Source organism: Mesoplodon densirostris, chromosome X, assembly GCF_025265405.1.
Source record: "Mesoplodon densirostris isolate mMesDen1 chromosome X, mMesDen1 primary haplotype, whole genome shotgun sequence".
In the NCBI taxonomy this organism is placed as follows: domain Eukaryota; kingdom Metazoa; phylum Chordata; class Mammalia; order Artiodactyla; family Ziphiidae; genus Mesoplodon; species Mesoplodon densirostris.
In genome coordinates, this window is record NC_082681.1 from 68,670,941 (window position 1) to 68,743,029 (window position 72,089).

The window sequence follows — 72,089 nt, forward strand, 5'->3', positions numbered from 1 at the left end:
TACTTGGCATATGAAGAATCAGGTAATAAAATTTACAAGGAAACTGCTAATCAACAGATGAAAATCCAAAAATGACACTGATTTGGAATTATCAAAGACTTTAAAGCAGTTTTTATAATCATGTTCCAAGAAGTAAGGACTTACACTCTTTGAACAAATGGAAAGATAAAGAATCTTAACAAAGAAATAGAACATATAAAGAACCAAACAAAAATTGGGAACTAAAAATATGATAATCAAAATTAAACTCACTAAGTGGCTTCAATAACAGGATGGAGATGACAGTGGAAATATTTAGTGGTCTTGAAGGTAGATCAATAAAAAGTATTCAATCTAAATTAAAGAAAATGAAAAAGATTGACAAAAATTAACTGGGCCTTGGAGACCTGTGGAACTATAACAAAAACTATAGCATTCAAACATTATCAATACTTGCATTAAATGTATATGGTCTAAATATATCAATTAAAAGACAGATTGTTAGAATGGAATTTTTAAAATGACCAAATGATTTATTGTCTATAAAATAGTTTACTGTCTATATTTATTTTCTATGTAACTCACTTTACATATAATGATAATAGGTACTTTAAAGGCAACAGGATAAAAAATATTTACCATCCAACTCCAAAGAAAACAGGAGTGGCTTTATCAATATAAGGCACAGTGTATTTCAGAGCAAGGAAAAGTACCAGGTATCAGGAGGAACATTACATATTGGTAAAAGTTTCAATTCACAAAGAAGGCAGAACATAATAATCCTAAATGCACATATATTTAGCAATAGAATTGTAAATTACGTGAAGCAAAAATTGATACAACTATGAGGAGAAATGGAGAATCTGGTATTTTTCACTGGAGCACAATTTTCAGCAATCTTTGTGTATTGGATTTTCAAATAGTGTTGAAGGTTTTTCTAAATATAAATTAATCTTAGAGGGTTTCCCGACTTCTTATTAAAACAAAAATATCATTGCTATCAGTATATACAAGTAATAAGAATTTATTTTACTAATGAACTTATGTGTTCTAAAACCTCTTATGTATTTATTCCAGTTGATTTCCTAATCTTCATGGAAGAAGTGAGAGTGAAGTGTTGATATGTTTCCCTCTTCAGAATCTATAACAATATCTGGCTTATCTCTTATGAAAATCCAAACTCTGACATTTTGATAAGAATTTTTGCAAAAATTGAAAATTTTTGATCTAGGAGGGTCTTGAAATGTGAACAAATCAAATATTACTTGACCATAACTTCTCGACCTTTGAATCAAAATTATGGAATTTCTGCACTGATTTGACTCTTAAACGAGACAAAATCAGTTGGACACATTGCTTCTTTTTTATCAGGGAACTACTGATGGTGTTATCTTTCCATTGTACTCCTTGTCAATCAGTATGTCATTCATGGGTATGCAGGAAGTAAAAAATAAGTAAAGAAGTATTCTATGAAAAGGAAAACCTAAGATATCCATTTATTTATTTAGCACATAAAAATTACATGAAGGCCTACTCTCTCAGACACAAAGAATAAAGTGAACAATGACACAATATTTGCTGTAGAACATCTTATCATCTAACAGAGTTTAGAAAATTAGTGCAAGAAAAGTAACGTAGTAGAATTCTAACATTTATAAACGTGATATAGTACGAGTACTGTTACCATCAAAAGCAAAGCCTGAGAAAGTTATAAATTTAGTCCTGAGATTCTGCTATTGTTCAAAACATTTTGAATACTCTTCTAAACTTTGGAACTTCCTTCAGAACCATTGTCACATTCTTGGAATATTTTTGTGGGATAAACTTACAGCTTTGGAATGTGGATACGATTCTCAGAAATAGTCAAAAGCTTTATGGAAGAAAGATGGTGAAATCATGGAAATTGGAATTGGAGAGATGCCTGGAGAACAATATTGACAAAAGGATTGATTTTTAAAAGAGGAAAAATGGATTCTGGCAATAGATGTCAGGAAATCTTGAAATGCATGTCTCTCTGGTAAAACTGTAGGATGAATTATTAAACTAATTGTTTGTAAACACTTAGAAATTGAGGCAGTAATCACTAGAAGGAAACTTAACAGTGAGTTTGTCAAGCTAAACTCCTAACCCTTTCTAGTAGCATTATCAGACTGGCCAAATTTGGGTAATGGTAGATGTAGAAATTAAAGCTACTTAACATTTAATAAACTCCTATCTGGTACTGGGCCAAGTGCTTTATATGCTTTATATCATTTGATTCTCACCAACATCCTACAAATCAGTTAATATCACCCTCATTTTACTAATAAAGAAATTGCGGTTGAATGAATTTCAGTAATGTGGCACAGAAATGATAAGTTTCAAATTGACCTCAAGTTTACCCAATTTCAAAATACGAGTTTTATTTATTTCAGAATTATGTAAAATTTCAAACATACAGAAAAGTATAGTGACTAATATAACCAGCACCCACAGACACTGTCAAAATTAACAAATATAAATATTTTCCTTTGATTTTTAAATAAATAAACCTTACAAATACAGTTTAAGTCCTCTCATGCTTTTCATTATCTCATTGCTTTTGCTTCTTCAACTACATCCATTATCTCGAAGTTAATGTGAATTATATCTACCCACACTATTTCAATTCTTTAAATGTATCAATATATCACAATATTTACTATTATTTTTGTGCTTTAAAACTTAATTCCAAGACATGGAAGCAACCTAAATGTCCATCAACAGATGAATGGATATGGAATATGTGGTACCTTTATACAATGGATGTTACTCAGCCATAAAAAATAATGAAATAATGCCATTTGAGGCAACATGGATGGACCAAGAGATTATCATACTAAGTGAAGTAAGTCAGAGAAAGACAAATATCATCGGCTATCACTTTTCTGTGCAATCTAAAAGAATCATACAAATGAATTTAGTTACAAACTAAAACAGACTTACAGACTTAGAAAACAAACTTATGGTTACCAAAGGGAAAATGTAGGGGTGAGAATAAATTATATATATATCTCATGTATATTATATAACATATACACAGTACTATATGTAAAATAGATAGTCAACAAGGACATACTGTATAGCACAGGGAACTCTACTCAATACTCTGTGATAACCTATATGGGAAAAGGTTCTGAAAAATAGTAGATATATGTATACAGATAACCAAATCACTTTGCTGTACACCTAAAACTAACACAACATTGTAAATCAACTATACTCCAATAGAAAATAAAAATTTTTAAATAAAAATGAAAATAAAATCAATTAAGTACTACTTACAGTATACTTTATTGTGGAACTTCATTTTCTCATTCAATACTATTATTGACATCCACTAATATTGACACATGTGGTTCTAGTTCAATTATTTTCACTGCTCTAGCATAATTCATCATATGCTTTTTAATGCATACTTTTAGTTTCCCCACACCAAAATTTGCATTCTGGGAAATAGTACTGCAATAGATATTTTTTGTAAATATTTTCATTGTACACATGTGCTGGAGTTAATCTATGTACCTTGGAGTGGAATTGTTAAATTGTTGACAATGCATATTTCATATTTACTAGGTATTTCCCTAATTGTCCTACATAATTGTTGACCAATTTACAACCCTGTTGCTGTTATTTTTTTTTAATTGCCCAATCTATATGGTTTTTGAAAAATATTTCATTTTTATTTTAACTTGCCTTTTCCTGATTAATAATGAAGCTGATGACCCTTTCTTGCAATTACTGTTCATTCAGGTTTTCTCATCTGTTAATGGTCCATCCAAATCATTTGCCAGTTCATATATATATATATATATTATATATATATATATATATATATATATATATATATATATATATAATTTTACTTATTGGCTTATAGGAAGTATTTCTTATGAATTGGAAATATTTTATCCTAGAACCTCACATAAATATTTATTTTGTTTATAGTATAATTTCACACAAATGAGTTTTGTTTTAATGTAGCCAAATTTATCAATATTTTCTGTATGTTTTGTGCTAATTATGTCTTATTTAAGAAACCCTTCTTTACACTGACATATACATATATTTAGGCTTTCTATTACAATATATAGAGTTCTAAAATTTTACTTTGTTGTCTTTGATGCATATTTAATTCATTTTGTGAGATATGTGAGGTGGGCATCTAATTTTGCTGTTTTTATGCGGAGAGTCAGCTGTTCCAAATTATGACACTGTATAAAATATTACTTACTGATTAATATGTAATGCCTCCTGTGTTAGGCTATATATACTATATACTATATATATATATATTTTTTTTCTTTTTCCAAATACATTTTTCATAATAAGTTTTATTGTGGTTTAAATTGGAGTAGCACTGGATTTTAGATATTAATTAGCAGATTATTACCATCTTTATGAAATTAAATTTTCCCATTCAGACACATGGCATACCTCTACTTATTCAGGTATTTAAAAACGTACTTTAAACAATTTCTTTATATTTTTTGTCATTCAGCCTCAGGTTTATATGCCCATTGATAATATAAATCCATAGACAGCATACACTTTCTCATATATGTCATTGTGTCTTCTACAATGTTTGTCAATGTTAGATATATGATTGAAGCAAAGTCACTACTATACTCTTGTAAACTTTTAATGATGGCCAATCTAACTGGTGTGAGTGATATCTCATTGTAGTTTTCCTTTGCATTTCTCTAATAATTAGTAATGTCAAGCATCTTTTCATGTGCCTGTTGGCCATTTGTATGTCTTTTGGAGAAATGCGTATTTCGGTTTTCTTGGCACTTTTTTTTTGATATTGAGCTTATGAGCTGTTTGTATATTTTGGAAATTAATCCCTTTTCTCTCATCATTTGCAAACACTTTCTCCCATTCTGTAGGTTGTCTTTTCATTTTATTTATGGTTTCCTTTGATGTGTAAAAGCTCTTAAGTTTAATGAGGTCCCATTTGTTTGATTTTGCTTTTATTTCCATTATTCTAGGAGACAGATCCAAAAAAATATTGCTGTGATTTATGTCAGAGTGCTCTACCTATGTTTTACTCTAAGAGTTGGTTTTTTTTTGTTTGTTTTTGTTTTTTTTTTTTGTGGGACACGGGCCTCTCACTGTTGTGGCCTCCCCCATTGCAGAGCGCAGGCTCTGGACACACAGGCTCAGCGGCCATGGCTCACGGGCCCAGCCGCTCCGCGGCATGTGGGATCTTCCCGGTCCGGGGCACGAACCCGTGTCCCCTGCATCAGCAGGCGGACTCTCAACCACTGCGCCACCAGGGAAGCCCCCCTCTAAGGGTTTTATAGTAACCAGTCATATTAAGGTCTTTAGTCCATTTTGAGTTTATTTTTAGATCTGGTGTTAGAGAATATTCTATTTTCACTCTTTAACATGTAGTTGTCCAGTTTTCCCAACACTATTTATTGAAGAGATTGTCCTTTCTCCGTTTTATATTCTTGCATTTTTGTCTTATATTAATTGACCATAAGTGAGTAGGTTTATTTCTGAGCTTTCTATCCTATTCCATTGATCTATTAGTCTGTTTTTGTGCCAGTACTGTATTGTTTTGAATACTGTAGCTTTGTAGTATAGTCTGAAGTAGTGGAGCATGATTCATCCAGCTCGCTCCTTCTTTCTCAAAATTGTTTTGGCTATACTGGGTCTTTTGTGTTTTCATACAAATAATAAATGCAGTATAGGTTTTAGAGAAAAAGGAACACTCATAAACTGTTGATGGGAATGTAAATTGTTGCAGCCACTATGGAGAACAGTGTGAAATTTACTTACAAAATTAAAAATAGAGTTACAATATGATCCAGCAATCCCACTCCTGGGAATATATCCAAGAGTAAACCATAATCCTAAAAGATACATGTACCCCAACTTTCATTGCAGCACTATTTACAATAGCTAAGACATGTAAACAGAATAAATGCCCATCTATAGATGAATAAAGAAGATGTGGTGTATATATATATATATATATATATATATATATATATATATATATAAACATACAATGGAATATTATTCTGCCATAAAAAGAATGAATTAATGTCATTTTCACCAGCACAGAGGGACCTAGATATTATTATATTAAGTGAAGTAAGTTAGACAAAGACAAATATCATATGATATCACTTACATGTGGAATTTTAAAAAATGATACAAATGAACTTATTTACAAAACAAAAATAGACTCACAGACACAGAAAACAAACTTATGATTACCAAAGGGGATGGGGTGGGAGATAAATTAGGAGTTCAGGATTTACATATACACACTACTATATATAAAATAGGTAAACAGCAAGGACGTGCAGTATAAGACCTTTCCTATAGTATAGGAAACTAAACTCAATATCTTGTAATAACATATAAAGGAAAATAATCTGAAAATATATATATATATATGAATCACTTTGCTGTACACTTGAAACTAACACAATATTATAAATCAACTATCCTTCAATTAAAAAATATACTGTAGGGATTGTATAGGAAGATGGCAGAAGAGTAAGACGCGGAGATCAGCTTCCTCTCCACAGATACACCAGAAATACATCTACACGTGGAACAATTCCTACAGAACACCTACTGAATGCTGGAAGAAGACCTCAGACCTCCCAAAAGGCAAGAAACTCCCCATGTACCTGGGTAGGGCAAAAGAAAAAAAGAATAAACAGAGACAAAAGGATAGGGACGGGACCTGCACCAGTGGGAAGGAGCTGTGAAGGAGGAAAGGTTTCCACACACTAGGAAGCCCCTTCATGGGCAGAGACTGCGGGTGGTAGAGTGGGAAAGCTTCGGGGTAGTGGAGGAGAGCACAGCAACAGGGGAGTGGAGGGCAAAGTGGAGAGATTCCCGCACAGAGGATAGGGGCCGACCAGGGCCGCCAGGGTGGGTGTGGCTGGGAGCTGAGGCACAGGATTCATGTTTCAGGCGGAGCAGAGGGAGAGGACTGGGGTTGGTGTCATGAACACAGCCTGAAGGGGTTAGTGCACCATGGCTGGCCTGGAGGGAGTCTGGGAAAAAGCCTGGACCTGCCGAAGAAGCAAGAGACTTTTTCTTCCCTCTTTGTTTACTGGTGCACAAGGAGAGGGGATAAAGAGCACTGCTTAAAGGAGCTCCAGAGATGGGCATGAGACACTGGGGCTGCTGCTGCCACTGCTAATAGGCCTGTGTGAGAGCACAGGTCACTGTACATGCCCCCTTTCTGGAGAGTCAATGCAGCCCAACACTGCCGGGGTCCCGGGATCCAAGGATGGCTTCCCCAGGAGAGCACATGTCGGGCCTCAGGCTGGTCAGTGTCAAGCCAGCCTCTGCCATTGCAGGCTCACACTGCACTCCGTACCCTTCCCTCCCCCTGGCCTGAGTGAGCCAGAGTATCCGAAGCAGCTGCTCCTTTAACCCTGTCCTGTCTGAGTGAAGAACAGACGCCTTCCTGTTACCTACACGCAGAGGCGGGGCCAAATCCAAAGCTCAGAACCGGGAGCTGTGAGAATAAAGAAGAGAAAGGGAAATCTCTCCCAGCAGTCTCAGAATCACGGGATTAAAGCTCCACAATCAACTTGATGTACCCTGAATCTATGGAATACATGAATAGACAACAAATCATCCCAGGCTGGAGAGGTGGACTTTGAGAACAAGATTTATGACTTTTTCCCCTTTACTTATTTTTACAACGAATCATCCCAAATTGAGGAGGTGGACTTTGAGAGCAAGATTTATCATTTTTTCCTCTCCCTCTTTTTGTGAAAGTGTATGTGTATGCTTCTGTGTGAGATTTTCTCTGTATAGCTTTGCTTCCACCATTTGTCCCAGGGTTCTATCCGTACTTTTTTTTATTTTTAGTTTCTACTTTATAACAAAGTGAATCAGTCATACATATACATCTGTTCCCATATCACTTCCCTCTTGCATCTCCCTCCCTCCCACCCTCCCTATCCCACCCCTCCAGGTGGTCACAAAGCACTGAGCTTATCTCCCTGTGCTATGCGGCTGCTTCCCAATATCTATCTACCTTACGTTTGGTAGTGTATATATGTCCATGCCTCTCTTTCACTTTGTCACAGCTTACCCTTCCCCCTCCGCATATCCTCAAGTCCATTTTCAAGTAGGACTGTGTCTTTATTCCTGTTTTACCCCAGGTTCTTCATGACATTTTTTTTTCTTAAATTCCATATATATGTGTTAGCATACGGTATTTGTCTTTCTCTTTCTGACTTACTTCACTCTGTATGACAGACTCTAGGTCTATCCACCTCATTACAAATAGCTCAGTTTCATTTCTTTTTATGGCTGAGTAATATTCCATTGTATATATGTGCCACATCTTCTTTATCTATTCATCCGATGATGGACACTTAGGTTGTTTCCATCTCCGGGCTATTGTGAATAGAGCTGCAATGAACATTTTGGTACTTGTCTCTTTTTTTTTTTTTTTTTTTGCGGTACGTGGGCTTCTCACTGTTGTGGCCTCTCCCGTTGCAGAGCATGGGCTCCAGACGTGCAGGCTCAGTGGCCATGGCTCACGGGCCCAGCCGCTCCACGGCATGTGGGATCTTCCCAAACCGGGGCATGAACCCGTGTCCCCTGCATCGGCAGGCGGACTCTCAACCACTGCGCCACCAGGGAAGCCCACATGTCTCTTTTTGAATTATGGTTTTCTCAGGGTATATGCCAAGTAGTGGGATTGCTGGGTCATATGGTAGCTCTATTTTTAGTTTTTTAAGGAACCTCCATACTGTTCTCCATAGTGGCGGTACCAATTCACATTCCCACCATCAGGGCAAGAGTGTTCCCTTTTCTCCACACCCTCTCAAGCATTTATTGTTTCTAGATTTCTTGATGATGGCCATTCTGACTGGTGTGAGATGATATCTCATTGTAGTTTGGATTTTCTTTTTTTTTTATTAGTTTCTGCTTTAGAACAAAGTGAATCAGTCATACATATACATCTGTTCCCACATCCCTTCCCTCATGCATCTCCCTCGCTCCCACCCTCCCCATCCCACCCCTCCAGGCGGTCACAAACCACCGAGCTGATCTCCCTGTGCTCTGCGGCTGCTTCCCACTATCTATCTACCCTAAGTTTGGTAGTGTATATATGTCCATGCCTCTCTTTCGCTTTGTCACAGCTTACCCTTCACCCTCCCCATATCTTCAAGTCCATTCTCAAGTAGGTCTGTGTCTTTATTCCTGTTTTACCCCTAGGTTCTTTATGACATTTTTTTTTTTATTCCGTATATATGTGTTAGCATACGGTATTTGTCTTTCTCTTTCTGACTTACTTCACTCTGTATGACAGACTCTAGGTCTATCCACCTCATTACAAATAGCTCAGTTTCATTTCTTTTTATGGCTGAGTAATATTCCATTGTATATATGTGCCACATCTTCATTAACCATTCATCCGATGATGGACGCTTAGGTTGTTTCCAGCTCCGGGCTATTATGAATAGAGCTGCAATGAACATTTTGGTACATGACTCTTTTTGAATTATGGTTTTCTCAGGGTATATGCCTAGTAGTGGGATTGCTGGGTCATATGGTAGTTCTATTTTTAGTTTTTTAAGGAACCTCCATACTGTTCTCCATAGTGGCTGTACCAATTCACATTCCCACCAGCAGTGCAAGAGTGTTCCCTTTTCTCCAAACCCTCTCCAGCATTTATTGTTTCTAGATTTCTTGATGATGGCCATTCTGACTGGTGTGAGATGATATCTCATTGTAGTTTTGATTTGCATTTCTCTAATGATTAATGATGTTGAGCATTCTTTCATGTGTTTGTTGGCAGTCTGTATATCTTCTTTGGAGAAATGCCTATTTAAGTCTTCTGCCCAGTTTTGTATTGGGTTGTTTGTTTTTTTGCTATTGAGCTGCATGAGCTGTTTATAAATTTTGGAGATTAATCCTTTGGCAGTTGCTTCATTTGCAAATATTTTCTCCCATTCTGAGGGTTGTCTTTTGGTCTTGTTTATCATTTCCTTTGCTGTGAAAAAGCTTTGAAGTTTCAATAGGTCCCATTTGTTTATCTTTGTTTTTATTTCCATTTATCTAGGAGGTGGGTCCAAAAGGATCTTGCTGTGATTTATGTCATAGAGTGTACTACCTATGTTTTCCTCTAAGAGTTTGATAGTTTCTGGCCTTATATTTAGGTCTTTAATCCATTTTGAGCTTATTTTTGTGTATGGTGTTAGGGAATGATCTAATCTCAAACTTTTACATGTTCCTGTCCAGTTTTCCCAGCACCACTTGTTGAAGAGGCTGTCCTTTCTCCACTGTACATTCATGCCTCCTTTATCAAAGATAAGTTGGCCATATGTGTGTGGGTTTATCTCTGGGCTTTCTATCCTGATCCACTGATCTATCTTTCTGTTTTTATGCCAGTACCACACTGTCTTAATTACTGTAGCTTTGTAGTATAGTCTGAAGTCAGGGAGCCTGATTCCTCCAGCTTCGTTTTTCGTTCTCAAGATTGCTTTGGCTATTCGGGATCTTTTGTTTTTCCAAACAAATTTTGAAATTTTTTGTCCTAGTTCTGTGAAAAATGCCAGTGGTAGTTTGATAGGGATTGCATTGAATCTGTAGATTGCTTTGGGTACTAGAATCATTTTCAAAATATAGATTCTTCCAATCCAGGAGCATGGTATATCTCTCCATCTATTTGTATCATCTTTAATTTCTTTCATCAGTGTCTTATAATTTTCTGCATACAGGTCCTTTGTTTCCTTAGGTAGGTTTATTCCTAGATATTTTATTCTTTTTGTTGCAATGGTAAATGGGAGTGTTTTCTTGATTTCATTTTCTGATTTTTCATCATTAGTGTACAGGAATGCCAGAGATTTCTGTACATTAATTTTGTATCCTGCTACTTTACCAAATTCATTGATTAGTTCTAGTAGTTTTTCAGTAGCATCTTTAGGATTCTCTGTGTATAGTATCATGTCATCAGCAAACAGTGACAGCTTTACTTCTTCTTTTCCTATTTGGATTCCTTTTATTTCCTTTTCTTCTCTGATTGCTGTAGCTAAAACTTCCAAAACTATTTTGAATAAGATTGGTGAAGGGGGCAGCCTTGTCTTGTTCCTGATCTTAGTGGAAATGGTTTCAGCTTTTCACCATTGAGGACAATGTTGGCTGTGGGTTTGTCATATATGGCCTTTATTATGTTGAGGAAAGTTCCCTCTATGCCTACTTTCTGCAGGGTTTTTATCATAAATGTGTGTTGAATTTTGTCGAAAACTTTCTCTGCATCTGTTGAGATGATCATATGGTTTTTCTCCTTCAACTTGTTAATATAGTGTATCACATTCATTGATTTGCATATATTGAAGAATCCTTGCATTCCTGGAATAAACCCCACTTGATCATGGTGTATGATCCTTTTAATGTGCTGTTGGATTCTGTTTGCTAGTATTTTGTTGAGGATTTTTGCATCTATGTTCATCAGTGATATTGGCCTGTAGTTTTCTTTCTTTGTGACATCCTTGCCTGGTTTTGTTATCAAGGTGATGGTAGACTCATAGAAGGAGTTTGGGAATATTCCTTCCTCTGATACTGTTTGGAAGAGTTTGAGAAGGATGGGTTTTAGCTCTTCTCCAAATGTTTGATAGAATTCGCCTGTGAAGCCATCTGGTCCTGGGCTTTTGTTTGATGGAAGATTTTTAATCACAGTTTCAATTTCAGTGCTTGTGATTGGTCTCTTCATATTTTCTATTTCTTCCTGATTCAGTCTTGGCAGGTTGTGCATTTCTAAGAATTTGTCCATTTCTTCCAGGTTGTCCATTTTATTGGCATAGAGTTGCTTGTAGTAATCTCTCATGATCTTTTGTATTTCTGCAGTGTCAGTTGTTACTTCTCCTTTTTCATTTCTAATTCTATTGATTTGAGTCTTCTCCCTTGTTTTCTTGATGAGTCTGGCTAATGGTTTGTCAATTTTGTTTATCTTCTCAAAGAACCAGCTTTTAGTTTTATTGATCTTTGCTATCGTTTCCTTCATTTCTTTTTCATTTATTTCTGATCTGATCTTTATGATTTCTTTCCTTCTGCTAGCTTTGGGGGATTTTTGTTCTTCTTTCTCTAATTGCTTTAGCTGCAGGGTCAGGTGGTTTGCTCGAAATGTTTCCTGTTTCTTAAGGTGGGATTGTATTGCTATAAACTTCCCCCTTAGAACTGCTTTTGCTGTGTCCCATAGGTTTTGGGTCGTCGTGTCTCCATTGTCATTTGTTTCTAGGTATTTTTTAATTTCCTCTTTGATTTCTTCAGTGATCACTTCGTTATTGAGTAGTGTATTGTTTAGCCTCCATGTGTTTGTATTTTTTACAGATCTTTTCCTGTAATTGATGTCTAGTCTCATAGTATTGTGGTCGGAAAAGATACTTGATACAATTTCAATTTTCTTAAATTTTTCAAGGCTTGATTTGTGACCCAAGATATGATCTATCCTGGGGAATGTTCCATGAGCACTTGAGAAAATTGTGTATTCTGTTGTTTTTGGACGGAATGTCCTATAAATATCAATTAAGTCCCTCTTGTTTAATGTATAATTCAAAGCTTGTGTTTCCTTATTTATTTTCATTTTGGATGATCTGTCCATTGGTGAAAGTGGGGTGTTAAAGTCCCCTACTATGATTGTGTTACTGTCGATTTCCCCTTTTAGGGCTGTTAGTATTTGCCTTATGTATTGAGGTGCTCCTATGTTGGGTGCATAAATATTTACAATTTTTATATCTTCTTCTTGGATCGATCCCTTGATCATTATGTAGTGTCCTTCTTTGTCTCTTCTAATAGTCTTTATTTTAAAGTCTATTTTGTCTGATATAAGAATTGCTACTCCAGCTTTCTTTTGATTTCCATTTGCATGGAATATCTTTTTCCATCCCCTTCCTTTCAGTCTGTATGTGTCTCTAGGTCTGAAGTGGGTCTCTTGTAGACAGCATATATATGGGTCTTGTTTTTGTATCCATTCAGCCACTCTGTGTCTTTTGGTGGGAGCATTTAGTCCATTTACATTTAAGGTAGTTATTGATATGTATGTTCCTATTCCCATTTCCTTAATTGCTTTTGGTTCGTTATTGTAGGTCTTTTCCTTCTGTTGTGTTTCTTTCCTAGAGAAGTTCCTTTAGCATTTGTTGTAAAGCTGGTTTGGTGGTGCTGAACTCTCTCAGCTTTTGCTTGTCTGTAAACGTTTTAATTTCTCCATCAAATCTGAATGAGATCCTTGCTGGGTAGGGTCATCTTGGTTGCAGGTTTGTCTCCTTCATCACTTTAATTATGTCCTGCCACTCCATTCTGGCTTGTAGAGTTTCTGCTGCGAGATCAGCTGTTAACCTGATGGGGATTCCCTTGTGTGTTATTTGTTGTTTTTGCCTTGCTGCTTTTAATATGATTTCTTTGTGTTTAATTTTTGACAGTTTGATTAATATGTGTCTTGGCATATTTCTCCTTGGATTTATTCTGTATGGGACTCTCTGTGCCTCCTGGACTTGATTAACTATTTCCTTCCCCATATTAGGGAAGTTTTCAACTATAATCTCTTCAAATATTTTCTCAGTCTCTTTCTTTTTCTCTTCTTCTTCTGGATCCCCTATAATTCAAATGTTGGTGCATTTAATGTTGTCCCAGAGGTCTCTGAGACTGTCCTCTGTTCTTTTCATTCTTTTTTTCTTTATTTTGCTCTGCAGCAGTTATTTCCACTATTTTATCTTCCACCTCACTTATCCGTTCTTCTGCCTCAGTTATTCTGCTATTGATCCCATGTAGAGTATTTTTCATTTCATTTATTGTGTTTTTAATCGATGCTTGATTCATCTTTATTTCTTCTATGTCCTTGTTAACTGTCTCTTGCATTTTGTCTATTCTATTTCCAAGATTTTGGATCTTGGAAACAGAATCTTGGATCATCTTTACTATCATTATTCTGAATTCTTTTTCAGGTAGACTGCCTATTACCTCTTCATTTGTTTGCTCTGGTAAGTTTTTATCTTGCTCCTTCACCTGCTGTGTGTTTTTCTGTCTTCTCATTTTGCTTATGTTACTGTGTTTGGGGTCTCCTTTTTGCAGGCTGCAAATTCGTAGTTCCCATTGTTTTTGGTGTCTGTCCCCAGTGGTTAAGGTTGTTTCAGTAGTTTGTGTAGGCTTCCTGGTGTGGGTGACTAGTGCCTGTGTTCTTGTTGTTGAGGCTCGATCTTGTCTTTCTGGTGGACAGGTCCACACCTGGTGGTGTGTTTTGGGGTGCCTGTTGTCTTATTATGTTTTTTGGCAGCTTCTCTGCTAATGGGTGGGGTTATGTTACTGTCTTGCTAGTTGCTTGGTATAGGGTTACCAGCACTGTAGCTTGCTGGTCGTTGACTGAAGCTGGGTATTGGTGTTGAGATGGAGATCTCTGTGAGATTTTCACTGCTTGATATTATGTGGAGCTGGGAGGTCTCTTGTGGACCCGTGTCCTGAAGTTGGCTCCCCCACTTCAGAGGCACAGCACTGACTCCTGGCTGCAGCACCAAGAGCATTTCATCTACGTGGCTCAGAATAAAAGGGAGAAAAAGTAGAAAGAAATAATTAGTAGAAGAAAAAAGAGAGAGGGAAAGAAAGAAAGAAGGAAAGAGAAGAAGGAAGGAAGGAAGGAAGAAAGAAAGAAAGAAAGAAAGAAAGGAGGGAGGGAGTAAGGAAAGAAAGAAAGAAAGGGGAGGAGGGAGGGAGGGAGAAAGGGAAGGTGGGAAAAAAGAAAGAGAGAAGATAAAGTAAAATAGAATAAAGTATAAAATATAATAGTGTTTTTAAAAATAAAATAGTAATTATGGGGAAAAAAACGGATGGTTAGAACCCTGGGACATATGGGGAAGCAAAGCTATACAGAGAAAATCTCACACAGAAGCATACACATACACATTCACATTCACAAAAAGAGAACAGGGGGAAAAAAATCAAAAATCTTGCTCTCAAAGTCCACCTTCTCAATTTGGCATAATTCGTTTTAAAACGAGGAAAAGGGGAAAAAGTCTGAAATCTTGCTCTCAAAGTCCACCTCCTTAATTTGGGATAATTCGTTGTAAAAAGAGGAAAAGGGGAAAAAATCTTAAATCTTGTCCTCAAAGTCCACCTCCTCAATTTGGGATGATTCGCTGTCCATTCATGCACTCCACAGACGCAAGTCACATCAAGCGTACCATGGAGCTTTAATCTGCTGCCTCCAAGGCTGCACAGAGAGATTTCCCTGTCTCTTCTCTGCTCTCACAGCTCCCGGGTCTCAGCCTTGGACCTGGCCCCGCCTCTGCACATAGGTCGCCGGAGGGCGTTTCTTCTTTGCTCAGACAGGAAGGGTTTAAAGAGCCACTGATTTGGGGGCTCTGGCTCACTCAGGCCGAGGGGAGGGTGGGGCACACAGTGCATGTCGGGCCTGTGGCTGCAGAGGCCACCGTGACGTTGCACCAGCCCGAGGCACACCATGCGCTTTCCTGGGGAATCCATCGCTGGGTCCCGGGACTCCGGCAGTGGCGGGCTGCACAGGCTCCCTGGAAGTGGGGGGTGGACAGTGACCTGCACTCGCACACAGGCCTTGTGGCCATGGCAACAGCAGCCCCAGCTTCACACACCCGTCTCCGGGGTCCACGCATTTAGGCGGGCTCACGCCCATCTCTGGAGCTTCTTTAAGCAGCACTCTTAATGCCCTCTCCTCAGGCACTAGGAAACAAAAGGGAAGAAAAAGTCTCTTGCCTCTTCGGCAGCTCCAGACTTTTTCCCCCGGTCTCCCTCAAGGCTAGCCATGGTGCTCTAACCCCTTCAGGCTCTCTTCCTGCCACCAGCCCCAGTCCTCTCTCTTTGCTCCAACTGAAACCCGATACCCGAGCATCACTTCCCAGCCCCGCCCACCCCGGCAGAGAGCAGACAAGCCTCTCGGGCTGGTGTGTGCCTGAGGGCACCGATCCTCTGTGCAGGAATCTCTTCACTTTGCCCTCCACACCCCTGTTGCTGTGCTCTCCTCCACTACTCCAAAGCTTTCCTCCTCCTCCACACGCAGTCTCCACCCGTGAAGGGGCTTCTAGTGTGTGGAAAACTTTCCTCCTTCATGGCTCCCTCCCACTGGTGCAGTTCCGTCCCTATCCTTTTGTCTATGTTTATTCTTTTTTCTTTTGCCCTACCCAGGTATGTGGGGGGTTTCTTGCCTTTTGGGGGGTCTGAGGTCTTCTGTCAGCGTTCAGTAGGTGTTCTGTAGGAGTTGTTCCACGTGTAGATGAATTTCTGATGTACCTGTGGGGAGGAAGTTGATCTCCGCGTCTTACTCCTATGCCATTTTGCTCCATCCACCCTGTCCATTTTTTTTTAATTTTTAAAAATAATTATATTTTTTATTTTAATAACTCTATTATATTTTATCATGCTTTATTCTATTTTACTTTATCTTCTCTCATTCTTTTTCTCCTTCCTTTATTCCTCCCTCCCTCCCTCTCTCCTTTCTTTCTTTCTTTCTTTCTTTCCTTCTTTCCTTCTTTTGTTCTTTCTTTTTACCTCTACTAATTATTTTTTCTACTTTTTCTTCCTTTTATTCTGAGCCGGGTGGATGAAAGGCTCTTGGTGCTGCAGCCAGGAGTCAGTGCTGTGCCTCTGAGGTAGGAGAGCCAACTTCAGGACACGGGTCCACAAGAGACCTCCCAGCTCCACATAATATCAAGCAGCGAAAATCTACCAGAGATCTCAAGCCCCGAGCTTCACTCAATGACCAGCAAGCTAAAGTGCTGGACACCCTATGCCAAACAGCTAGAAAGACAGGAACACAACCCCACCCATTAGCAGAGAGGCTGCCTAAAATCTTAATAAGGCCACAGACACCCCAAAACACATCAACAGACGTGGACCTGTCCACCAGAAAGACAAGATCGATCCTCATCCATCAGAACACAGGCACCAGTCGCCTGCAACAGGAAGCCTACACAACCCACTGAAATAACCCAAGCCACTGGGGACAGACACCAAAAACAATGAGAACTATGAACCTGCAGGCTGCAAAAAGGAGACCCCAAACTCAGTAAGATAAGCAAAATGAGAAGACAGAAATACACACAGCAGGTGAAGGAGCAAGATAAAAACCCACCAGACCTAACAAATGAAGAGAAAATAGGTAGTCTACCTGAAAAATTATTCAGAATAATGATAGTAAAAATGATCCAAAATCTTGGAAATAGAATAGACAAAATGCAAGAAACAGTAAACAAGGACCTAGAAGAACTAAAAATGAATCAAGCAACAATGAGCAACAAAATAAATGAAATTAAAAATACTCTAGATGGAATCAATAGCAGAATAACTGAGGCAGAAGAATGGATATATGACGTGGAAGATAAAATAGTGGAACTAACTGCTGAAGAGCAGAATAAAGAATGAAAAGGACTGAGGACAGTCTCAGAGACCTCTGGAACAACATTAAGTGCACTATCATTAGAATTATAGGGATTCCAGAAGAAGAAGAGAAAAGGAAAATCTGAGAAAATACTTGAAGAGATTATACTTGAAAACTTCCCTAATATGGGAAAGGAAATAGTTAATCAAGTCCAGGAGGCACAGAGAGTCCCACACAGAATAAATCCAAGAAGAAATATGCCAAGACACAAATTAATCAAACTGTCAAATATTAAAAACAAAGAAAATATATTGAAAGCAGCAAGGGGAAATCAACAAATAAACACAAGGGAATCCCCATCATTTTAATGGCAGACCTTTTCGCAGAAACTCTACAAGCCAGAAGGGAGTGGCAGGATATATTTAAAGTGATGAAGGAGAAAAACCTGCAACCAAGATTACTCTAGCCAGCAAGGATCTCATTCAGATTTGATGGAGAAATTAAAACATTTACAGACAAGCAAAAGCTGAGAGAGGTCAGCACCACCAAACCAGCTTTACAACAGACGTTAAAGGAACTTCTCTAGGGCAGAAACACAACAGAAGGAAAATACCTACAATAACGAACCCAAAACAATTAAGAAAATGGGAATAGAAACATACATATTGATAATTACCTTAAGTGTAAATGGACTAAATGCTCTCACCAAAAGACACAGATTGGCTGAGAAGATACAAAAACAAGACGCAAATATATGCTGTCTACAGACTGAAAGTAAGGGGATGGAAAAGATATTCCATGCAAATGGAAATCAAAAGAAAGCTGGAGTAGCAATTCTCATATTAGAAATAAATAGACTTTAAAGTAAGGACTATCAGAAGAGACAAAGAAGGACACTACATAATGACCAAGGGATTGATCCAAGAAGAAGATATAGCAATTGTATATATTTATGCAGCCAACATAGGAGCAACTCAATACATAAGACAAATACTAACAGCCATAAAAGGGGAAATCAACAGTAACACACTCATAGTAGGGGACTTCAAAACCTCACTTTCAACAATGGACAGATCATCCAAAATGAAAATAAATAAGGAAACACAAGCTTTGAATTATACATTAAACAAGAGGGACTTAATTGATATTTATAGGACATTCCATCCAAAAACAACAGAATACACATTTTTCTCAAGTGCTCATGGAACATTCTCCAGGACAGATCATACCTTGGGTCACAAATCAAGCCTTGGTAAATTTAAGAAAATTGAATTTGAATCAAGTATCTTTTCTGACAACAATGCTATGAGAGTAGATATCAATCACAGGAAAAGATCTATAAATAATACAAACACAGGGAGGCTAAGCAATGCACTACTTAATATCGAAGTGATCACTGAAGAAACCAAAAAGGAAATAAAAATTATACCTAGAAACAAATGACAATGGAACCAAGACGACCCAAAACCTATGGGATGCAGCAAAAGCAGTTCTAAGAGGGAAATTTACAACAATACAATCCTACCTTAAGAAACAGGAAACATGTTGAGTAAACAACCTGACCTTGCACCTAAAGCAATTAGAGAAAGAAGTATAAAAAAACAACACAGAGTTAGTAGAAGGAAATAAATCATAAAGACCAGATCAGAAATAAATGAAAAGGAAATGAATGAATGATAACAAAGATCAGTAAAAGTAAAAGCTGTTTCTTTGAGAAGATAAACAAAATTGATATACCATTAGCCAGACTCATCAAGAAAAAAAGGGAGAAGACATAAATCAATAGAATTAGAAATGAAAAAGGAGAAGTAACAACTGACACTGCAGAAATACAAAAGATCATGAGAGATTAGTACAAGCAACTCTATTCCACTAAAATGGACAACCTGGAAGAAATGGACAAATTCTTAGAAATGCACAACCTGCCAAGACCGAATCAGGAAGAAATAGAAACTATGAACTGACTAATCACAAGCACAGAAATTGAAACTGTGATTAAAAATCTTCCAACAAACAAAAGCCCAGGACCAGATGGCTTCACAGGCGAATTCTATCAAACATTTAGAGAAGAAGTAACACCTATCCTTCTCAAACTCTTTCAAAATATTTCAGAGGGAGGAACACTCCAAAACTCATTCTACGAGGCCACCATCACCTTGATACCAAAACCAGACAAGCATGACACAAAGAAAGAGAACTATAGGCCAATATCATTGATGAACATAGATGCAAAAATCCTCAACAAAATACTAGCAAACAGAATCCAACAGCACATTAAAAGGATCATACACCATGATCAAGTGGGGTTTATTCCAAGAATGCAAGGATTCTTCAAAATATGCAAATCAATCAATGTGATACACCATATTAACAAATTGAAGAAGAAACACCATATGATCATCTCAGTAGACGCAGAGAAAGTTTTCGACAAAATTCAACACCCATTCATGACAAAAACCCTGCAGAAAGTAGGCATAGAGGGAACTTTCCTCAACATATTAAAGGCCATATATGACAAACCCACAGCCAACATCATCCTCAACGGTGAAAATCTGAAACCATTTCCACTAAGACCAGGAACAAGACAAGGCTGCCCACTCTCACCACTCTTATTCAACTTAGGTTTGGAAGTTTTAGCCACAGCAATGAGAGAAGAAAAGGAAAGAAAAGGAATCCAAATCAGAAATGAAGAAGTAAAGCTGTCAGTGTTTGCAGATGACATGATACTATACATAGAGAATCCTAGAGATGCTACCAGAAAACTACTAGAGCTAATCAATGAATTTGGTAAAGTAGCAGGATACATAATTAATGCACAGAAATCTCTGGCATTCCTGTACACTAATGATGAAAAATCTGAAAGTGAAATCAAGAAAACACTCCCATTTACCATTGCATCAAAAATAATAAAATATCTTGGAATAAACCTACCCAAGGAGACAAAAACCCTGTATGCAGAATATTATAAGACACTGATGAAATAAATTAAAGAAGACACAAATAGATGGAGAGATATACCATGTTCCTGGATTGGAAAAATCAATATTGTGAAAATGATTCTACTCCCCAAAGCAATCTGCAGATTCAATGCAATACCTATCAAATTACCACTGGCATTTTTCACAGAACTAGAACAAAAAAATTCAAAGTTTGTTTGGAAAAACCAAAGACCCCGAATAGCCAAAGCAATCTTGAGAAGGAAAAACGGAGCTGGAGGAATCAGGCTCCCTGACTTCAGAATATACTACAAAGCTACAGTAATCAAGACAGTATGGTACTGGCACAAAAACAAAAAGATCGATCAACGGAACAGGATAGAAAGCCCAGAGATAAGCCCACACACATATGGTCAACTTATCTTTGATAATGGAAGCAGGAATGTACAGTGGAGAAAGGACAGCCTCTTCAATATGTGCTCCTGGGAAAACTGGACAGGTACATGTAAAAGTATGAGGATAGATCACTCCCTAACACCATAAACAAAAATAAGCTCAAAATGGATTAAAGACATAAATGTAAGGCCAGACACTATCAAACTCTTAGAGGAAAACATAGGCAGAACACTCTATGACATAAATCACAGCAAGATCCTTTTGGACCCACGTCCTAGGTAAATGGAAATAAAAACAAAGATGAACAAATGGGACCTAATGAAACTTCAAAGCTTTTTCACAGCAAAGGAAATGATAAACAAGACCAAAAGACAACCCTCAGAATGGGAGAAAATGTTTGCAAATGAAGCAACTGACAAAGGATTAATCCCCAATATTTATAAGCAGCTCATTCAGCTCAACAGCAAAAAACAAACAACCCAATCCAACAATGGGCAGAAGACCTAAATAGACTTTTCTCCAAAGAATATATACAGACTACCAACATACACAAGAAAGAATGCTCAACATCATTAATCATTAGAGTAATGCAAATCAAAACTACAATGAGATATCCTCTCACACCAGTGAGAATGGCCATCATCAAAATATCTAGAAACAATAAATGCTGGAGAGGGTGTGTAGAAAAGGGAACACTCTTGCACTGCTGGTGGGAATGTGAATTGGTACAGCCACTATAGAGAACTGTATGGAGGTTCCTTAAAAAACTACAAATAGAGGGCTTCCCAGGTGGCGCAGTGGTTGAGGGTCCGCCTGCCGATGCAGGGGATGCGGGTTCGTGCCCCAGTGTGGGAGGATCCCACCTGCAGCAGACCAGCTGTGCCCGTGAGCCATGGCCGCTGAGCCTGCACATCTCGCGCCTGTGCTCCACAGCGGGAGAGGCCACAGCAGTGAGAGGCATGCATACCACAAAATAAATAAACAAAACAAAAATACTACAAATAGAAATACCATATGACCCAACAATCCCACTACTGGACATATACCCTGAGAAAACCATATTTCCAAAAAGACGTGTACCAAAATGTTCATTGCAGCTCTATTTACAATAGCCTGAGATGGAAACAACCTATGTGTCCATAATTGGATGAATGGATAAAGAAGATGTGGCACATATATACAATGGAATATTACTCAGCCATAAAAAGAAATGAAACTGAGCTATGTGTAATGAGGTGGATAGACCTAGAGTCTGTCATACAGAGTGAAGTAAGTCAGAAAGAGAAAGACAAATACCGTATGCTAACACATATATATGGAATTTAAGGAAAAGAAATGTCATGAATATCCTAAGGGTAAAACAGGAATAAAGACACAGACCTACTTGAGAATGGACTTGAGTATATGGGGAGGGGGAAGGTTAAGGTGTGACAAAGCGAGAGAGAGGCATGGACAAATATACACTACCAAACGTAATGTAGATAGCTAGTGGGAAGGAGCCGCATAGCACAGGGAGATCAGCTCGGTGCTTTGTGACAGCCTGGAGGGGTGGGATAGGTAGGGTGGGAGTGAGGGAGACACAAGAGGGAAGAGATATGGGAACAGATGTATATGTATAACTGATTCACTTTGCTATAAAGCAGAAACTAATATATATATATATATATATATATATATATATATATATATATATATACTGTAAGGGCTTCCCAGGTGGCACATTGGTTGAGAGTCCACCTGCCAATGCAGGGGACATGGGTTCCTGCCCCAGTCCAGGAGGATCCCACATGCTGTAGTGTGGCTGGGCCTGTGAGTCATGGCCGCTGAACCTGCACATCTGGAGCCTGTACTCTGCAACAGGAGAGGCCACAACAGTGAGAGCCATGCATACCACCAAAAAAAAAAATATATATATATATATACATATATATATATATGTATATATATATATACTGTAGTCTTCATTTGAATCCACAGTATGAATGTTAATATCAATGTGGGTTTTATATTGCACCAACATTAAATTATATTTATTGAAAAGAAGCATATTTATTTCATAAGTAAAATGCATTGATTATGAATATAAAATAAAAAATAGGAAATCAATAATATGTTCTTTAATGTTAGATTGAAAAGCCAGATCTATGTGGTAAATAAATTGATCATACTTACTATGGGGATATTGATGTTATGCACTTTGTTATTGTCATTATTGTCACTGTTGTATAATTTTATAAATTAATTGCCTACTCACTTCTAATAACAAGTTTGATAATGAACCAGAATGAAAAGTGACCCTCGAAGGTCACCAAAAGAGGTAGAGATCAAGATGATGTACTAAGAAAATGTGGAGCACACAGCCCTCAATGAACACATCAAAAAAATTATCTACTTTGAGAACAATTTCCACTGAAAACTTTCAGAAGTCCTCATGTACAACAAAGGCTCTAAGAAATATACACACATTATCGAGTGTGACTGGAAGGAAATGATTATATCAGGACCTGTGCCCCTGGGATGTGACTCAGAGGAAAAGGGAGATAGCAAGGGTAGACATCCACCCTAGGGAATAAACAGGTCAAGCCACAGATTGGGTGTCCCTGTCCTGCAATCATACATGTAGGATACAAGCCACCTTGGATGGTTGGAGAAATGCTGGAACAGATAGAATGGCTGGAGAAGCCTGGACTCCACTCATGAAGAGTGCATGAGAGCTTGCTTACTTCAGGGAAGAGTGGAGAGAGGTCTGCCCCAGTGACTGCTGGGATTCCTGTGACCTCCTTGCCCCACTCCCAAGGCTAAGCTAAGTGAACGTTCTGGCACTGCTCACTCCATTCCACACCACAATACTGGATGTAGGGCACCCAGGAAATGGAAAAAAACTCAACCTTGTAGTGCAGAATCAACCCAGTCCTGGTATGGAGTTCAAGTAGAGCAGCAGTGGCCATTTTTGATGCTTATTCAAGTGGCATTCCTGAAGCAGCCCAGACTTCCATTGGGAGCATGGCTGCAGGGTTTCTCAAAATAATCTCAAAGTGTTCTCCAACCAAAGCAGATCAAACTGTCTAGCCCTGCTTACTCCATGCACAACACAGCACCAGATTTGAGGTGGTCATGATGGGGGAAAAGACACAACACTGGGCTGCATTATAGTTGAGTTGCAGATGTCTACCGAGGCCAAATATCAGATATCTGTATGCACACAAGAGTCACTTACTTCAGCACTCTGACCTTTAGAGAAAGGTCCTGGTGTGGGTAGAAGGAAAAACACACATAAAGGAACACATCCAGCTCCAGCCTGACCCTCAACACTTCAGCTTCAGCAACTTCAGAGAAGACTTTGCCCCTGACAGTGTGGTGATGGCCACTGAGCAAAGAGGAAAGAAAGTCCTGCCTCACATCTGGCACATCCTTTGGCTCCTCTGTTTCAAGATGTACCACCTACCAAGGTGATAGCTACCAGCACACCCTGAGGAAATACATGACTGTGAACCACATCAAATCTAGGCCTCCCTTCAAAAGCACTGGGTGCACACAGTCTACATTGGGATGTTCCCACCTAAGAACACCCCTTCAAGACCACAAAAGTTAACTGTTTCTCCTAAATTCATAGAGTCAGAAAAAGTTATGTAAATGAAAAAGCATAGAACTACTCTCAATTGAAACAGTAAGAGAAAACTCCTGATAAAATAATGAAACATAAATAACTTACCAGATTAAAAATTCAAAACACTGGTAATAAAATGCTAACTTAATTAGGAAAAAGAATTGATCTAAACACATATCATTTTTACAAGGAAATGGAAAAAGTAACAAATCAAAGAGATAATTCAATATCTGAAATAAAAAACTACTCTAGAAGGAATAAAAGCACACCACATGATATGAAGAATGCATAAGTGATCTGAAAGATAAAATAATGTAAATCACCAAATCAAAACAGCAGAAAGACAAGTAAAAAATGTAATCAATCTCTGAGGTCTTTGGTATAGCATTAAACATGGTAACATTCACATTATAGTGGCTTCAGGAGAAGAGAAAAGGGGTTCAAAATTGTATTTGAAGAAACTATGGCTCAAAACTGCACAAACCTAAGTAAGGAAACATATATTCAGGTACAAGAAGCATAAAGAGTCCAAATCAAGATGAACCCAAACATAACCAAAACAAGACACATAATTAAAATATCAAAAGTTAAAGATAGATAATTCTAAAGGAAAAAGAGAAAAACAAAGAGTCATATAAATGGCAATTTATATAAGGCTATCTGCTGATTTCTGTGTAGAAAATTTGCAGGCTGGAAAGCAGTAGCATGATATATTCAAAGTGATGAAAGAGGAAAACTTGCAACCTAAGATACTCTACACAGCAAGACTGTCATTTAAAATAGAAGGAGAGATAAATAACTTCTCAGAAAAGCAAACACTAAAAGAATTCATCAATACTAAACCTATCTTAATAGAAATGTTGAAGGACATTATCTAAATGGAAAAGAAGTAAGAATCTATAGGAAAGTGAAAATCCCACTAAGAGAGGCAAGCATATAGTAAGGCATAAAGAATACTGAAATAGCCAGTATGTAGATTAAAAGACAAAACAAATGTAAAAGCCAATATAACTACAATAAACAGATAAGGGATAAGCATGACAATGTAAAATATGATATTAAAACATAAAATGTGGGGGAGGGAAGTAAAAAACATAGATCTTTTAGAATGTGTTAGAACTTAAAAACTACCAGTTTTAAAAACATAGATATAATCATGTGTCAACATACATGAACCTCATTGTACCACAAATCAAAAACTTACAATAGATACACAAAAATCAAAAAGAAAGAAACCCAAGTATAGTCCTAAAGAAAATTATTGAACAAAAGAGGATAAATAAAAAAAAGAAATGAATAGAAAATAACAACAAAAACAACTGAAGAAAAAGTAATAAAATGAAAATAAGTGCACACCTATCAATAATTACTTTAAATGTCAATGGAATAAAAGCTCCAATCAAAAGACAGCATGGATGATTGGATAAAAAAACATATATGCTGGAGATCAGGAAGATGGCAGAAGAGTAAGACATGGAGATCACCTTCCTCCCCACAGATACACCAGAAATACATCTACACGTGGAACAACTCCTACAGAAGAACTACTGAACGCTGACAGAAGACCTCAGACCTCCCAAAAGGCAAGAAACTCTCCCCGTAAATGGGTAGGGCAAAAGAAAAAAGAATAAACAGAGACAAAAGAATAGGGATGGGACCTGCACCAGTGGGAGGAAGCTGTGAAGGAGGAAAAGTTTCCACAAACTAGGAAGCCCCTTTGCAGGCGGAGACTGTAGGTGGCGGAGGGGGAAGCTTCAGAGCCGCGGAGGAGAGCACAGCAACAGGGATGCGGAGGGCAAACCGGAGAGATTCCCGCACAGACAATCGGTGCCGACTGGCACTCACCAGCCCGAAAGGCTCATCTGCTCACCCGCTGCGGCAGGCGGAGCTGGAAGCTGAGGCTTGGGCTTTGGTCAGAGCACAGGGAGAGAACTGGGGTTGGCGGCATGAACAGAGCCTGCAGGGGTTAGTGCACCATGACTAGCCGGGAGGGAGTACGGGAGAAGTCTGGACCTGATGAAGAGGCAGGAATTTTTCTTCCCTCTTTGTTTTCTGGTGCACGAGGGGAGAGGATTAAGAGCAATGCTTAAAGGAGCTACAGAGACGGGTGTGAGCCATGGCTAACAGCGTGGACCCCAGAGCCAGGAAAGAGATGCTAAGGCTGCTGCTGCTGCTGCCACCAAGAAGGCTGTGTGCAAGTACAGGTCACTCTCCACACCTTCCTTCTGGGGAGCATGTGCAGCCCGCCCCTGCCAGGGTCCCGGGATCCAGGGACAACTTCCCTAGGAGAGTGCATGGCACACCTCAGGCTAAGGCAATGTCCCACCGGCCTCTGCTGCTGCAGGCTTGCCCCACATCCGCACCCCTCCCTACCACCAGCCTCAGTGAGCCAGAGTCCCCGAAGCAGCTGCTCCTTTAACCCTGTCCTGTCTGAGTGAAGAACAGATGCCCTCCGAGGACCTACATGCAGAGGCAGGACCAGATCCAAAGCTGAGCCCTGGGAGCTGTGAGAATAAAGAAGAGAAAGGGAAATCTCTCTGTGTAGCCACAGAAGCAGAGGATTAAAGCTCCACAATCAATTTGAAGTACACTGCATCTGTGGAATACATGAATAGACAACGAATCAGCCCAAATTGAGGAGGTGGACTTTGAGAGCAAGATTTATTATTTATGAACCTTTTCCTCTTTTTCTGAGTGTGTATATGTATGATTCTGTGAGAGATTTTGTCTCTATAATTTTGCTGTTACCATTTGTCTTAGGTTTTTTTTTCTTCTTTCAATAAATTTTTTCTTAATAATTATTTTTTATTTTAATAAATTTATTTTAGTTTATTTTATGTTTTGTTTTATCCTATTTCCTCTCTTTCATCTCTTCCTTTCTTCCTTTCTTTCTTTCTTTCTTTCTTTGTACTTTTTTTGCACTTTTCTTCTGAGCTGTGTGGATGAAAGGCTCTTAGTGCTGCAGCCAGGAGTCAGTGCTGTACCTCTGAGGTGGGAGAGCCAACTTCTGGACACTGGTCCACAAGAGACCTCCCAGCTGCACATAATATCAAATTGTTAAAATCTCCCAGAGATCTCCACCTCAATACCAGCACCCAGCTTCACTCAACAACCAGCAAGCTACAGTGCTGGACACCCTATGCCAAACAACTGGCAAGACAGGAAAACAACTCCACCGATTAGCAGAAAGCCTACCTGACATCATAATAAGGCCACAGACACACCAAAACACACCACCAGATGTGGAATTGCCCACCGGAAAGACAAGATCCAGGCTCATCCAACAGAACACAGGCACTAGTCCCCACAACCAGGAAGCCTATACAATGCAATGAAACAACTTTAGCCACAGGGGACAGACACCAAAAACAATGGGAAGCATGAACCTGCAGCCTGCAAAAAGGAGACCCCAAACACAGTAAGATAAGCAAAATGAGAAGACAAAAAAAAAAAAACAAACACAGAGCAGATAAAGGAGCAAGATAAAAACCAACAAACCCTAACAAATGAAGAGGAAATAGGCAGTCTACCTGAGAAAGAATTCAGAATAATGATAGTAAAGGTGATCCAAAATCTTGGAAATAGAATAGGCGAAATGCAAGAAACATTTAACAAGGACATAGAAGAACTAAAGATGAAACAAGCAACGATGAACAACACAATAAGTTAAATTACAAATACTGTAGATGGGATCAATAGCAGAATAACTGAGGCAGAAGAACGGAAAAGTGACCTGGAAAATAAAATAGTGGAAATAAGTACTGCAGAGCAGAATAAAGATAAAAAAATGAAAAGAACTGAGAACCATCTCCGAGACTTCTGGGACAACATTAAACACACCAACATTTGAATTACAGGGGTTCCAGAAGAAGAAGAGGAAAAGAAAGTGACTGAGAAAACATTTGAAGAGATTATATTTGAAAACGTCCCTAATATGGTAAAGGAAATAAGTAATCAACCCCAGGAAGCATAGAGAGTCCCATACAGGATAATCCAAGGAGAAACACGTCAAGACACATATTAATCAAACTGTCAAAAATTAAATACAAAGAAACCATATTAAAAGCAGCAAGAGAAAAACAACAAATAATACACAAGGAAATCCCCATAAGGTTAACAGCTGATTTTTCAGCAGAAACTTTGCAAGCCAGAAGGGACTTGCAGGACATATTTAAAGTGATGAAGGAGAAAAACCTACAACCAAGATTACTCTACCCAGCAAGGATCTCATTTAGATTTGATGGAGCAATTAAAAGCTTTATAGACAAGCAAAAATTGAGGGAGATCACCACCACCAAACCAGCTTTACAACAAATGCTAAAGGATCTTCTCTAAGCAAGAAACACAAGAGAAGGAAAAGACTTACAATAACAAACCCAAAACAATTAAGAAAATGGGAATAGGAACACACATATTGATAATTACCTTAAATATAAATGGATTAAATGCTCCCACCAAAAGACACAGACTGGCTGAATGGATACAAAAGCAAGACCCATATATATGCTGTCTACAAGACACCCACTTCAGACCTAGAGATGCATAGAGATGAAAGTGAGGGGATGGAAAATGATATTCCATGCAAATGGAAACCAAAAGAAAGCTTGAGTAGGAATTCTCATTTCAGAAAAATAGAATTTAAAATAAAGACTACTAGAAGAGACAAAGAAGGACACTACATAATGATCAATCCAAGAAGAAGATAAAACAATTGTAAATATTTATGCACCCAACATAGGAACACCTCAATACATAAGGCAAATACTAACAGCCATAACAGGGGAAATCAACAGTAACACACTCATAGTAGGGGACTTTAACACCCCACTTTCACCAATGGACAGGTTATCCAAAATGAAATTAAATAAGGAAACACAAGCTTTAAATGATACATTAAACAACATGGACTTAATTGATATTTATAGGACATTCCATCCCAAAACTTCAGAATACACATTTTTCTCAAGTGCTCATGAAATATTCTCCAGGATAGATCATACCTTGGGTCACAAATCAATCCTTGGTAAATTTAAGAAAATTGAAATTGTATCAAGTATCTTTTCCGACCACAATGCTATGAGACTATATATCAATTACAGGAAAAGATCTGTAAAAAATACAAACACATGGAGGCTAAGCAATGCACTACTTAATAACGAAGTGATCACTGAAGAAATCAAAGAGGAAATCAAAAAATACCTAGAAATAAATGAAAATGGAGACACCATACACAAAAATAAGTTCAAAATGTATTAAAGACCTAAATGTAAGGCCAGAAAATATTCAATTCTTAGAGGAAAACATAGTCAGAACACTCTATGACAAAAATCACAGCAAGATCCTTTTGGACCCACCTCCTAGAGAAATGGAAATAGAAACAAATATAAACAAATGGGACCTAATTAACCTTCAAAGATTTTGCACAGCAAAGGAAACCATAAGCAAGACCAAAACACAACCCTCAGAATGGGAGAAAATATTTGCAAATGAAGCAACTGACAAAGGATTAATCCCCCAAATTTATAAGCAACTCATGCAGCTCAATAGCAAAAAACAAAAACCCAATCCAAAAATGTGCAGAAGACCTAAATAGACAGTTCTCCAAAGAAGATATATAGGCTTCCAACAAACACATGAAAGAATGCTCAACATCATTAATCATTAGAGTAATGCAAATCAAAACTACAATGAGATATCCTCTCACACCAGTCAGAATGGCCATCATCAAAACATCTAGAATCAATAAATGCTGGAGAGGGTGTGGAGAAAAGGGAACACTCTTGCACTGTTGGTGGGAATGTGAATTGGTACAACACTGTGGAGAACAGTATGGAGGTTCCTTAAAAAACTTCAAATAGAACTACCATATGACCTGGCAATCCCACTAGTAGGCATATACCCTGAGAAAACCATAATTCAAAAAGAGTCATGTACCAAAATATTCTTTGCAGCTCTATTTACAATAGCCAGGAGATGGAAACAACCTAAGTGTCCATCATTGGATGAATGGATAAAGAAGATGTTTCACATATATACAATGAAATATTATTCAGCCATAAAAATAAACCAAATTGAACTATTTGTAATGAGGTGGATGGATCTAGAGTCTGTCATACAGAGTGAAGTAAGTCAGAAAGAGAAAGACAAATAATGTATGCTAACACACACATATATATATATGGACGTAAAAAAATTGTCATGAAGAACTTAGGTGTAAGACAGGAATAAAGACACAGACCTACTAGTGAATGGACTTGAGGATATGGGGAGGGGGAAGGGTAAGATGTGAGAAAGCGAGAGATTGGCATGGACATATATACACTACCAAACGTAAAATAGACAGCTTGTGGGAAGCAGCCACATAGCACAGGTAGATCAGCTCGGTGCTTTGTTACCACCTAGAAGGGTGGGATAGGGAGTGTGGGAGGGAGGGAGATGCAAGAGGGAAGAGATATGGGAACATATGTATATGGATAACTGATCCACTTTGTTATAAAGCAGAAAGTAGCTCACCATTGTAAAGGAATTATACTCCAATAAAGATGTAAAAAAATAAAATCTTAGGGGCTCTTCTGGAGAATAGAAAGGAAAGAATTGTCAAGATGAAGAGCATGTTTCTAGTTAGTGTTTGATTTAGTACAAGAAAAAAATAAAAGTAATAAACTCTACAATAAAAAACATATATGCTGCCTATTAGAGACTTACTTCAAGGTTAAAGACATACACAAACTGAAAGTGATGGGATGGAAAAAGATATTTCATACAAACAGAAATGACATGAAAGTGGAGGTAGCAATACTCATATCAGATGAAATAGGCTATAAAACTAAGGTTCCAGGGAAAGGAGTCAAGATGGTGGAATAGGAGGACGTGAAGTTCACCTGTTCCGACAAGTACATCAAGAATACATCTACAAATGAAACAGTTATCACAGAGAACCTCCTGAACACTAACAGAGAAACTTGGACACCTAAAAGACAAGGCAAACACCCAAACACCTAGGCAACTGGGTAGGATTAAAGAAAGCAAAAAAAAAAAAAAGAAGAAGAAGAAAAGAAGAGTCAGTATGGGACCTGCAACCCTAGGGGGAAAGCTGAAGGACAGGAGAGGTTTCTGAACCCATAGAATCCCCCTAACTTGTGGGCAGACTGGCTGGACCAGAAAGGGAGCTTCAGGGGCTCGGAGGAGTATGCAGCAAACAGTATGTCTCAGGCAAGACAAAGTAAGACCTACACAGATGGCCCGTGTCACAGCCCTACATACTCCAGCCTGAGATGTGTGCCTGATGGTGCAGTAGGGGGCTGGGTCTAGATTGTGGTGTTTGGAGAGCAGACTCAGCTAGGGGACTGTTGTTGGCTGAGAAGAGATGAACTATAGTGACAACAGTAAGGAGCTCCACAACCAGGAATGTTCATGGAGGAAGTCCAGACACCCATAGAAGCAGGTTGCTATTGTTGAGTGGCACATGAGGAGTGAGGCTGCCGTTGCAGCCCCTTCACTACATGCTGGCCCCTGCTTCCATGGGCACTAGGAGGCGCACCTTCCTGAGCAGGCTCATGCACCTCACCTGCCACTGCCTCCTCTGCCCCTTCTGTCCAAGGAGGCCCATGTGCCCCACCCACCACCTCCTACTCCACGCCCACCCACGTGAGAGAGCCCACACTCACTGCCTGCCACCCTCTCCAATGCTTCTGCCCACCTGCATGAGTGACTGTGCTCTGGAGTAGCCTCAGGAGCAGACCCCATTGAGAGGCCCACACACAGAGGTGAGGCTGAAACCACAGCTGAGCCTCAGGGGCCATACAACTAAGGAAGAAGCGCTGAAAACTCTCCTTGCCTATGCGGGACCTTCAGATTTACAGCCCTGCTGCTGGGTTTGTAAACTTAGCACCTGTGGAACATCCAAATGGACGAGTGCTCCTGTAGCTGAGATGGGTCTAGCTTTAGCAGATGTGGGCTTTGTAGGCACATACATGCAGTGACTGGACAAGGCCATAATCTGAGCTGCCTCCATAGCTCCAACAGTGGTTCAAGGTACATGATTACTGAAGTCCTGGAACCTGAATTCTGTTGGTCTGCACTGGTGACATGGATATAAGAACACCCGAGAGACACCAGGACTAACTGCTGGCATATCCACGGTTAAAGTGGGGCTGAGAGCAGTGCCAACAACAGTGTAATTTGTTAGCCAGCACAATGGGTGAAAAGTGACACAATAGATTAGACTCATAGGTGAACAGCTCTAGAGGAAGAAAACTCAGTGCATTCTCTCCCAGTGGGAGTGATCCAATCCCACCTACCTCACACAGCAGATCAAAAACACAGCTCAGAAACATATCTGGGGGCCTCTACTCTAACAACTAGGGAACAGATCCTGCCCCTAATAGGGCAGTGACAATCACAGAACAAAGGGGAGGCTGTGTTCAATATATCCAGTGAAGGCTCAGATCACCACATCAGTCAGACCTCCTATCAAGGGGATAATGGCCTGCATACACCGTGGAAAGAGGTGGCAGGCATCCATACTAAAAACAGCCCTTGAACCAAAAAAATATTCATGCAGGCTACACCAGTACGTTTCCACATAAATAATAGCCCTCCAAGATAGTCAGAGGAACAGGCATTAGGAGGAAGAACCCCCAGAGAATTTGGATTTGAAGGCCATTAGGGTGTGAAAGCAGGAGCTTCACAGGACTGGGAGAAACACAGACACCACACATGGCGGGAGCACACAAGACATCACATGCACTGGGACTCAGCACAAAGCAATAGGGACAGGTGCTAGAACTACCTGGGGTCATGGAAGGCATCATAGGAAGGCAGAGGTTGGCTGTAGCTCACTAGGGGTGCAAGGACACTGGTGGTGGAAGCCCAAGGGAATATTGATCAGGGTGAGCTCTCCTGGAGGTCCCTGTATTGGCACCAAGACCCAGCTCCACCCAACAGCCTACAGGCTACAGGGATGGAATGCATCAGGCCAAACAACTAGCAAGACAGGAACATAGCCCAATCTATCAGCAAACAGGCAGCCTAAAGCTATAATGAGCTCACAGTTACCTAAAACACACCCTTTGATACAGCCCTGTGCACCAAATGGACAAGGCACAGCTCCACTCACCATTGGGCAGGCATAAGTGTCCCCAACCAGGAAACCTGCACAAGCCCCTCAAACAACCTCAACCACCAGGGGCAGACACCAGAAGAAAGAACTACAACCCTGCAGCCTGCAGAAACGAGACCACAAACACACACATCAGACAAAATGAGACAATACAGAAACATGTTGCAAACGAAGGAAGAAGATAAAAACTCACAAGGACAATTAAATGAAGAGGAGATAGGCATCAATCAAAAAAAAAGAAAAAGAAAATTCAGAGTAAAGATAGCAAATATGATCCAAAATCTAGGAAAAAAATGGAGGCACAGATTGAGAAGATACAAGAAATGTTTAACAAGGAGCTAGAATATTAAAGAACAAACAGAGATGATCAATAAAATAACTGCAATGAAAAATAGAGTAGAAGGAATCAATAGCAGAATAACTAAGGCAGAAGAAGGAATAAGTGAGCTGGAAGACAGAGTGTTGGAAGTCACTGCCACAGAATAGAATTAAAAAAATGAATGAAAGGAAATGAGGGCAGTCTCAAAGACCTCTTGGACAACATTAAAAGCAACAATATTTGCATTATAAGAGTCCCAGAAACAGAAGAAAAAGAGAAAGGCTCTGAGAAAATTTTTGAAGATATTATAGCCCAAAGCTTCCTAACATGAGAAAGGAAACACTTAAGCCCAGATAGCACAGAGAGTCCCATACAGGATGAACCCAAGAAGGAACACCCCAAGACACATGTTAATCAAACTGACAAAAATCAAAGACAAAGAAAACATATTTAAAGCAACAAGGGAAAAGCAACAAATAACGTACAACAGAATCCCCATTAAGGTTATCAGCTGATTTTCAGCAGAAACTCTGCAGGCCAGAAACGAGTGTCATGATATATTTAAAATGATGAAAGGGAAAAAACCTAAAACCAAGAATATTCTACAGAACAAGGTTCCCATTCACATTCAACAAAGAATCATAAGCTTAACAGACAAGCAAAAGCTAAGGGAATTCAGCACCACCAAACCAGTTTCACAACAAATGATAAAAGAACTTCTCTAGGCGGAAGATTGGCCAGCAACTTATAACAACCTTCTGTATATATAGACTGCTATATCAAAACCTCATGGAAAATGCAAACCAAAAATCTACAGTAGATACACACACACACAAAAAAAAGCAAGCAAAGCGCAACATTAAATGTAGTCATCAAATCAAAAGAAAGGAGAACAAAAGAGGAAAGAAAGAAAAAAAAACCTACAAAAACAAATCCAAAACAATTAAGAAAATATGAATAGGAACATATATATCAATAATTATCTTAAGTGTAAATGGATTAAATGCTCCAACCAAAAGACATAGATTGGCTGAATGAATACAAGAGCTAGACCTGTATATATGCTGTCTACAAGAGACCAACTTCAGACCTATAGACACACACAGACTGAAAGTGAGGGGATGGAAAAAAGATATTGTATGTAAATGGAAACCAAAAGAAAGCTGGAGTAGCAATACTCATACCGGCAAAAAAAAATAGACTTTAAAATAAAGACTTACAAAAGACAAGGAAGGACACTACATAATGATCAAGGGATCAATCCAAGAAGAAGATATAACAATTGTAAACATATTTGCACCCAACACAGGAGCACTTCAATATATAAGCCTGTTTCTTTGTTTGTTTTGATATTGAGCTGCATGAGCTCTTTGTATATTTTGGAGATTAGTCATTTGTTGGTCACTTTATTTGCAAATATTTTCTCCCATTCTATGCGTTGTCTTTTTGTCTTCTTTATGATTTCCTTTGCTGTGCAAAAGCTTTCAAGTTTAATTAGGTCCCATTTGTTTATTGTTGTTTTTGTGTTCATTACTCTAGGAGGTTGGTCAAAAAAGATCTTGCTGCGATTTATGTCAAAGAGTGTTCTGCCTAGGTTTTTTTTTTTTTTTTCGGTACGCGGGTCTCTCACTGTTGTGGCCTCTCCCATTGCAGAGCACAGGCTCCAGACACACAGGCTCAGTGGCCATAGCTCACGGGCCTAGCCACTCCGCAGCATGTGGGATCTTCCAGGACTGGGGCACAAACCCATGTCCCCGGCATCGCTAGGCGGACTCTCAACCACTGCACCACCAGGGAAGCCCTGTTCTGCTTATGTTTGCCTCTAAGAGTTTTATATTACCCAGCCTTATATTTAGGTATTTAATCCATTTTGAGTTTATTTTTGTGTATGGGGTTAGGCTGTGTTCTAATTTCATTCTTCTACATGTAGCTGTCCAGTATCCGCAGCACCACTTATTGAAGAGACTGTCTTTTCTCCATTGCATACCCTTGCCTCCTTTGTCATAGATTAGATCACCATAAGTGATGTGGGTTTATCTCTGGACTTTCTATCCTGTTCCATTAATCTATATTTCTGTTTTTATGCCAGTACCATACTGTTTTTATGATGGTAGCTTTGTAGTATAGTCCGAAGTCAGGGAGCATGATTCCTCCAGCTGCATTTTGCTTTCTCAAGACTGCTTTGGATATTCGTGGTCTTTTGTGTTTCCATACAAATTGTAAAATTTTTTTCTATTTCTGTGAAAAATACCATCTGTAATTTGATAAGCATTGAAGTGAATCTGTAGATACCCTTGGGTAGTGTCGTCATTTTGACATTATTGATTGTTCCTATTCAAGAACATGGTAATTTCTCCATCTGTTTGTGTCACCTTTTACTTCTTTCTTCAGTATCATAGTTTTCTGAGCACAGGTCTTTTGCCTCCTTAGGTAGGTTTATTCTTAGGTATTTTATTGTTTCTGATGTGATGGTAAATGGGATTTTTTCCTTAATCTCTCTGATTTTTACTCTTAGTGTATAGGAATGCAAGAGATTTCTGTGTACTAATTTTGTATCCTGTAACTTTACCAAATTCATTGAAGAGCTCTAGTAGTATTCTAATAGCATCTTTAGGATATTTTTATGTATAGTATCATATCATCTGCAAACAGTGACAATTTTACTGCTTCCTTTCCAATTTGGATTATTTTTTTTTTATTTTTCTTTTCTGGTAACCATGGCTAGGACTTCCAAAACTAAATTGAATAAGAGTGGCAAAAGTGGACTTCTGTGTCTTGTTCCTGACCTTAGAGGAAATGCTTTCAGTTTTTCACCATTGAGAATGATGTTTGCAGTGGGTTTGTCATATAGGGTCTGTATTATGTTGAAGTATGTTCCCTCTATGCCCACTTTTTGGAGAGTTTTTAGCGTAAATGGATGTTGAATTTTGTCAAATGTTTTTCTGCATCTATTGAGATCATCATATGTTTTTTTTCCTTTAATTTTTTAATATGGTGTATTACATTGATTGATTTGCATTTATTGCATCCTTGGGATAAATCCAACTTGATCATACTGTATGATCCTTTTAATGTGTTGTTGGATTCTGTTTGCTAGTATTTTGTTGAGGATTTTTGCCTCTATGTTTATCAGTGATATTGGCATTTAATTTTCTTTTTTGTGATATCTTGTCTGGTTTTGGTATCAGGGTGATGGTGGTCTCATAGCATGAGTTTGGGAGTGTTCCTTCTTCTGCAATTTTTTGGAAGGGTTTCAGAAGTGTATGTGTTAACTCTTCTCCAAATGTTTGATAGAATTTGCCTGTAAAGCCATCTGGGCCTGGACTTTTGTAGGTTGCAAGATTTTTATTCACAGTTTCAATTTCAGTTCTTGTGTTTGGCCTGTTCATATTTTCTATTTCTTCCTGGTTCAGTCTTGAAAGGTTGCATCTTTCTAAGATTTTGTTCATTTCTTCTATTTTGTCCATTTTATTTGTGTATAGATTCTTGTAGTAAATTCTAATGATCCTTTGTATTTATATGATGTCAATTGCAACTTCTTTTTCATTTCTAATTTTATTGATTTGAATCCTCTCCCTTTTTTCTCTTGATGAATCTGGATAAAGGTTTATCAAATTTGTTTATCTTCTCAAAGAAATAGCTTTTAGTTTCATTGATCTTTGTTATTTTCTTCTTTCTCTCTATTTCATTTCTTTCTGCTCTGATTTTTATGATTTCTTTCCTTATACTAACTTTAGGTTTTGTTTGTTCTTCTTTCTCTAGTTGCTTTAGGTGTAAGGTTAGGTTGTTTATTTGAGATTGTTTCTTGTTTCCTGAGGTAGGACTGTATTGTTATAAACTTCTCTCTTAGAACTGCTTTTGCTGCATCCTATAGGTTTTTGATTGTTGTGTTTTTGTTTTCATTTGTCTGTAGGTATTTTTTGATTTATTCAGTTGATCCTTTGATTATTTAGTAACATAGTGTTTAGCGTCCATGTGTTTGTGTTCTTTACAATATTTTTCCCATAATTGATTTCTAATCTCATAACATTGTGGTTGGAAAGGAGACTTGATATGATTTCAATTTTCTTAAATTTATGGAGGCTCTATTTGTGACCCACAATGTGATGTATCCTGGAGAATATTCCATGTGCACTTGAGAAGAAAATTTATTCTGCTGCTTTCAGATGGAACGTTCTTTAAGTATCAGTTAAGTCCATCTGGTCTAATGTGTCACTTAAGGCTTGTGTTTCCTTGTTGATTTTCTGTCAGGATGATCTATCCATTAGTGTAAGTGGGATGTTAATAACACCCACTATTATTTTGTTACTGTTGATTTCCCCTTTATGGTTGTTAGCATTTGTCTTGTTTATTGAGGTGCTCCTGTTTTTGGTGCTTATATATTTACAAATGTTTTTTTTTTTCTTTTTCTTAGATTGATCCCTTGATAATTATGTAGTGTCCTTTCTTGTCTCTTGTAATAGTCTTTATTTTAAAGTCTATTTGTCTGATACGAGTATTGCTACTCCAGCTTTCTTCTGATTTCCATTTGCATGGAATATCTATTTCCATCCCCTCACTTTCCATCTGTATGTGTCCCTAGGTGTGAAGTGGGTCTCTTGTAGATAGCATATGTACAAGTTTTGATTTTGTATCCATTCAACAAATCTGTGTCTTTTGGTTGGAGCATTTACTCCACTTCATTTAATGTAATTATTGATATGTATGTTCCTATTGCCATTTTCTTTATTGGCTGGGTTTGTTTTTGTAAGTATTTTTCTTCTTTTGTGATTCCTGCTTCAAGTAGGTCCTTTAGCATTTGTTGTAAAGCTGGTTTGGTTGTGCTGAATTCTTTTAGCTTTTGCTTGTCTGTAAAGCTTTTTATTTCACTGTCAAATATGAATGAGAACCTTGCTGTGTAGAATATTCTTGGTTTTAGGTTTTTCTCTTTCATGACTTTAAATATATCATGTAACTCCCTTCTGGCTTGAAGAATTTCTGCTGAAAAATCCACTGATAGACTTATGGGATTACCTTATATATTATTTGTTGCTTTTCCCTTGCTGTTTTAACTTTTTTTATTTGTACTTAATTTTTATTAGTTTGATTAACATGTGTTTTGGCATGTTTCTCCTTGGGTTTATCCTGTTAAGGACTCTCTGAACTTTCTGGACTTGGGTGACTATTTCCTTTCCCATGTTAAGGAAGTTTTTGACTATAATCTCTTGAAATATTTTCTTAGACAATTTCTTCTTTCTCTTCTTCTAGAACCCCTATAATTCTAATGTTGGTGTGTTTAATGTTGTCTCAGAGGTCTCTGAGACTGTCCTCTTTTCTTTTCATTCTTTTTCTTTATTCTGTTCTGTGGCAATTATTTCCACCTTTCTATCTTCCAGCTCACTTATCTGTTCTTCTGCCTCAGTTATTCTAGTATTGATTCCTTCTAATGTATTTTTCATTACAGTTATTATTTTGTTCATCACTGTTTGTTCTTTAGCCTTCTAAGTCTCTGTTAAACATTTTTGTATATTCTCGATCTGTGCCTCCATTCTTTTCCCTAGGTCTTGGATCATCTTTACTATCATTATTCTAAATGCTTTTTTCAAGTAGATTACCTATTTCTTCTTCATTTATTTGTTCTTTTAGGTTTTACCTTGCTCCATATGCAACATATTCCTCTGTCATCTCATTTTGTCTAACTTGATGTGTTTGCGGTCTCCTTCCCACAGGCTGCTGTGTCGTAGTTCCTCTTGCTTCTGGTGTCTGCCCCTTGCTGGGTGAAGTTGGTCCAGGGGCTTATGTTGGCTTACTGGTGGGGGGGACTTGTGCCTTCCCTTTGGAGTGTGCAGCTGGATCTTGTCCTTCTGATAGCTGCATCAGGGTTTTGTGTGTGTGTGTGTGTGTGTGTGTGTGTGTGTGTGTGTGTGTGATATCTGTGGGCTTAGTGTAACTTTAGGCAGCTTATTTGCTGATGCATGGGGCTCTGTCCCTGTCTTGCCTGTTGTTTGGCCTGAGGCATCCAACAGTGGAGCTTGCAGGATGTTGGTTGGAGCCTCATCTTTCTGCCAAGATGGGGCGTGCTGGGAGAGCTCATGACAATCAATATTCCCAGGGGACAGGAATTGTCTGGTGGTCCAGTGGCCTGGTCTCAGTGCTCCCATCATTGGGGCTGAGTTGTGACCCATGACCAGGAAACCAATAAACTGCAAGAGACACAGCACAGTCAATTAAAAAAAAATGACAAAAGCCAAGACAAATAATATAAACAAAACCGAACAAAAACAAAAACAAACAAGAGAGATGGATAATAAAAAACACAGAAAACTAAAACCAGGAAACTACGAACCAAACAAACAAAAAGAAAACCCAAAAGCAGATCAAATAAAAACAAAGAACAAAACAAAAACAAAAAAACAAACTAAAAAATGCAAAGAAAACAAAAAACAAACACAAAACAATGATAATAAAAAAACAAAGCAACAAAAATAAAAAACCCAAAACAACATAAAAACAAACATAAAAGAAAAAAAAAATAAACATAGAAAAAATATATCAAAAAAGTAAAAAATAATAATAATAAAGAAAACCCAACAAAACAAAACATATATTCCCTGACGTCTCCACTATCAAGGACCTTGCCCACATGGTGAGCCACAGCTAATCCCCAACTCCTCAGGAGGCCCTCCAAGACCTCTATGTAGGTCTCTGGACCCACTGTGTGGGCACTGTGGGGTAGCTCAGACTCTGACTTGGCCCAACTCTTGTGTGTACTTGCCTCCAAATTTCACAGCTGCTAAAGCTATACTGGTCTTAGTTGTGTGAGAACTCATCGTTCATTCATATTTTCCACAGACCTTGGATTTACCAAGCCAATCACAGGGGTTTAAACCGTGGCTTGTGCAGCTGCATGGAGAGATTTCAGTTCCTCTTCCTTAGTTGCACAGCCTCTGTGGCTGAGCTTTGGTTTCATCCCCATCTCTGTGTGTGGGCCACCCTTGGGCTTCTGTTCCTTGCCCAGGTGAAAAGGGGCAAAGACAGTGACTGACTTGGGCACATTTGCTTGCTTAGGTGGGAGAGGGGTAAGGTGTCAATGACTGTGGTGCATGCTTGCTCTGATGGGATACCTCTCTAGTGCCTTCAGAGGAAGGGTCTGGCATGAGGTAACAACAGACAGGGGTGCACTCACTCTGGTAGGAGTCCTTCCCATTGCCCACGGAGTCAGTGGTTGGTGTGTGGGGAGAGAAGCCATGATGGAGACCCTGTCCCTTGTGCTCCACTCAGCAATGGTACCTCACTTCTAAGACAATCTGTGCTTCCTCCATGAGCAGTCGTGGCTGTGGAGCTCCTCTCTCCCTTCCCCTCAGGCTGTCTTGGCACAGCTGATCTATACACTCCCGTCCCTTCAGGCCACCTCTATGAAGCCAACAGCAGTCCTATCCCCGGGTCTGCTCTCTTAATTCCATGCTTCAGCACCCAGCCCCCACCAGCGTTTGTGGACACCCTTCTCAGGCTGGGGTGTGCAGTGTTGTAGCACAGACCATCCATGCAAAACTTGCTCTGTCCTACCTGCCACAGACCAGCTGCTACACTTCTAATAACCCCCAAAGTCCCCCCACTCTATTTCTGCATATCCATATCTTGTTGTTGGTGAGGGGCTCTTCCTGGGTGCAGTAACCTCTTCCCTCCTTCAGCTCCTCCCCCAGGAATGTGGGTCCAATCTCGTTTCCACTTTTATTTTTCTTCCCTTTCTGAGACTCCTTCACCCTACCCTGTTGTGCAGGGGTCTTTTCTTGTCATTTTAGGTGTCTGAGGTCCTCTGTTACTGTTTAGCAGGTGTTCTGTGCAAATTGTTCCATTTGCAGATGTATTCTTGATGTACTTGTGAGGAGAGTTGAACCTCAGGTCTTCCTATTCTGCCATCTTGACCAGGATTCCCTTTTCTTGCTGCTTTGTTTTTCTCTTGCTGCCTTTAAGTGTCTTTAACTTTTGCCAGTTTAATTGTGATATGTCTTCATGTTGGTCTCTTTGAGTTTATCTTGTTTCAGATTCTCTGTGATTCCTATACCTGGAAATCTGTTCCTTTCTTCAGGTTTGGGAAGTTTTCCACCATAATTTCATCAAATATATTTTAAATCTCTTTCTCTATCTTCTTATTCTTCTGGGGCCCCTTTTATACAAATGTTGGTATGCTTGTTTTCCCAGAAGTCTCTTCAACTAACCTCATTTTTAAATTAAAAAAAAAAATTGGCCATGCCATGTGACATGTGGGACCTTAGTTCCTCAACCAGGGATTGAACCCACAATAGCTGCATTGGAAGCGTGGAGTCTTAACCACTGGGCTGCCATGGACGTCCCAACTGTCCTCATTTTTTTTTGAAATTTATTTATCTGTTTGCTGTTCTAATTGGATGATTTCCATTATCCTATCTTACAGCCCATTTTTTTGTATCACCTAGTGTGTTATTAATTCCTTCTAGTGTGTTTTTCATTTTGGTTATTGTATTATTCAGTTCCAACTTTTATTCTCTTTATATTTTCTAGTTTCTTGTAAAAATTCTCACTGTGTTCATTTATTCTTTTCCTATGTTCAGTTAGCATTCTTAATATTAATGCTTTGAACTCTTTATCTGTCAATTTTTTTATCTCTATTTCATTAGTATATTTTTGGGGTTTTTCTCTGTTCTTTTATTTGAAACAAATTCCTTTTTCTCCTCATATTTTTCAATTTGATCTGTCTTTATGAAATTAGGTTGAACAGTTATCTATACTGCTCTTGAAGGGGTGTCCTCATGTGGGAAGATCCCTATGCAGTATTCATGTGCCTAGTGCCTTGTGGTATAGTTGGATCTGAAGTGAGCATGGATCACCTTACCCCACGTGGCATGATGTTACTTCGTGGGATATGGGACTGGAGTTGGAATGGCTAAAGCTAGAGCCAGGTGAAAACAGGAGGTACTCCTATGCTCACTGGCTGTCACCACCTTATGGGGACAGGATCAGTAAGATCAGTGCTGAAGGTGCTGGTGCCCAAGCCTTGAGTGTCAGGACTATGGTGGTTCTTTTACCTCTAAGTGTACACTCTTCTCCCTCCTGGCAATGGTGTCTTTCTCCCAGAAAGAAGTAGCTCTGAAGCAAGAGGGGCTGGAGCCACTGTCAGGTGAAGGCTGGGGCATGCACTGCGAAGTCCCAGTATGCCAGTCAGAGCTCCAGACAGCTTCTGAATTTCCACCTCCATACATGCCAACTAAGTTCACCCTTGCCCCATTTGGATGCAGTGCAGGTTCCAAGCTGGCTCTGTCCCTTCCAAGTGTGCACTCTCCTTGGAAAAGTCAGCCTTTGTCAAACCGTGCTGGAACATGAGGGGCTGGAGCAGACGCCCGGTGCAGGCCAGGGCTTGCAGTGGTGCAGTCATAGGAAGCTTGTCTGAGCCCCAAGCAATTTCATTCTGCTTCTTCTACCTTGTTCCCAGGAGTAAGCAACAATGTGCACACATTCTTCAGGAGTGGAGTCTCAGTTTCTTTCAGGCTTCCTGTAAGTCCCACTGGTTTTCAAACCAGCTAAGGGGAATCATCTGCCTGGTGTTGGAACTCAGTGTTGGGGTGCACTATATGTGGATTGAACCCTTCACTCCCCACAGAAGATTTCCAAGGCCATATTTTCCCTCTCTTCTTCTATGACCCCATCTAGGGCCAAATGTCACAACCTGATCACTTCTCCCTTTCTACCCAACTCCACTTGGATCTTTCTTTGCAACTTTGGTTGTAGAAAGATCTTTCTTCCAGTCTTCAGTTTGTTTTTACTGTGAGTTTTTCCACATGTAGACATATATTTGATGTGTTCATTGGGGGAGGTGATCTCACCATCCTCTTACTCCACCATCATTATATCCTCCACCTCTTGAAATCCTTTAATCATATTTTATAGTTGAAAAGATAATAACACCGTCTGATATGGAGCTCAGTGCACATAAATTAATAATTCATAAATTAAATGTTTAAAATGAGAAGAAAAAGAAATCTAATGGAAGTAACTTTTCTTGAAGTTTTAATACTTTAACACTTCTAGGCTGTGATAAGCTATGTATGTATATGTACTATAATACCTTGACCAACCACAAGGAAAATAGAACAAGGCTATGTACTAAAATAAATGAATCCAAATGGAACTCTAAAAAAGATACAAGCAACCTACAGAGGAATGAGGAAAGGAGAGAACAAACAGAAAATAAAATAGCAGATATAGAAGCTAATTTATCAATAATTACTTTACATGCAAATGATATAAATACAAAAACTAAAAGACAGAAATTTTCAGAGTGGCTCAAAATCCACACAACCTACCCAACTGTATGCTATCTACAATAAATTCACTTTAAACCTAATGCCAGAGGTTAGTTGAAAGCCAAAGAATGTAAAGAGGCATTTCATGCAAAAAGTATTGAAGAAAGGGAGTGGATATATTAATATCAAATAAACAAATACTATCATTAAGTACTTAACTAAACTAGAATCAATTCTCCAAACACATAATTGCAATTCAATATGAGTATGTACAAAACACCAGAGCTCCAAAATACATACAGCAAAATTGTTAGAGATGAAATGAGAAATAGGCAAATCCCTTATTTTAGATGGGGACTTCTGTAGTCTACTCTCAGAAATTTATATAATTACTAGTCAGGAAATTTTCACGGATCTAGAAGAACAGGACAATAACAAGAGCCAAAAGAATCTAATTTACATTTATAGAACATTTCATTCTACTACAGAATACACATTATTTTCAAGCAGCTGTGAAACAGTCATCAAGCTAGACTACATTTTAGGTTATATTACTATTCTTAACACATTTAAAATTATTGATATTATATAGAGTGCTCTCTGATAAAAATGAAATCAAACTAGAAATCAATAATACACAATGATAACATCTCCAAACACAAGGAAATTAAGCAAAAAAAAGTCTAAATAGAAACTATAGATCAAAGAGAAAATAACAAAGGATTTGAAAGAAATGAATGAAAATGAATATAAAATATAACCAAATTTGTGGGATGCAGCCAAAGTAGTAGTGAGAAAAAAAATTGTGACACAAAATGCTTATATTAGAAAGCAGTAACAATCTCAATTCTTAGATTTTACTGCAAGAAACTGGAAGTAGAAAAGCAAAAACATCCCAAAGCAAACAGTTGGAAAGAAATCATAAATACAAAAGCACATATAAATAAAATTGAATAGAGAACCACATTGGAGAAAATTAAAAAAAAGAAAAAACCTAATTCTAAACAAATCAATAAAATTGGCAAACTTTTAGCAACATTGCAAAGATAGAAAGAGAGCACAAGTCACCAATATCAAGAATGGAACAGGGCCATAAAACATATTCTACATCCATTAAATTATAATTAGGAAATAGTACTTATAAATTCAATAATTCATAAGAAATGAACCAATTTCTTAAAAAACACAAACTTCCCAACTGAAATAGATAACCTGGAAAAAACTAAAACTATTAAATAAGTTAAATGTTTAATTAAAATTCTCCCCCAAAATAGATCTCCATGTCCAGATGGTTTCATTGGAAATTTTTACCAAATATTCAGAGAATATTAGCACCAATTTTAGAAAATATCTTCCATAAAATAGAAGAGGAGGAAACATTTATCAACTCATTTTAAGAAGGCATTATTACCCTGTGTGATTATTAATTTTATGTGTTAAATTGGGTGGCCATGGTGTCCAGATATTTGGTCAAACATAATACTGGATGTTTCTGTGAGGGCTTTTGGGGGGAAATGAAATTAACATTTATCAATGGAGTTTGAGTACAGTAAAATAGATTGCCCTTCATAATGTGAATAGGTCTCATTCAAAAAACTGAAGAGAAAAAGTTACCTCCCACTAACAAGAAGAAATTCTGCAGAATATGATTTTGAACCTGAATAGCAATATTGGCTCTTTTCTGGGTCTCGAGCCAGATGGCCTACCCTGCAGATTTTGGACTCGCTGGTCTATAATCATATGTGCCAATTCCGAAAAAATATTTTTTTCTCCATATATGCACACCCTATTGGTTCTGTTTCTCAGGAGAACGCTGACCAGTATATCCTGACACCAAAATCAGATTAACATAGGAGAGGAAAAGAAAAATGCAGACTAATAGTTCTCCTGGACTTACACAAAAATTCTCAGGAAAATTTTACCAATACAATCTAAAAATGTATAAAAGGAATAATATACTACAAGCAAGTTGGATTTTTTCCATATAAAGCCTGGTTTGATATTTGAAAAATGAATCATAAGCTACAAGGGTATATTGTACAACATGGGAAATATAGTTAATATTTTATAATAACTATACATGGAACACAGCCTTTAAAAATTGTAAATTACTACATGTATACCTGTAACATATAATATTGTACATCAACTATATTTTGATTAAAAGTCAATCAATGTAATTATTCATATCAACAGAATGATAAAGAAAAATATCATATGATAATTTTAAATGTTGCAGAAAAAATATTTGAAAACTTGAATAACCATTTATGATAAAAACTCTCACTACACAATAAATAGAGAAGACCTTCCTCAATCTCATATAGAACATCTATGAATAAAACAGCAGGTAACATTAAACTTAATGGTGAAAGGCTGGATATTTCCTCTTACAGATAAAAAACAAGGCAAAGGGAGCAACAATATATATATTTTTTCCCCTCTTTGCTTTTCTGTGAGTGTGTATGTGTATGCTTCTGAGTGTGATTTTCTCTGTATCATTTTACTTTTACTATTTGCCTAAGGTTCAGTCTGTCTGTTTTTTTTTTTTTTTTTTTTGGTTTGGTTGCTCTCTTCTTTCTTACTTTCTTTTTTTAATTACTTAATTTTTTTAATAATTATTTTTTATTTAAAAAACATTTAAATTTTATTTTATTATATTTTATTTTATATTCTTCTTCCTTTCTTTCTTTCCTTTTTTTCCCCCTTTTATTCTGAGACATATAGAAGACAGGCTAATGGGGTTCCAGCCATGCATAAGGGCTGTGCCTCTGACATGGGAGAGCCAAGTTCAGGACATTGGTCCACAAGAGATGTCCCTGCTCCACGTAATATCAAATGGTGAAAATCTCCCAGAGATCTCCATCTCAGCGTCAAGACCAAACTCCACTCAATGACCAGCAAGATACAGTGCTGGACACCCTAAGACAAACAACAAGTAAGATAGGAACAAAACCCCACCCATTAGCAGAGAGGTTGTCTAAAATCATAATAAGGCCACAGACACCACAAAACACACTACCATATGTGGACATGCTGAATAGAAAGACAAATCCAGCCTCATCCACCAGAACAAAAGCTCTAGTCCCCACCAGCAGGAAGCCTACACAACCAACTGAATGAACCTTAGCCACTGGGGGCAGACACCAAAAACAACGGGAACTACGAACCTGAAGCCTGTGAAAAGGAGACCCCAAACACAGGAAGTTAAGCAAAATGAGAAGACACAGAAACATACAGCAGATGAAGTAGCAAGGTAAAAACAAAAACACCAGACCTAACAAATGAAGAGGAAATAAACAGTCTACCTGAAAAATAATTCAGAATAATGATAATAAAGATGACCCAAAATCATGGAAATATAATGGAGAAAATACAAGAAAAGTTTAACAAGGACCTAGAAAAACTAAAGAAGAAATAGGCAGTCTACACGAAAAATAATTCAGAGTAATAATAGTAAAGATGATCTAATATCTAGGAAAGAGAATGAAGAAAATACAAGAAACAGTAAACAATTAACAAGGACCTAGAAGAACTAAAGAGCAAACAAACAATGATGAACAACACAATAAATGAAATTAAAAGTTCTCTAGAAGGGATCAGCAGAATAACTGAGGCACAAGAATGGATAAGTGACCTGGAAGACAAAACAGTGGAAATAACTACTGAGCAGAATAAAGAAAAAAAGAATGAAAATAATTGAGGACAGTCTCAGAGACCACTGGGAAAACATTAAATGCAGCAACATTTGAATTATAGGGGTCCCAGAAGAAGAAGAGAAAAAGAAAAGGACTGAGAAAATATTTGAAGAGATTACAATACCAAATTTTCCTAATATGGGAAAGGAAATAGTTAATCAGGTCCAGGAAGAACAGAGAGTCCCATACAGGATAAATGCAAGGAGAAACATGACAATACACATATTAATCAAACTGTCAAAAATTAAATACAAAGAAAAAATATTAAAAGAAGCAAGGGAGAAACAACACATAACATGCAAGAGAATCCCCATAAGGATAAGAGCTGAACTTTCAGCAGAAACTCTGCAAGCCAGAAGGGAATGGCAGGGCATATTTAAAGTGATGAAAGGGAAAAACCTACAACAAAGATTACTCTATCCAGAAAGGATCTCATTCAGATTTGATGGAGAAATTAAAAACTTTACAGATAAACAAAAGTTAAGAGAAATCATTACCACCAAACCAGCTTTACAACAAATGCTAAAGGAACTTCTCTAGGTAGGAAACACAGGAGAAGGAAAAGATGTACAATAACAAACCCAAAACAATTAAGAAAATGGTAATAGGGGCATACATATTGATAATTACTTTAAAGGTAAATGTATTAAATGTTCCAACCAAAACACATAGACTCACTGAATGGATACAAAAACAATACCTGTATATATGCTGTCTACAAGAGACCCACTTCAGAGCTAGAGACACACACAGACTGAAAGTAAAAGGATGGAAAAAGATATTCCATGCAAATGGAAATCAAAAGAAAGGTAGAATAGCAATTCTTATATCAGAAAAAATAAACTTTAAACAAAGACTATTACAGAGGACAAAGAAGGACACCACATAATGATAAAAGATCAATTCAAGAAGAAGATATAAAAACTTTATCCATTTATGCACCCAACATAGGATCACCTCAATACATAAGGCAAATACTAACAGCCATAAAAGGGGAAATCGACAGTAGCACAATCATAGTAGGGGACTTTAACGTTCCACTTTCACCAATGGAGAGATCATCCAAAATGAAAATAAATATGGAAACATAAGCTATACATGATACATTAAAAAAATGACCTCAATTGATATTTATAGGACATTCCATTCAAAAATAACAGAATAAACTTTCTTCTCAAGTGCTCATGGAACATTCTCCAGGATAGATCATATCTTGGATCACAAATCAGTCCTCGGTAAATTTAATAAAATTGAAATAATATTAAGTATCTTTTCCAACCACAATGCTATGAGAGTAGATATAAATTACAGGAAAATATCTGTAAAAAATGCAAGCACATGGAGGCTAAACAACAAACTACTAATAACCAAGTGATCACTGAAGAAATCAAAGAGGAAATCAAAAGACACCTAGAAACAAATGACAATGAAAACATGACAACCCAAAACCTATGGGATGCAGCAAAAGCAGTTTTAAGAGGGAAGGTTACAGCAATACAATCCTACCTTAAGAAACAAGAAACATTTCAAATATACAACCTAACCTTACACCTAAAACAATTAGAGAAAGAACAAAAAAAAAAAACCCAAAGTCAGCAGAAGGAAATAAATCATAAAGATCATATCATAAATAAATGAAAAATAAATGAAGGAAGCCATAGCAAAGATCAATAAAACTAAAAGCTGTTTCTTTGAGAAGATAAACAAAATTGATAAATCATTAGCCAGACTCATCAAGAAAAAAAGGGAGAAGACTCAAATCAATAGAATTAGAAATGTAAAATGAGAAGTAACAACTGACACTGCAGAAATAAAGTATCATGAAAGATTATTATAAGCAACTATATTCCAATAAAATGGACAACCTGGTAGAAATGGACACATCCTTAGAAATGCCCAACCTTATGAGACTGCACCAGGAAGAAATAGAAAATACGAAGAGATGAATCACAAGCACAGAAATTGAAACTGTGATTGAAAATCTTCCAACAAACAAAAGCCCAGGACCAGATGGCTTCACAGGCGAATTCAATCAAACATTTAGAGAAGAGCTAACACCTATACTTCTCAAACTCTTCCAAAATATAGCAGAGGGAGGAAGACGCCCAAACTCATGTTACGAGGCGACCATCATCCTGATACCAAAACCAGACAAAGATGTCACTAAGAAAGAAAAATACAGGCCAATATTACTGATGAACATAGATGCAAAATCCTCAACAGAATACTAGCAAACAAAGTCCAACAGCACATGAATAGGACCATACACTATGATCAAGTGGGGTTTATTCCAGGAATGCAAGGTTTCTTCAATATACACAAATCAATCAACGTGATACACCATATTAACAAATTGAAGGAGAAAAATCATATGATCATCTCAATAGATGCAGAAGGAGCTTTTGACAATATTCAACACCCATTTATGATAAAAACCCTCCAGAAAGTAGGCATTGAGGGAACTTACCTCAACATAATAAAGGCCATATATGACAAATCCACACTCAACATCATTCTCAATGGTGAAAAATGGAAACCGTTTTGACTAAGATCAGGAACAAGTCAAGGGTGCCCACTCTCACCACTATTATTCAACCTAATTTTGGAAGCTTTAGCCACAGAAAATCATAGAAGAAAAAGAAATAAAAGAAATCCGAATTGGAAAAGAAGAATGAAAACTGTCAATTTTTGCAGATGACATGATACTATACATAGAGAATCCTAAAGATGGTACCAGAAAACTACTAGAGTTAATCAATGAATTTGGTAAAGTAGCAGGATACAAAATTAATGCCCAGAAATCTCTGTCTGTCATGCATAGTGAAGTGGGTCAGAAAGTAAAAATGTAGTACTGTATGCTAACACATATATATGTAATCAGAAAAACAAACAAACAAAAATGGTCATGAAGAACCTAGGGGCAAAATGGAAATAAAGACGCAGACCTACTAGTGAATGGACTTGAGGATATGGGGAGGGGGAAGGGTAAGTTGGGACAAAGTGAGAGAGTCATATGGACATTTATACACTACCAAATGTAAAATAGATAGCTAGTGGGAAGCAGCCACATAGCACAGGGAGATCAGCTCAGTGTTTTGTGACCACCTAGAGGGGTGGGATAAGGAGAGTGGGAGGGAGGTAGATGCAAGTTGGAAGAGATATGGGGATATATGTATATGTATTACTGATTCACTTTGTTATAAACAGAAACTAACACACCATTGTAAAGCAGTTATACTCCAATAAAGATGTTAAAAAAAAAGCAAAAAAAAAAAAAAAAAGCAAAGCAAAGCAAAGCAAAAATGTACAACAATTCTTAGTCAACATTCCTGGATGTTGTAGCCACTGTCACAAGGAAAGAAAAATAAATAAAACTCCCTTGGAAAAGAAGAAATAATGCTGTCTCTATTTGCTGACAGCTTAATTATGTACATACAAAATCACAAGGATTCTACAACAAAATATTCTAAAAGTAATAAATATTTTTTTAAGTACACAGGATACAAGATCAATACACAAAAGTAATCAATTGCATTTGTGTACTGAAAATATAGAAGTAGAAAAAGAAATTTTAAAACAAAATATCATTTGCAGTTGCACAAAAGAAAGTGCAATAATTATCTGTGAATCTAACCAAAACATGTACATGTTCTATATGATGAAAATTATCAAACGCTTATGAACGAAATCAAAGAAAAACTAAATACCTTAATAAATACTGTGCTCATAGATTAAAAGACTCAACATCGTAAAGTCAATTCTCTCTAAAATTACCTATAGGTTAAATGGAATTCCTATGAAACTCCCAGCAAGGCATTTCATAGATGAAGAGGGCGTATTCTAAAATTTAAACAAAAAGGGCAAGGCAATAAAATAGTCAGAACTAGTATGAAAAAAAAAAAAAAAAAAAAAAAGAAGAAGAATCAAATAGGAGCTATCACTCTTCCTAATATATGTCTTACTATTTACCTCCACTAATCAAAACAATACGGCACTGGAGGAGGGATAGATATAAATAAATACCACAGAATAGAGAATCCACAAGTAGATTCATACAAATATACCTAGTTAATCTTAACAAAGAAGTAAAAGCAAACAGTGAATGAGGGATACGTTTTTAAATAAATAGTACTAGTAATTGGACAACCATAAGCCAGAGAGAAATAGTTAAATTATACAAAATTTAACTCAGAATTGATCATGGACATAAATATAAAACAAAGAACTCTAAATCTTTTAGAAAAATTCACAGGAAATCTTCAGGACTTAAGACTAGGCAAAGAGTCCCTAGACTTTATACTAAATGCATGATCCATAAAATGAAAAATTAATAATTTGGACCTCCTCAATATTATTTTTTTTCTCTATGAGAGATGGTGTGAAGAAGTTGATTAGGGACAGTAAATACCGTGAGAAAATATGTACAAATTACTATTTGTTTTCTATTTTTTCTGTAACAAATTGTCCCAAAGTTATTAGCTTAAAACAACAAAAAATTATTATCTTACAGTTCTACATGTCAGAAGTCTAAAATGGCCCTTACTGGGCTAAAACCAAGATGTTTGCAGAACTTCTTTCCTTTCTGGTAACTGTAGGGGAGTATCTATTTTATTATATTTTTTTCAATTTCTGGAGGTTGTCCTCATTCCATCTTCAAGCCAACAGTGTCATCACTCCAACCTCTCCTTTCATAATCATGTCTTCTCCTCAAACTCTACTTCTCCAGCCTACATCTTTCATTTATAAGGCCCTTGTAATTATATTAGGCCCACCCAGATTATCCAAGATAATCTCCCCTTCTCAGAATAAAATTATTACCAACTGTAATTCAATCTGAAAACATATTTCTGTCCCACTATTTATATAACATATACTTAGGTTTGGAGGACTAATATGTGGGCATTTCTGGAGTGGGTGTCATTATGATGTCTATCAGAATCACATATCAGACAGAGGGCTTGTATTTAGAATATAAAAATAATTATAAATCTCAACATAGAAAATCAAATGATTTAATTGTGAAATGGGCTAAAGATATGCACAAACAACTCACCAAAAATATATACATATAAGAAATAAGCACATTAAAGTATGTTGAACATCATTAACCATTAGGTAAATGCAAATTAAAATCACAATGAGGTATTACTGCACAGCTGTCAAGACTGTATATATGTGTGTGTGTGTGTATATATATATACACACACACACATATATATGTATACATCATGCCAAAAAACTGTCAAGAATTTGGAGAAACTAACTCATACTTTGCTGATCAGAATGTAACATGATAAATCCACTCTAGAAAACTGTTTGACAGGCTTTTTTAAAAACTAAAAATTACATGATACAGTACATAAAAAATCCTAAAGACACCACCAGACACTAGCTCATCAATGAATTTGGTAAATTTGTAGGTTAAAAAAATAATGCACAGAAATTTCTTGCATTTCTATAAACTAAAAATGAAAGATCAGAATGAGAAATTCCAAAAACAATCACATTTACCATCGCATCAAAAAGAATAAAACACATAGAAATATACCTTCCTAAGGAAACAAAAGATCTGTACTCTGAAAATAATAAGACACTGATGAAAGAAATAGATGACACAAACAGATGGAAAGATATACTATGTTCTTGGATTGGAAGAATCAATATTGTCAACATGACTATACTACCCAAGACAATCTACAGATTTAATGCAATCCCTATCAAATTACCAATGACGTTTTTCACATAAGTAGAACAAAAAAAAATCTTAAAATTAGTATGGAGACACAAAAGACTCTGAATAGCCAAAGCAATCTTAAGAAAGAAATCCAGAGCTGGAGGAATCAGTCTCCCTGACTTCAGACTATATTACAAAGCTATAGCCATCAAACAGTATGGTACTGGCACACAAATAGAAATATAGATCAATGAACAGGAGAGAAAGCCCAGAAATAAACTCACTCACCTATGGTTGATTAATCTCTGACAAAGGAGGCAACACTACACAGTGGAGAAAAGACAATCTCTTCAATAAATGGCCCTGGGAAAACCAGACAGATACATGTAAAAAAAATGAAATTGGAACATTATTTAACACCATACACAAAAATCAACTCAAAATGGATTAAAGACCTAAATGTGAGACCAAACATTATAAATATTTTAGAGGAAAGCATAGACAGAACACTCTCTGACATAAATCACAGCAATATCTTTTTGATTCATCTCCCAGAATAATGGAAATCAAAACAAAAATAAACAAATGGGACCTAATTAAACTCAAACTCTTTTGCACAACAAAGGAAACCATAAACAAAATGAAAAGACAACCCACAGAATGGGAGAAAATACTTGCAAATGACGTGACCAAAATGGGATTAGTCTCCAAAATTTACAAATAGCTCATGTGACTTAATATTATCAAAACAAACAACCCAATCAAAAAATGGGCAGAAGCCCTAAATAGACATTTCTCCAAAGAAGACATGCAGATGTCCAAGAGGCACATGAAAAGATGTTGAACATCACTAATCATTAGCGAAATGCAAATCAAAACTCCAATGAGATACTACCTCACACCAGTCAGAATGACTAACATCAAAAAATCCACAAAAAAGTAAATACTGGAGAGGGAGTGTTGAGAAGGGAACTCTCCTACACTGTCGATGGGAATGTAAATTGGTGTAGCCACTATGGAGAACAGTATGGAGGTTCCTTAAAAAACTAAAAATAGAGCTACCATATCATCCTGCAATCCCACTCCTGGGCATATACCTGGATAAAAACATGGTCCAAAAGGAAACATGCACCCCAGTGTTCATTTCAGTGCTGTTAACAATAGCCAAGAAATGGAAGTATCCAAAATTTCCATTATCAGAAGAATGGATAAAGAAGAGGTGGTACACATATACAATGGGATACTACTCAACCCTTAAAATGTGAAATAATGTCATTTGTGGCAACATGGATGGACCTACATATTGTCATACTGAGTGGAGTAAGTCAGACAGAGAAAGAGAAGTATCATGTAATATCACTTATATGCAGAATCTTAAAAAAAAAAAAGGAAAGATACAAGTGAGCATATTTACAAGACAGAAACAGACTCACAGACTTAGAGAACGAACTTATGGCTACCAGGGGGGAAGGGTGGGGGGAGGGACAGTTAGGGAGTATGGGATTAACATGTACACTCTGCTATATTTAAAATGGATAACCAACAAGGACCTACTGTATAGCACAGGGAACTCTGCTCAATATTCTGTAACAACCTAATTGGGAAAAGTACTTCAAAAAGAATAGATACATGTATATATATAACTGAATCACTTTGTTGTACACCTGAAACTAACACAACATTGTTAATCAACTGTACTCCAACATAAAATAAAAAGTTAAAAAATGAATTTAACAATAATTCTCAGTTATTGCACTACTAGGCATCCATACCAAATAAATGAAAACATATTTTCATGCAACATTTTGTACATAAATACACACAGCAACTTTATTTTTGATACCACCAAATGTAAACTACCCAAATGTACTTCAATGGGGGAATCCTTAACCAAACTGAAGTATACTGTGAAATGCTACTCAGCAGTTAAAAAGAATAAATTATTGATACATGCATCAACTTGTATATATATATATATCAATTAAATTATCCTGAGTGGAAAAAAATACTGAAAAAAATATCTACCAAATTTTTACATTTACTTAACATTTGCAAAATAATATAATTGTAAATGGATAGTAGACTTGTGGTTGTCTGTTGTTAAGGATAGGTAGGATTTTGGTAGGTGTGAATATAAAGAGTTAGCACCAGGGAATCATGTGTTTATGGTACAGCATGGGGTTTAAGTATCTTGATTGTGGTGAAGGTTGCATGAATCTAAACATGTGTTCAACTCTTGCATAGAACCTCACATTCACACACACATATAGATGAGTACATATATAACTAACGGAATCTCAGTAAGCTGAAAGATTGCTCCAGTGTCAATTGCCTGATTTTGATATTGTACTATGGGTATGAAAGATGTAGTTGGGGGAGTCTGGGTAAAGAGTTTATAGGATCTTCCCGTACATTTTCTTGCATACACGTATGAATCTATATTTATTTCAGAATAATGTGGGTTTTTTTCGTTTTGTTTTGTTTTGTTTTTTTGTAAATTGAGTTACAATAAAAATTATCAGATTGATTTTTCCAGGGAATAAAAGTGTATAAATTTCTCATGCTTTCCAAAGAATTTATATGTTACGAGATAGATGTTGTGGCCATTTTACTTTCACTTAAGCTTGAAGCATTAGGGGTAATCTGAATTGTTGTATCTTGCCTAAAGTTAGTGTGGATTAACTATTAAAAAACTCCTTTAGCAGGGTATGATTGGCATGTAAAAAGCTATACAAATTTAATGTTTACATCTTCATTATTTTGAAGTTAAATATATGCCCATGAAATCATCATCACCATCAAGGCCATAAACATTTCATCATCTCCCAAAATTTCCTCCCTAGTTCTTTATTATTACTTATTCTTTTGTAAGAAGTAAAAACGCTTAACATAAAGTCTACCCTCTTAGTAAAATTTAAGTATACACTACAGAATTTTAAGCTATGGGCTATTTGCTGTATAGGTGTTAGCTGAAATTTCTATCACTTTGACAATCATCACCCAAATTCTCACTCTCCGACATCCTAGCAATTTCCATTCTAAATTCTGTCTCTGTGAGTTTGACTATTTTAGATTCCACATATAAGTGAGATAATAGAATGTTTGTCTTTCTCTGTCTGGCTTATTTCACTAAGCATAATATACCCCAGGTAAATCCATGTTGCCAAAAATGGCAGGATTTCCTTCCATTTCTTAGGTTGAATAATATTCCACTGTGTGTGTATATATATATATATATATATATATATATATATATATATATATATATTTATATATATATATATATATATATACACCACATTTTCTTAATCCAGGTATCTGACAATAGACATCTAGGTTGTTTCCATATCTTCAGTATTGTGAATAATGCTGCAATAAACATGGGACTGCAGGTTACTCTTTGAGATGCTCATTTTAGTCCCTTTGGACAAATATCTAAAAGTAGAATTTATTAAATTCTATTTTTTAATTTTTTGAGGAACTTTCATACTATATTCCATAATGGTTGTGCCAATTAACATTTCCATCAACTCTATACCAGAGTTCTCTTTTCTCCACATGCTCACCAACACTTTTTTTCTTTTTTTTTAAATAATGGACATCCTAACAGGTGTGAGATGAGATATCAGTGTGGTTTTAATTTTCATTTCCCTGGTGATTAGTGATGTTGTCACATTTTCATATGCCAGTTGACCATTTGTATGTCTTCACTGGAAAAAAAAACGTCTATTCAGGTCATTTTCCCGTATTTTAATTGTGTTATTTATCTTGCTGCTATTCAGTTGTAGGAGCTACTTATATATTTTAGATATTAACCCCTTATCAGATATAAGTTGGGTAAAAATTTTATCTCATTCCATAGGTTGGCTTTCAATCCTGTAGTTTCCTTTGCTGTGCAGAAATTGTGTAGCTTGATATGATCCCAGTTGTTTGTTTTTGCTTTTATTGCTAGTGCCTTTAATGTCATATAAAAAAAAAAAAAAAAAACAAAAACAAAATCATTGCCAGGATTGTATCAAGGAGACTTTCCTTCATGTTTTCTTCTGATAATTTAAGAGTTTCAATTCTTATATTTATGTCTTTAATCCATTTTGAGTCGATTTTTGTGTATGGTATAACATAATAATCCAATTTCCTTCTTTTTCATGTGGATATCCAGTTTCTCGACAGCATTTGTTGAGGAGGCTATTCTTTTCCTACTGTTTAATTGTGGCACCCTTGTCAAAGGTCATGTATATGTGGGTTCATTTCTTGGCCCTATATTTTGTTACAACCATCTTTTTATTTTCTTTTGCGGTATGTGGGCCTCTCACTGTTGTGGCCTCTCCAGCTGCAGAGCACAGGTTCCAGACGTGCAGGCTCAGTGGCCATGGCTCACAGGCCCAGCCGCTCCACGGCATGTGGGATCTTCCTGGGCCGGGGCACAAACCCGTGTCCCCTGCATTGGCAGGCAGACTCTCAACCACTGCGCCACCAGGGAAGCCCTGTTACAAGCATCTTTGAGTCTGTTTTTGTGCCAATACCATACTGTTTTGATTACAATAGCTGTGTAATATAGTTTGAATTCAGGAAGTGTGATACCTCCAGCTTTACACTTCTTGCTCAAGATTTCTTTGACAATTTAGGGTCTTTTGTGATTTTATATGAACTTTAGAAGACATTTGTTTTATTTTTGTGAAAAATGCCACTGGGATTTTAAGGAATTGCTTTGAATCTGTAGATTGTTTTGGGTAGTATGGACATTTTAACAATATTTATTATTTCAATCCATGGACACTGAGTATCTTTCCAATTTTTGTGTCTTTTACAGTTTTTAAATCAATGTCTTGTTGTTTTCAATATAGAGATCTTTCACTTCCTCAGTTAAATATATTCCTAAGTATCTTATTTTTTTTTTGATGTTACTGCACAAGTGATTGTGTCCTTACTTTCTGTTTCAGTTAGTTTTTTGTTAGTGTACAGAAACTGAACTGATTTTGGAATGTTGAATTTATATCCTGCAAATTAACTGACTTTATTTATTTGTTCTAACAGTGTTTTGGTAGTCTTTAGAATTTTCTATATATAAGATTATATGATCTGAAAATAGAGACAATTTTACTCTTTGTTTCCAATTTGGATGAATTTTATTTTCTTTTTGTTGCTTAAATCTCTAATGAGAACTTCCAGTACTATATTGAATAGAAATGGTGAGAGCAGGTATGCTTGTATTGTTCCTGATCTTAGAGTAAAATCTTTAAGATTTTTCACTATTGAGTATGACATTAGCTGTGGGCTTGCCATGCATGGCCTTTACTTTGTTGAGGTACATTCCTTTTACACCTAATTTGTTCAGAGTATTTATCATGAAAGTCTGTTGACTTTTGTCAAAAGCATTTTCTTCATCAGTTGAGATGATTTTTATTCTTCATTCTATTAATGAGGTATATTACATTTATTGATTTGCATATGTTTGTCCTTGTACCCCTGGGATAAAGCCTATTTTATTATAGTGTATGATACATTTAATGTGCTGCTGAATTTGATTTGCTAGTATTTTGTTGAACATTTTTGAATCTATATTTTTTGTGGGCTATTGGCCTGTAAATTTCTTTTCTTGTCATGTCCTTGTCTGTCTTGGGAATCAGAGTAATACTGACCTCATAAAATATTTTAAGTGATTCTCTCTTTTCAAATTTGTAAAACAGTTTAAGAAGGATTGACACTCTTTCTTCTTTAAGTGTTTGGTATAATTCATCAGAAAAGGCTGGACTTTTTTTGTTGTTGGGAGGTTTTGGATTACTGCATCAATCTCCTTACTCTTTATTGGTCTGTTCAGAAATTCTATTTCTTCATGATTCAGTCTTGGTAGGTTGAAAGTTTCTAGGAATTTACCCATATCTTCTAGGTTGTCCAATTGCTTGGCATATAATTGTTCATGTAATCTTTGATGTCCTTTGAATTTCTGTGGTATCACCTGTAATGTCCCCTCTTTCATTTATTATTTTATTTATTTGAGTCTTCTCTATATTTCATAAGTATTCCAGCTAAGGGTAAGTCAATTTTACTTACTTTTTCAAACACCAACTCTAGTTTTGTTGATGTTTTTATTATTTTTTTCTTATCTTTATTTCATTTCTTTCTGCTTTATTACTTTATTTGTCCTGCTAACTTGATATAGTTTATTCTTCTTTTACTAGGTCTATGAGTATTTAAATTACATTTTTTTGGGGGGTTCCCTGTTTTTGCTTTTTGTTACTTTCATATTCCATATATTAATGAAGTAATATGAGATTTGCCTTCTCGGTCTGACTTTATTCACTTAGCATAATACCCTCAAGTCCATCCACGTTGCAAATAGCAAGATTTCATCTTTTTTTTTTCTTTTTTGAGTATGCGGGCCTCTCACTGTTGGGGCCTCTTCCTATTGCAGAGCACAGGCTCCAGACGTTCAGGCTCAACAGCCATGGCTCACGGGCCCAGCCACTCCGCGGCATGTGGGATCTTCCTGGACCGGGGCACAAACCCGTGTCCCCTGAATCAGCAGGCAGAGTCTCAACCACTGTGCCACCAGGGAAGCCCAAGATTTCATATTTTATGGCTGAGTAGTATTCCATTGTGTGTGTGTGTGTGTGTGTGTACACATCTCAACTTCTTTATCCATTTTTCTATTACAGACACTTGGTTTATTTCTATATCTTGACTATGGTAAATAATGCTGCAATGAATATAGGTATTCATGTATCTTTTTGAATTAGTGCTTTCATTTTCTTCATATAAATACCCAGATGTGGAATAGCTGGATCACATGGCAGTTCTCTTCTTAATTATTTGAGGATTCTCCATAGAGTTATCCATAGTGGCTATACCAGTTTACATTTTTAACAACAGTATATGAGGTCCCCTTTTTCCACATGCTTTCCAACATTTGTTATTTCTTGCCTTTTTGATAATAGTGATTCTACTAAATGGTGTGAGATGATATCTAACTGTAGTCTTGATTTGCAATTCCCTGATGATTATTGATGTTGAACATTGTTTCATGTGTCTGTTGGCCAACTGTAGGTTTTCTTTGAAAATAAATGTATTCAGATCCTCTGCCCCTTTTAAAATCTGTTTTGGTTGTTGTTATTGTTGAGCTGTATGAGTTCTTTATATATTTTTGATATTTTATAGTTTGTCTTTTCATCTTGATGTTTCCTTGTTTGTGCAGAAGCTTTCTAGTTTGATGTAATCTCATTTGTTTATTTTTGCTTTTGTTTCCCTTGCTTGGGGATACATATCCAAAAAAGATATTCCTGGGACCAATGTCAAAGAGTGTACTGCCTATGTTTTCTCCTAAGAGTCATGTTTTCAGGTGTCACATTTACTTCTTTAATCCATTTTGAGTTTATTTTTGTGTATAGTGTAATATACTGGTCTAGTTTGTATTTTTTAAAATTTTGCCTATTGCTGTACAGTTTTCCCAACACCGTTTATTTGTTTCTTTTTTCTTTTTTTTTGCGGTACGAGGGCCTCTCACTGCTGTGGCCTCTCCCATTGTGGAGCACAGGCTCCGGACGTGCAGGCTCAGCGGCCATGGCTCACGGGCCCAGCCGCTCCACGGCATGTGGGATCCTCCCGGACTGGGGCACGAACCCGTGTCCCCTGCATCGGCAGGCAGACTCTCAACCACTGCACCACCAGGGAAGCCCCAACACCATTTATTGAAGAGACTATTCTTTTTTCATTTTATGTTCTGTGCTCCTTTGTTATAAATTAATTTTCTATATATGTGTCAGTTTATTTGTAGGATCTCAGTTCTGTTCTATTGATCTGTGTGTCTGCTTTTATGACAATTCCATGCTCTTTTGATTACTATAGCTTTGCAGTATAATGTTAAATAAATGAATATGATACCTCTAGCTTTGTTCTTTTTTCTCAGAATTGCTTTGTCTATTTGAGGTCTTTGTGGTTTCAAATAAACTTTAGGAATTTTGTTCTATTTCTTTGAAAATGCAACAATTTTTAAAGGGATCACATTGAATCTGTACGTTACTTTAGATAATATGGACATTTTAACAATGTTAATTTTTCCAGTCCATGAGCACAGAATATCTTTCCATTTATTTATGTCATCTTCAATTTCTTTAAATAGTATCTTACAATTTTCAGTGCACAGGACTTTCACTTCCTTGGTTAAATATATTCCTACATATTTCATTATTTTATTGCAGATATAGATGGTAATGCTTCCTTATTTTCTCTTTCTGCTAGTTTGCTCTTAGTGTATTGAAATGCAACTTATTTCTGTATATTGATTTTGTACCCTGCAAATTTACTGTGTTCATTTATTATTTCTAATATTTTTTTGGTGGAGTCTTTAGGGTTTTCTATGTATAGAATCATGTCATCTGCAAAACGTGATAGTTTAACTTCTTCCTTTCCAATATGGTTGCCTTTATTTTTTTTCTTTTTCTTGCTTAATTGCTATGGCTAGGTCTTCCCATATTATGCTGAATAAGAGTGGTGAGAGTGTGTAGCCTTGTTTCCTTTCTGTTTGCAGGGGATAGGTTTCTGACTTTTACCATTGAGTATGATGTTAGCTGTATGTTTGTCATATGTGGCTTTTATTATTTTGATGTATGTCATTCTACACATATTTTATGGAGAGTTTTAATCAAAAATGTGTGTTTTATCCTGTAAAATGCTTTTTCTGCATCTAGCAAAATTATTATATGATTTTTATCTTTCATTTTGTTAATGTGGTGTATCATGTTTCTTTCTTTTTGTTGCCATTTACATGGAGTATCATCTTCTATGACTTCACTTTGAGTATTTGTTTGTCTGTAGAGCTGAGATTATTCCCCTAGGGACAGGCTATAGTTAGATCCTATTTTTTTTAACCCATCCAGCTACTCAGTGTCTTTTGATTAGTGAATTCAATCCATTTACATTTTGGGTGATCATTGATAAATGAGGATTTAGTACTGCTATTTAATCTTTTCTTTCCTTATTCCCTTATGTCTCCATTGTTTCTTTTTCCTTGTGTTTCTGTCTTCTATTTGAGTTTAGTGGTTTTCTATAATGTTTTTCTCAGTTTCTTTTTTTTATGTTTTATATCTCTGCTCTAGATTTATGTTTTATTGTTACCATGAGGTTTCTAAAGAAAGAGACTCATAGATAATATAGTCATTTTTCTGCTGATAGCATCTTATTTTAATTTGCCTATATGTGTTCCATCCTTTTCCCCTTTTATGCTTTTGTTGACTTAAATTATCACTGTTTTTTTATGAATTTATTAGAAAATTGCAGTAGCTATAGTTATTTACTGTTGTTTCCCTTTAACCTTTATGATATAATTAAGTTTTTAACAATCTATTCTGACGTAGTGTTGCAATTTTCTGATTCTGTCTGTCCATTTATCACCTTAATCAGAGTTCTGTTTATTTTTGCCTTTTTTATTCCAGGTAGAACTTCTTTCAACATTTCTTGCAAGGCAGGTCTATGGGTGATGAAATCCATGAGATTTTGTTTGTCTGGGAAAGCCTTTATTTCTTCTTCATATCTGAAGGATAATTTTGCTGGATAGAGTATGGTTGGCTGAAAGTTTTCAATCTTTCAATATCTTTAGTATGCCATTCCACTCTGTCCTGGCCTGTGGATATTCTACTGAGAAATTTGATGATAGCCCAATGGAGGTTCCTCTTTAGGTTACATCGTTTTTTTCTATGGCTGCCTTTAAATTCTTTCTTTTTCATTGACTTTGACAATTTACTCTGATGTGTCATGGAGAAAGTCTTTTTGCATTGAGGTAATTAGGTGTTCTCTTAGCTTCATAGGCTTGCATATCCAGTTCATTCCCCAGATATTGCAAGTTGTGAGCTGTTATGTCTTTAAATAAGCTCTCTGCTCCTTTCTCCCTCTCTTCTTCTAGGATGCCCGTTATCCTAATATTTCTCTTCCTAATAGAGTTTGATAGTTCTCAAGGAAGTTCTTTTTTTTCCTTTTAGATCTTAATATTCTTTCCTTTTCTACCTGTATCATTTCTAGATTTCTTTCTTTGACTTACTAATTCTCTCTTCCATATAGTCTTCTCTATTTCCAGTGCTTTCTAGTACATGCTTCATCTCATTTATTGAGTTATTTGGCTCCAGAATATGTTTTGCTCTTCTTTTAGAGCTTCAATCTATTTGGTAAAGTTTTCCTTCTGTTCACTAACTTCATTCCTGGGCTCAGTGATCAGCCTTTATGCATTTTCTTGTAGCTCATTGTGTTTCTTCATGACAGCTGTTTTGATTTCTCTATCAGATCACAATATTCCATAACTTAAATTTGGTTTCTGGGGAATTGTCACTTTCTTTATGTGATACCATTTTACCTGGTTTTTCATGGTATTTAATGAGTTGCTCTTCTGCTAGTTAATTTGAGGAAGTAGTGTACATATTTCTTCTTAGGTAAAACTTTTTCTTTTTAATAAGTTTAATTTTAAAGTTTCAACAAGTTCAAAATTAAATGATTTTTTGTTGTTATTTTCAGTAGGTGGTGCTATAGCACAAGTTTTTAGTTTCACTTACTTGAGCTGCCTCTGTTTATATTTGAGAATTCACATTTTCCACCCTTCACCACTTCTGCCAGAAGTGTTGCTTGGTGTCCATTTTGTTGTTGCTTGTGCCTCCAGAGTCTCCAGTCCCTTGTTGTCACTGGTGTCACTGATGCTGTCACTGTCACTTAGGGAACCAGGATGTTTGTTGCCTCTACCATGTTCATGGTTTTCTGGGTCACAGACTCTGCCACAACAGGGGGGAAGTTAGGGGGGATCCAGGGTCATGGATGCCTCTGCCACTCCTGGGGTCGTTGGGTTTTCAGGCACTAATGTTTTGGGTAGAGGGCCATGGATGCATACATCTTCACAGCTAGAGGTCTGTTTTCTCAGGCTCCACTGCTGCTGCTGCACAGTTCCTTGTGGTCATGTGCATTGCTGTGGCCAGGATGTTGAAATTGTTCACCACTTCACCTGCTGCTACCAGGTTCTCTGGGACATTAGGCTCATCTGCCATGACCAAGGGTCCAAGATTGCAGGTATCACCTCTGCTCTTGCTCTGGTCCTAGCTCCTCTATGTGTTCCAGTCAAACCACCTTTAGATGTACAGATGTGTGGAATTCTCTAGCATCTCAGTGAGTTGGGCAGAGACACCTTGTTTTGTTATGGACGTTTTACTTGTTGTAGATTGAAGCAGAGAGACAAAGGAAACGTCTCACTGTGGCATGATGCTGACATAGCTCTTTTTTTCACAATGTAGGTATTTATCACTATAAACTGCCCTCTTAGAATTGCTTTGTAGCATCTCATACATTTTGTTATGTTGTGTTTCCATTATTGTTTGTCCCAAGATTTTAAAAATTTCTTCTTTGACTTACTGGTTGTTCAGGAATATGGTCTTTAATTTCTATATATTTATGAATTTTCCACTTTTCCTTCTGTTATTAAGTTCTAGTTTCATACCATTGTTTTCAGAAAGAAAAACTTGATATGATTTCAATTTTCTTAAATTAGAACATTTTTGTGACCTAACATATGATTCATCCTGGAATATGTTCCACATGCCCTCGAGAAGAATGTGTATTCTGCTGCTGTTTGATGGCATATTCTGATATGTGCATTATACATTTGGTCTATAGCCTTGCTGAAATCTGCTGTTTCCTTATTGATTTTCTGTCTGGATAATCTTTCCATTTCTGAAAGTGAGGTATTAGAAAAGTGAGGTATTAGAGTCCCTTGTAACATCATTATATTGCTGTTTATTTCCCCTTAAGTTCTATTAATATTTGGTATATATATTTACGTGATCCTATGTTTAGCATATATATATATATATATATATATATATATATATATATATACACAGTTATTTCTCTTGATGAATTGACTCATTTATTATTATATAATAACTTTCATTGTCTCGTGGTAATTTTTGATTTAAAGTCTGTTTCATTACATGCAAATGTAGCCATTCCTACTTTCTTTATGCTACCATTTGCATGAAATACTTTTTTCATTCTTTCACTTTCATCCTACATGTGTCTTTAAAGCTGAAGTGAGTTTCTTATAGGGAGCATATAGTTGGATCCTGTTTATTTTTATCCATTCAGTCATTGTGTGTCACTTGATTGGAGAATTTAAACCATTTACATTTAAGTAATTATTGAAAGGTAAGAACACACTATTGCCATTTTGTTGTTTTCTGATTCTTTTGCATTTTCTTTGTTCTTTTGTCCTTTGTTGTTATTTTTCTTTGTGATTTGATTATTTTTTGTATTGTATGCTCTGACTTCTTTCTTTTTATATTTTGTGTATCTATTATAGGTTTTTTTCTTTGTGATTCCCAAAAGGCTTACAGAAAATATAACAGTCAAAGATGATAACAGTTTAACAGCAATCATATACAAAACTCTGTATCTTGCTTCTCTTTCTTCACCATTTATATATTTTATGTTAAAATTACATTTTTTTATATTGTGTATTCCTCAAGAAACTAATGAAGCTATAATTTAAATGATTTTGTGTTTTGATTTTTATACTTGAGATATATGTGATTTATGTACCATCATTACAGTATTATTCTGGATTTTAGTATATACTCACATTTACCCATTGGTTTTATATTTCCATATGCATAAATGTTGCTAAATAGCCACTTTAAAATTTCAACCTGAAAAACTCCTTTTAACATTTCTTGTAAGATAGGTCTAATGGTGATGAACTGTAATGGATGTTTTTTGTCTGGGAAAGACTTCATCTAACTTTAATTTCTGTAGGACAGCTTTGTCACATAAAGCATTCTTCTTGCAAGTTTGTTTGCATTTTTTCTTTCAAGCATTTTTAATATATCATTGCACTCTCTTCTGGAATGAAAAATTTCTGCTGAGAAATCACTAGCAGTCTAATGGAGGTTACTTTGTATGTGAAAAGTCACTTTTTTCTTGGTGATTTCAATATTGTCTCTTTGTCCTTGACTTTTGACAATTTGATTATAATGTGTCTTTGTGTAGACTTCTTTAGATTCCTCCTATTTGGAGGTTTTTGGACTTCATGAATCTATATGTTAATTTTACTCCTGAAATTTGGAAAGTTTTCTGTCATTCTTTCCTTAAATAAGATTTGTTGCCCTTTTTCTTTTTCTGCTCCTTCTGAGACATTCATAGTGTATATTGTTTTGCTTCATTATGTTCCATAACTCCTGTAGGCTTTCTTTACTCTTTTTCAGTATTTTTTTCCTCTTACTGAGTAAGTTAAAGTAATGTCTGTGCTCACTGACTTTTTCCTCTGCATGATCAAGTCTGCTGTTGAACCTCTCTACTAAATTTTTCAGTTCATTAATTATATTTTTTAGCTCCAGAATTTAAGTTTTTTTATGGGTTCTATCTTTCCTTAACTTTTCATTTTATTCTTGTATTGTTTTCCTGATTACATTTAACTGTTGGTCTGTGTTCTTTTATAGTTTGATGAGCTCCTTTAAGACAATATTTTGAATTCTTTTTCAGGCAGTTCATAGAACTCCATTTATTCAGGATTGGTTGCTAATGCTTTATTTTTAATTTAATTTAATTTATTTATTTTTTTCATTTGGTGGTATAATGTTTCTCTGATAATTAATGACACTTGTAAACTGGTATTTGTGTATGCTCTTTTGAAGATATTGTCACCTTTTTCAATCATTATAGACTGGCTTTGTCAGGGAAAGCTCTTCATTAAACAGCCTGTCCAGAGATTCTGGATGAGTTGGCTGGTGGTGACTGTGGAAGGGCTTGTTGTCATGGTCCATGGGCAGGCATACCTGTTGCCTAGGTCTCTGGGTAGGCAAATTTGTTGCACTTGTCCAAGTGTGACTAAGTGCTGAGTCCATATGGGCTGGTTTCACATCAAGGTTTATTGAGACTTTTCTGGTTCCTGGATTCATGGGTGTGTCTGGTGCCTGGTACACAGATGCCAGTCTAGTACTGGGACAGGCCTGGAGTCTGGGTCTTTGGTGGCCAGTCTTGAACCAGAGGCAGATCTGGAGCCTGGGTCCATTTGGGTGACCTGGTGCTGGGACAGTCTGCACCTTGGTTTGTGGAGACTGACCTGATGTGAGCCTGAATCCAAAGTTCACAGGGGATTAGCAGGCTCTAAGGTAGGCCTTGGGGTTAAGTCAGCATGTGTCAGTCTGATATCAAGGGCTGCTGGTGTGAGCTGAAATCTAGGTCTATAGGGGCCAATCTGATTCTAGGATCCACTGGACAAGACAGCAGTTTGAATTTGTGGTGAAGTTGGATGCTCACCTCACTCTTTTTTTCCCCATGGTAGTGCTCCAGGGCAGAGGGAATCTCTGTGCATGGGGGAGATAAGACTCAGGTAAACTGTTCTTCTTACCCTCTTCAATGTATGCTTTTTTTCCCCCTAATTTCTGTGTTCAGCCTGCATGGTGCTTGGTGAAGTAATGACCTCTAGATTCCCTGCTAACTTAGACTGTTGACCATAAGTGCAGGTGGATACATGTGAATTTTTCCAGAAACAGAGTAAGGAAACAATTTACCTATACTCTACTTAACGGACAATTGCCATTTAACTCAGTCTATCTGATCCTGTATGTTAGCTCTATTCTTCCCTGGACATCTTTAGGAAAGCCATAATGTTGACCTTCTTAAAGATAATCTTGCCAGTATCAATCAATGGAGAGTCTATTGTTTATACTACTTGAGAGAAATGTTCCCAGACTCTTGGCTTTTTCCCTCCATTAATTAAGCCATGTTTGGTAGAGAATGTGTGTCTATACTTTGGAATTTTGAAGGAAGTATTCAAATACTGAACTGAGAATCCAGAAAATCATATTCAAGACAAGAAGAAGCACCCAAAAACAATTCCATTTGATTTATTTTTACTATGCTCTATGAAATATATCTATATATCTATATCAATGTCAATAATGGCATAGCTATACAGAGATAGATATGTAAAAATATAGCTATAGTTAGAAACATATACAATAAGTTCCCTACATACAAAGCTTCAAGTTGTGAACTTTCAAAGATTCAAACTTATCATACTTTATGGTATTCATTAAAGATTCGTTAATGTATCTTACATTACATGATACATTAATTCATGTATCTGGAGCACATTGTCAGATGCGTGCATCCTCTAAAAGTGGTTGTGCTTTTACGTACTTTAATGTACAGTACTTTATAAAGTACGGTAGTATAGCATCTTTATTTCAAGTCCAGGAAAGAGTTACTACACAAACATCACTTGATCCTTTTCTCAATAGGGTAGATAGAATTAAATCCAACAAGGAATGAGAACCTATGTCATCAACGTCAGGCTTGAGTGAAATTGCAGCTTTCCCTCCATCTCCTATTGCTGACCATCCTTCAGCTCTACCATCTCCCACCTCCTCTCCCTCCTCCAGTCGGTAACTCTTCTTGCCTGTTCACTCAATGCCAACTCCTGTATGCCAGCTGTTGTACTGTACTATGTGGTTTTCAGGGCACTGTACAGTAAGATTAAAAATGTTTTCTTTATGTTTTGTGTTTGTTTTTTAATGCATTATTTGTGTGAAAAGTATTATAAACCTATTACAGTAGAGTATTATATAGCCGATTGTGTTAGTTCTGTACCTAGGCTTACTTGTTTGGACTTATGAATAAATTGGACTTACAAATGCACTCTCAGAACAGAACTCGTTCATATGTAGGGAGCTTACTGTATCTGTATAAATCCTATACACTGGATACTAGCTTTTCTATATTTGGTGTTTATTTATAATAAAAGAGCCAAGAGTATTTGAATTTAATTTCTTTCTCACTTACTTACTAGCTGTGTATTATCTTAAGCAGATAGTTAAAATTTGGAGACTTCAGTTGCTTTATTGTTAAAGTTAGGAAAATATTAACAGGCATCTCATGGGTGTGTAATTATCAAATGAGATGATGTTGTATTGAGAGTTTAGCATGTTGTCTTACATACCATAAGTACACAATAATATTTTGCATTGATAATAATGCCAAATTTTCTATAGGTTTCATTTTCAGAATCACATAATAAACCACCTGTGATAGTAATTCTATTAGAGACAGGAAGGTGGAATATCATTTTGAGACCAAAGGAATAAACAGAATGAGGAAGGAAGGAAATTCTCACTTTTCCTTTTTCCTATAATTGCTTTTTCTATAAAATGACAACTCAGCTCAGGAGAAAATATACTTCTTTAATAAAAAAGTGTCATTATTTCTCTCTAAAAAGTGGATAATTCTATAAAAGATAAAGGTCAACATTTTGGTACTAAAATAGACTTTTGAGGACATCTTGTCTCACCAGCTTATTTTGTGGATGATTAAAAAGATCCAGAAGGCAAAGTGACAAAGGTGACTTAGCCAAGAGCCAAAGTTAGAATCTATATCTCACCAAAATATTTTGTTTTGTAGTTTTAAAGCAAAATACATGGTTAGGAAAGGCATCCATTAGTACATTGTCCAGATATTTTCCGAATTGTCTCAGCTTACTATCATTTTTAGTATGGCACAGTTTCTCCATTATCTATGATAACATCAAAGATGTCACAGGACCCATTTTTAAAATGTTATTTATTTCACTTTAGCTAAATGTCAAAAGATGAGTGTCTTCTCTTTTTTGTTTGTTTATTTGTGTGTGTGTGTGTGTGTGTGTGTGTGTGGCTGCACCACGTGGTGTATGGGATCTGAATTACCCACCTATGGATCAAACCAATGTCCCCTGCATTGGAAGCATGGAGACTTAATCATTGGACAACAAGAAAAGTCCCTGAGTGGCTTCTCTTTTACAAGCTGATTACGTTTTTCACTGTATTAATTTAAATATATATATTTTTTCTGGCCTTATATTTAGGCCTTTAATCCATTTTGAGCTTATTTTTGTGTATGGTGTTAGGGAGTGATCTAATCTCATACTTTTACATGTCCCTGTCCAGTTTTCCCAGCACCACTTATTGAAGAGGCTGTCCTTTCTCCACTGTACATTCCTGCCTCCTTTATCAAAGATAAGGTGACCATATGTGCGTGGGTTTATCTCTGGGCTTTCTATCCTGTTCCATTGGTCTATCTTTCTGTTTTTGTGCCAGTACCATACTGTCTTGATTACTGTAGCTTTGTAGTATAGTCTGAAGTCAGGGAGCCTGATTCCTCCAGCTCCGTTTTTTGATCTCAAGATTGTTTTGGCTATTCGGGGTCTTTGGTTTTTCCAAACAAATTTTGAAATATTTTGTTCTAGTTCTGTGAAAAACGCCAGTGGTAGTTTGATAGGGATTGCATTGATTCTGTAGATTGCTTTTGGGTAGTAGAATCATTTTCACAATATTGATTTTTCCAATCCAGGAACATGGTATATCTCTCCATCTATTTGTATCATCTTTAATTTCTTTCATCAGTGTCTTATAATTCTCTTCATGCAGGTCTTTTGTCTCCTTAGGTAGGTTTATTTCTAGATATTTTATTATTTTTGTTGCAATGGTAAATGGGAGAGTTTTCTTGATTTCACTTTCAGATATTTCATCATTAGTGTACGGGAATGCCAAAGATTTCTGTGTATTAATTTTGTATACTGCTACTTTACCAAATTCATTGATTAGCTCTACTAGTTTTCTGGTAGCATGCTTAGGATTCTCTATGTAGAGTATCATGTCATCTGCAAACAGTGACAGCTTTACTTCTTCTTTTCAAATTTGGATTCCATTTATTTCCTTTTCTTCTCTGATTGCTGTGGCTAAAACTTCCAAAACTATGTTGAATAAGAGTGGTGAGAGTGGGCAACCTTGTCTTCTTCCTGATCTTAGTGGAAATGGTTTCTGGTTTTCACCATTGTAGACGATGTTTGCTGTGGGTTTGTCATATATGGCGTTTATTATGTTGAGGAAAGTACACTCTATGCCTACTTTCTGCAGGGTTTTTATCATAAATGGGTGTTGAATTTTGTCAAAAGCTTTCTCTGCATCTATTGAGATGATCATATGGTTTTTCTCCTTCAATTTGTTAATATGGTGTATCACGTTGATTGATTTGCATATATTGAAGATTCCTTGCATTCCTGGAATAAACACCACTTGATCATAGTGTATGATCATTTTAATGTGCTGTTGGATTCTGTTTGCTACTATTTTGTTGAGGATTTTTGCATCTCTGTTTATCAGTGATATTGGCCTGTAGTTTTCTTTCTTTGTGACATCCTTGCCTGGTTTGGGTATCAAGGTGATGGAGAAAATCATAGGCAGAACAATCTATGACATAAATCACAGCAAGATCCTTTTGGACCCACGTCCTAGAGAAATGGAAATAAATAAAAACAAAAATAAACAAATGGGACCTAATGAAACTTCAAAGATTTTGCACATCAAAGGAAACCATAAACAAGACTAAAAGACAACCCGCAGAATGGCAGAACATATTCGCAAATGAAGCATCTGACAAAGGATTAATCTCCAAAATTTATAAGCAGCTCATGCAGCTCAATAGCAAAAAAACAAGCAACTCAATCCAAAAATGGCCAGAAGACCTAATAGATATTTCTCCAAAGAAGATATACAGATTGCCAACAAAAACATGAAATAATGCTCAACATCCTTAATCATTAGAGAAATGCAAATCAAAAGTACAAAAAGGTATCACCTCACACCAGTCAGAATGGCCATCATCAAAAACTCTAGAAACAATAAATGCTGGGGAGAGTGTGGAGAAAAGGGAACACTTGTGTTGCTGGTCGGAATGTGAATTGGTACA